Here is a 72,089-nt window from a genome sequence, read left to right as displayed (position 1 = left end):
AGATAGCACTTACCAGCCCTCACGTCCGGTGACGACGTCGAGATATTCCTATTCCGCTCGTTCAAAGGACTTGCGGGCAGTCTTGAAGGAACGGGCTCGCCGGCGGGAGGCTCAAAGGGTGCCGGCGTTCCAGCGGCTATCCTACAGGGTTCATGCCAGCGAGGAGGCCGGAATGCCCCCACCCCGCCTAGCGGAGCCACTCCTTGTAGATACAAACTTGACGAGGCTGAGCGCCACCCCTTTCTCCCTGGAGATAGAAACAACACCGTTTCCCGCGGGCTTCCACCAGCCAAAGTTCACGCTTTATAACGGAAAGACCGATCCGTATATGCATGTAAGCCACTTCTGACAGGTCATGGCCGGACGTAGGCGAAATGACGCTCTTATGTGCCTAATCTTCCCGTCGAGTTTAGGCGAGCTGGGCTTGAAGTGGTTCGAGAGGTTGCTAGAAGGGAGTATACAACAGTGGAATCAGTTGGCCGAAGCCTTTGTGACGCGTTTCAAAACCAACACCAAAACGCCAAAGGAAGTTGACCACCTCCTCAGTGTCAGGATGGAACCGAGTGACACTCTCAAGGCGTACAACTCCAGGTACTGGGATACCTACAATGAGATCCTAGATTGCCCAGTCAACCTGGCAATCACCCAATATAAGCGCGGTCTCCCACTCGGACATAGGCTGAGGGATTCGGTTACAATGAGCCAGCAGACATCCATGTGGCACCTAATGCAGCGCATCAATGAGCACATTCGAGTAGAGGATGATGCAGCGACGTCCACCGCGGAGACAACCTCGATGGCAACGGGCAAGTGGGCGACTGGGTTTTAAGGAAGGTCATGGGCAACGCACTAGTGCCGGGTGAAGGCAAACTAGGGGCAAACTAGGAAGAGCCTTACAAGATAACCGGGCAAGGGGCATACCACTTAGAGGATTTGGATGGCAAAGGCGTACCCCGGCCATGGAATGCGGCCTTATGTAATTTTTTGAGGGACTTGTTTCCCCTACACTTCTGAATGCAAATACTCTTTTTGTCAATATAATAGAAGTGAATTACTTTTGCTGAAGAGCTTTGTTGTGTCCGAAATAATAATGGATGAGGGGCCTACTCTTCTGTTCCAGCCGAGATGGTTTGCTCCAGTTGGAAGAGTTGACGTTTTGTCCAACTTCGGATTCCCAACCGAGATGGTTTACTCCGGTTGGAAGAGTTGGTGTTTTGTCCAACTTCGGATTCCCAACCGAGATGGTTTACTCCGATTGGAAGAGTTGGCGTTTTGTCCAACTTCGGATTCCCAACCGAGATGGTTTACTCCGGTTGGAAGAGTTGGCGTTTTGTCCAACTTCGGATTCCCAACCGAGATGGTTTACTCTGGTTGGAAGAGTTGGCGTTCTGTCCAACTTCGGATTCCCAACCGAGATAGTTTACTCCGGTTGGAAGAGTTGGCGTTCTGTCCAACTTCGGATTCCCAACCGAGATGGTTTACTCCGGTTGGAAGAGTTGGCGTTCTGTCCAACTTCGGATTCCCAACCGAGATGGTTTACTCCGGTTGGAAGAGTTGGCGTTCTGTCCAACTTCGGATTCCCAACCGAGATGGTTTACTCCGGTTGGAAGAGTTGGCGTTTTGTCCAACTTCGGATTCCCAACCGAGATGGTTTACTCCGGTTGGAAGAGTTGGCGTTTTGTCCAACTTCGGATTCCCAACCGAGATGGTTTACTCCGGTTGGAAGAGTTGGCGTTCTGTCCAACTTCGGATTCCCAACCGAGATGGTTTACTCCGGTTGGAAGAGTTGGCGTTTTGTCCAACTTCGGATTCCCAACCGAGATGGTTTACTCCGGTTGGAAGAGTTGGCGTTTTGTCCAACTTCGGATTCCCAACCGAGATGGTTTACTCCGGTTGGAAGAGTTGGCGTTTTGTCCAACTTCGCATTCCCAACCGAGATGGTTTACTCCGGTTAGAAAAGTTGGTGTTTTGTCCAACTTCGGATTCCCAACCGAGATGATTTACTCCGGTTGGAAGAGTTGGTGTTTTGTCCAACTTCGGATTCCCAACCGAGATGGTTTACTCCGGTTAGAAAAGTTGGTGTTTTGTCCAACTTCGGATTCCCAACCGAGATGATTTACTCCGGTTGGAAGAGTTGGCGTTTTGTCCAACTTCGGATTCCCATCCAAGATGTCTTACTCCGGCTGAAGAGTTGATGATTTGCTCAACTGCGAGGTTCCAGCCGAGATGTCTTACTCCGGCTGAAGAGTTGATGATTTGCTCAACTGGGAGGTTCCAACCGAGATGTTTTACTCCGGCTGAAGAGTTGATGATTTGCTCAACTGCGAGGTTCCAGCCGAGATGTCTTACTCCGGCTGAAGAGTTGATGATTTGCTCAACTGGGAGGTTCCAACCGAGATGTTTTACTCCGGCTGAAGAGTTGATGATTTGCTCAACTGCGAGGTTCCAGCCGAGATGTTTTACTCCGGCTGAAGAGTTGATGATTTGCTCAACTGCGAGGTTCCAGCCGAGATGTCTTACTCCGGCTAAAGAGTTGATGATTTGCTCAACTGTGAGGTTCCAGCCGAGATGTTTTACTCCGGCTGAAGAGTTGATGATTTGCTCAACTGTGAGGTTCCAGCCGAGATGTTTTACTCCGGCTGAAGAGTTGATGATTTGGTCAACTGTAAGGTTCTAGCCGAGATGTTTTACTCCGGCTGAAGAGTTGATGATTTGCTCAACTGCGAGGTTCCAGCCGAGATGTTTTACTCCGGCTGAAGAGTTGATGATTTGCTCAACTGCGAGGTTCCAGCCGAGATGTCTTACTCCGGCTGAAGAGTTGATGATTTGCTCAACTGGGAGGTTCCAGCCGAGATGTTTTACTCCGGCTGAAGAGTTGATGATTTGCTCAACTGCGAGGTTCCAGCCGAGATGTCTTACTCCGGCTGAAGAGTTGATGATTTGCTCAACTGGGAGGTTCCAACCGAGATGTTTTACTCCGGCTGAAGAGTTGATGATTTGCTCAACTGCGAGGTTCCAGCCGAGATGTTTTACTCCGGCTGAAGAGTTGATGATTTGCTCAACTGCGAGGTTCCAGCCGAGATGTCTTACTCCGGCTGAAGAGTTGATGATTTGCTCAACTGTGAGGTTCCAGCCGAGATGTTTTACTCCGGCTGAAGAGTTGATGATTTGCTCAACTGCGAGGTTCCAGCCGAGATGTTTTACTCCGGCTGAGGAGTTGATGATTTTCTCAACTGCGAGGTTCCAGCCGAGATGTCTTACTCCGGCTGAAGAGTTGATGATTTGCTCAACTGTGAGGTTCCAGCCGAGATGTTTTACTTCGGCTGAAGAGTTGATGATTTGCTCAACTGTGAGGTTCCAGCCGAGATGTTTTACTCCGGCTGAAGAGTTGATGATTTGCTCAACTGTGAGGTTCCAGCCGAGATGTTTTACTCCGGCTGAAGAGTTGATGATTTGGTCAACTGTAAGGTTCTAGGCGAGATGTTTTACTCCGGCTGAAGAGTTGATGATTTGCTCAACTGTAAGGTTCTAGCCGAGATGTTTTACTCCGGCTGAAGAGTTGATGATTTGCTCAACTGCGAGGTTCCAGCCGAGATGTTTTACTCCGGCTGAAGAGTTGATGATTTGCTCAACTGCGAGGTTCCAGCCGAGATGTCTTACTCCGGCTGAAGAGTTGATGATTTGCTCAACTGCGAGGTTCCAGCCGAGATGTCTTACTCCGGCTGAAGAGTTGATGATTTGTTTAACTCCGAAGTTTCAGCCGAGCTAATGTTGCTCGTCAAGAAGGAAGTCGCGGAGCGGATGTTGCTCGCCTTCTTTGGAGTTCCTTGGCCGAGCTGTTCTTGTCTGCCAAGAAAGAAGTGGCAGAGCGGACCTTGCTCGCCTTCTTTGGAGTTCCTTGGCCGAGCTGTTCTTGTCTGCCAAGAAAGAAGTGGCGGAGTGGACCTTGCTCACCTTCCTTGGAGTTCCTTGCCGAGCTGATGTTGCTCGCCAAGAAGGAAGTCGTGGAGCGAACCTTGCTCGCCTTCTTAGTGCGGTCACCGTCTTGCAGACTAAGAACCGAGGAAGTGTTACCCCGGTCAGATAGGTAATCCCAGTCACGCTTGAGCAGACGGAATTAAGGGGCAATTGAGAGGGTAATTTATGATCTGGAGTTGGGCCGAGGTAACGGCCGAGCAGGTTGAGGGCCCAACGGTGCATGGGGCCGAGCTGATCAACTATCCGCCCGGAAAGGGGCTGCCAGAACTTGGGCCGGGCAGAGTTTGGACTGTGTGCCACCCCGGACCGTACAGAAACTACTCGGCCAGGAAGTGACCGATCGGACCAGGCTGCTCAGTCCGAGGATGGTCGAAGCCAGACAGACCGAGTGACCGGCGCCCGGAAAGGCGTGGTCAGCCGAGGTAGTTGTTTGACCGGCAGGAAGGCCGATCAAAGTAAGTATCCGGGCTAGGCTCGGCCGGGATTCCGCTTAGCCCGGTCCTCCGTGTGTTTATCCGGTTAGGCGCTTGAAGTATGAAGCACGGTATGACCGAGGTAGGGCAGCTCGGCTGCCGAGCTCCAGCTGTGATGACAGGCAGTTGAGATTAGGTGATGAATGGCATGGTTTATGCTGACAGATGGGATAGCAGAGCCACGTGTCAAGAGATGGCAGAGAGTGGATATGGGGCTCAGTGGGTATATAAGCATGTCTGCGCCCCCCATACGCGAGACACGAACATCTCTGTAAGGAATTCTTACACTAAACACTCTCCCTTCTCTCTATCTATCCCCTGTGTGTGTTCTAACTTGATCGTCGGAGGGGTTTTCCGGCCACACACCGCCGGGTAGCTCACCGCTATTGTGCTCGCAGGTGATCGGACAGAAACGAAGCTTGGAAGAAAGGAGTACGGGCTTGACGGAATATTTGCTCCCCGTACAGTAGCTATTCAGCATATTTTTAGTCTCATTTATAATATGTAAATTGGAGCCAAAAATAAGTAGATCATCCATATATAGGCTAATAATCACATGTACATTCTCACAAGTTTTATAATATATGCACTTATCACATTCATTAGTCTTATAGCCATTCTCAAACATACAGGAATCAAATTTCTCATGCCACTGTTTAGGAGCTTGCTTTACACCATAAAAGGGATTTAGTTAGCTTACAAGCCTTACTTTCTTGGTCAGGCTTCACAAAGCCCTCGGGTTAGTCCATGTAAATCTCCTTATCTAGATCTCTATTTAAAAAAAGCTGTTTTCATATCCACTTGATGAATTTTTAAATCATGAATTGCAGTCATTGCTATCAATAGTCTAATGGATGTAATTCTAGTAACCGGAGAAAAAGTATCAAAGAAATCAAGATCAACTTGTTGCTTAAAACATTTAGTGACAAGCCTCGCTTTATATTTATCTATAATTTCATTCGGTTTAAGTTTTTTTTTTTACAGATGATTCATTTACACCCAATAGTTTTACAACCTGGAGCTAAATCCACTAGCTTCCATGTTTTTTGAAAGTGGTGAATCTATCTCATCATTTACAGCCTCTCTCCAAAAAAATAGCATCAAGTGATGATAAATCTTGCACTGTAAGAGGAATTTCTTCCACATTGTAAAGATAATAGTCAAGGTCAAAATCATTTTCAACTCTAGCTCGTTTACTTCTCCTTGGTTGGATTTGAGAATTTTCTTGTTCTTGAAAAACTTAAGATGGAGTAGAAGAATTAGGCATGGATAACATATTTTCAGAAAATATTTGACCCCTACTATTTCTAGATTTGAAAGGAAATTTATTTTCATGAAAAATAGTATCACCTGATTCAAAAATAATATTATTTTCCATATCGAAAAATCTATAAGCTGTACTATGCAAGCATACCCAAGAAAAACACAAGTGGTAGCTTGGTCACCCAATTTAGGTCGTTTAGGATTTACAAGCCTCACAAAAGCTAAATAGACCCAAACCCTTAAATAACCTAGCTAGATTTGGTTTATGCCCCCGCCACAACTCAAAAGGTACAATTTTAGTCTTTTTATGTGGCACTCTATTTATCACATGGCAAGCTGTCAAAATAGCCTTGGCTTAAAAATTTGAGGGAGCACTTGAATCAATAAGCATAGCATTCGTCAAGTTAATTAACGTTCTATTTTTTCTTTCAACTACGCTATTAGATGAAGGTGAATATGGTGGAGTAGTATCACGAATAATTCCCAATAACTGAACAAATGAGTTGAATCCAAGAGATTCATACTCCCGGCCTCTATCACTTCTAATTCTCTTAATCTTTTTACCAAATTGATTTTCCACTTCAAAAAGGAATTCTTTAAATTTCTCAAAAGCATCACTTTTATTTTTTTAAAAATATACATTTATATATTTTGAAAAATCATCAATAAAAGTGATAAAATATCAGTTACCACCACGAGTTAAAATTCCTTCAAACTCACACAAATCACTATGAAATAATTCTAGCAATTCAGTATTTTTTCTCAACACTTTTATGAGGCCTCTTGACAATTTTTGCTTTATTGTAAACTTCACATTTCTCAATTTTTTTTTTGTTAATTTAGGAATTAATCCTAAACTACTTATGATTTCCATATATTTACTATTAATATGACATAAGCGAGCATGCCAAAAATTAATAGAAGACAACATATAAACTGAATTGGTAGATGGTTTATTAATCTCAACATTCAGTTTGAACATCCCATCACAAGCGTAACCCTTACCCACAAAAATACCCTTCTTGGTAATCACATATTGATCAGATTCCATAGTTTGCTTAAAGTTAGCCTTATTCAACAAATAACTTGAGATCAAATTCTTCCTCATGGACGGTGTATAAAGCATATCTTTTAAAGTAAGCACAAGTCCAGAGGTGAACTTAAGGTCAACCTCACTACTCTCAAGTATCTTGGTTTGAATAGAGTCACCAAGCATAATAGTTTTCTGATCATCAAAGGGAGTATACACCTTGAACCAAGCTTTATCATAACAAACATGTCTATTAGCACCAGAATCTGCCACCAACCTTCCACATAATTAACCATGCAAATATCTGTAATCATTGCCACAAATGGCTCCTCGATAACATTAGCCTTTGGGGCAGGTGCACGATTTCAGAATTTACAAGTTTGAGCAATATGCCCACTTTTTCTACAGACAAAGCATGTAAAATTTTGTGAAGATGGTGGACCTTGGTTTTTATTTGGATTAATCCATTTATTGTGAGGTTTACCATAATTCTTCATATTCTTTTTATAAGGCTTCAAATATGCATTCTTGGAATTTTAACCTTTGGGTAAGTTATTATTTGCTGAAACAAAAGGGTAATGCCAATTCCAGCACCTCTTTTTATAATGCCATTTTGATCTCCTTATAATTGTTGGTGAAAATACTAGAAGAATTATATTTTATTAATAAATAATGCAAAGAAAATGAAATACAAATAGATCAGGCCGAGGCACGGATATCTCCTTTTCTTTAAGGAGATCAGTCCACTGCGGTAGGAAGAACCCAAATACTGATGCAACAGTCACTAAACTCTGACTTGTCCCCTCCATGATACAACAGTCTGACCACTTGTTGTATGGTTCAAGCCAACTGTGCACAAGATGGTGAACAAGAAGCTCCACCAAGAAAAACACACTTCTTTGGCTAGTAATATTTCAAGTGTAAAAATAGTTGGTCTAGAAATGAGTAGAAAAGAGGAAATCGAGTCTCAAAACTAGAGAAAATGGAGTCTCAAAACCTCCAAATATTAACTCACTACCAAGCTCATGACCTTCCAATTAACCTCCATTCATGTATAAGACAAAAGGTCACCAAAATAAATAAATAAGTAAATAAATAAAAATATTAAAATGGTCCAACAGATTTGTTTTGACTACTAACTATTTGGTCGCCAAAACCCTTTTGTTTCTTTTTTACTACTAAATATTTAGTCACCAAAAACCTTTGCTTGCATTTTTGGCTATCAAAATATTTAGTGGCTAAAAACATTATAATTTATTTTTTTAAAAATTAATTTCTCGACCATCTGTATTTATTTCATTATTAGTGCAACCTGTACCTTGTATATTGTAGACACCCCATTTTTGACTGACCTTAAGACTCAGACGTCACCAGCTGAGCGCTCGGTGATGTTGCATATTGTGCTCATTCTGAGGTTTCAGAGTCTTGGCTGCGAGCCTTGCCTCCGGACTTCGGGGCTCTTTTGTGCTTTGCTTCGGTTTGCGAACCAGGTTCTGTTTTCTCTGTTTCCTATTCCCGAAGGGAGGGAGAGGTCTCGTAGACCATCTCTCAGTGGCCGTAGGCTACGTTTCGTGGTTGTAGGCCATTTTTCCCGTTTGGAGCCCAGTTTCCGGTTTTCGGAGCCGTCGGCCATGTGCCTCGGTTCGGGACCACTTAACTACCTCCGTTTGCTCCGGTTTTTGGCACACACCTTATTTCCTCCCTTTAGAGGGACACTGTGGCCCAGGAGACCACCTTCGTAGTCATACGCCACTTCCGGTGCCTAACAGCCTGTTTTCGGGGCCTCGGACTGCGCGTTTTGGCCCCCGAACCTTCGTTTTGCATCCGTCTTGGTCCATTTTTGGTGGGGACCCTATTTTCACTATTAAGGAGGGGGTAGTGTGCTGGATGGCCACCTTTTTCCCTGAAAAAAAAAGTTTTCTCATTTTCTCTCTCCAAAAGCCAGTTTTTCTGACAGAAAAGCTGGTTTTTCTCACTTTTGAGCCACAATTTCTGGCTTTTCATACCATCATTGTGTTGTGCTCATCTGGGAGGCCACCAATATGGGTAGGCCGACCAGTAATTCTTCTTGACCCTTTTGAACCCCTCTAAAAAGCTGGTTTTTCTCTCTCTTGGGTTACATTTTCTGGTTTTTCACCACACAGCTGTATTCTACTCATCTGGGAGGCCACCTTTCTGGGTAGGCCGACCAGCAATTTTGCTTGACCCTTTTGACCCCTGGTCGGCCGACCAGGGGGAGTGGCTGGCCGGCCACCTCAGCTGGTCGACCAGCTTTCTGCTTTTTGCTCTTCTCAAGTGCTACACAGCTGTGCCAACTGTGAAGCACTTGACCCACTGTCCGAGATTTTGAGTCTTTTGTTGACCTTTTAAAGTTGGTTTTGACCCTCTTGCTTAGCTTCTTAGGGAAGCTTGACTCTTTTGTCAAGCTTCTTGAGGAAGCTTGACCCTTTTTGGTTAAGCTTCTTTGAGAAGCTTTGAACCCATCTTGAGGCTTCTCCAAGAAGCCTTATCCCTTCTTCTCTATATAACTAACCCTTCATCTCATTTTGCAATGGTTAGAAAATTTTGGTTAAGGCTTATACATTCCATCCTCCATAACTCTCTTCTCCATAGCTCAAAAGGCCATTATCCTTGGTCATTTACACTACAACTCATAGCCTACCACCTCCACCATCTATTCCAGCCCCTTGAAGCTGATTTTCAGAGGTTGAGAGCTCACAATCTTGGACCAAAAGTCGCTGCATTACTGTGCTACAAGGGTAAGTCTTCATTTCTCCTTTTCTTACATTCTTTTGCTCCATACCTTAGCCCCTTTTGCTTGCATTTTTGGACTTCGATCTAAACTGGAAAAGATCTTATTTTGAGCCCCTCTTCAACTTTTTTTAGAACACTTTGCTGTTTGAGGTCATCTACTTCCTTGTTTGCTCAATCTCTCTTTTAAGGCTATTTTTGCATCATGTTTTAGCCTTACTTGTAAGCATTTTTGAGCTTCATCATAAACTAGAAAAAGTCTTGTTTTGATCTTCTAAACATGTTTGTTTAAGGACTCTTTTCTGTTTGGAATCATCTTCTTCCTTGCATGTTTGGAATCATCTTCTTCCTTGCATTGGCCATGGTTTGGCCTCTTAGCCACTGAAATCCAGTGGATTTTCAGTGGCTTGGATGTATTTTTGAGGGCCAAGATTAGAGGGGGGTGACCCCCTCTCTCCTTGTCTTGTTTGGTGGTCTTTTGGGCCTTCCAAAGGGACTCTATTTTGCATACATCGAAGTCATGTTTCAGGCCTCATTCTGTGAGTTTTGGGGTCTGCCATGGCTCTATCCAAGGCCCTTTTAGCCATATTTTATGTCTACAATACATGTGTAGAGCAATCCCATCCAAGGCCTTTCAAAGGGGCCTTTCTTTGCATGTTTCCTAGACCCATTTCAGGGCCAATTTGGTGATTTTTAGGGCTGTCTTAGTCCGTTTCCAGAGGTGGTTTTTCTATGCTTCATGTCTATCTTGTATGTGCTTAACAACCCCTTGCATGGCCCTCCAAAGAAGCCCCTTTTTTTTTGCATGCATTGGCTGCATTTCAGTGATTATTTGGGCATATTTTGGTATGTTTTATTCACTGTTTTTGGCTGGTTTGATGAGTTCTCATACGCTTCATATACATGCCATGTAAACCATGCTTGTTAGCCAATGTTGCATGCTATGTTAGTCCATCATGTTAGCATCTTTTGGCCATACTTTAAACCAGAAATGTGCATATTTTGGGACTGCCTTGGCTCTGTCTTTATACTTCATGATCAAATAATGCTTGATTTGTGCGCTTGTGGTTCAATGCATGTACCTAGTTTTGAGTTTCGGGGCTTATTCCATGCATCGGGTACCATATTTCCATGTTTTGGGACCATTTAGCATCATGTTTTAGTGCTGAAATTTACATGTTTGAATGCCATCTTGCATCCCTTGTCATGCCTTGGTAGAGTGGTATTTTATGCCTTAGGTTCGGTCCTCGGTTTGCGTGCATGTGTGCACGCATTTCGGTTGTCTCATTTTTATCTAACGGCCACTGATGTGAGTGTGGCTGAGGTCCACTCATGTTGGTGTAAGTCCATCGTGCATTGTGTATGCCATTTCAGTCCATAGCATTGCGTATGTTAGGTTGTATGTTAGAGCATTGTGTATGCCATGTTACATCATGTGCATTGTGTATGCCATCTTAGTCCATAGCATTGTGTATGCTAGGTTACATGTTAGTCGCATTGTGTATACCATCTCATTTGCATTGTGTTGGGGATAGAAGTTAGCCCAAGCACGGGAAACGAGGGACGTTCCGTACTCCAAGTGACGAAACGTGTCTCAATTCCCGGTCACCGACACTCCGGATTACCCATGATGGAGTTTAGGTCTTGTTGTGTTTATATGTGCATTCATTTCATATTGAGTCGTGCAATTCGACTCCTCGGCCATCATGCATCGATATGCGTGATTGGTGGCATGAGGATCGAGGACTACACTCCCTGAAAAGTAGTCATGCATACATATGTGAAAATACTTTGCCATGCCCCTTTGTTGCTCTCTGTTGCAGTAAATCAGAAATCAGCGGCCTTCTGGAGCGTCGCGCAATATTCCAAGAACAATTGCAAACAGAGGCAAACTGGGGCATCGTAATGGATTTATGCGCAAGGCAACTCAAGCATTCATCATTCATCATTTGGAACAGAGCTGAGGCGGTCCATGGATTTGCATGCTAATTTACCTACTTTCCTAGATTAATTTGTTAATTAATTAGGGTTTTGTACTTATTCGGACTGTACTATTTATTCGGACTGTATATTATTTATTCGGACCCTCCGAGCGAGGGCACAATTGTAATAAGTGTGCGTGCATGTGATGTATGTCTTCCAACCCCACGTCTTTCTCCCTTTTATTTATCATCTTATGATGGTTAGATTAGGGCATGTTTCAATTAGCATACAGTATGATAGCATGTTTGCATTCATTCATCTGTCTTGCATGCACCGAGCTCGGCGCATCATACTAACTGCATTTGTATTTCAATTCCAAATTGAATACGTGTTAGCTGTAGCATCATCATATGCCATGTTTAGAATAGCCGAGCCTATCTTAGTTGCATTTTGCATGTGTTGCATTAGGCATTTCTATATAGTTAGGATCATGCATGGATTTCTAACATAGCTTTTGTTTTGGCTTGGAGTACTTGGTAAGCACTTATGCTTTAGCATCCTTGCATGCGTGTGAGTGACTGCCATGATAGCATGCTTGCCATGGGGCTAACTGCTTATGTGATATAACTGCCTGAATGCCTGTGAGTGAAAGTTGGGTTATTTGGATTGGAACAACTCATCGACTGCGAGTTTTTTAAGCCCACTAGATAGTGGCAAAACCATGTTTTCTAAGCCCACCTGAGGGTGGCAAATCCACATTTGATCCTACTTGCGAGTAGCAAACCGTTTTCAAAACAAACATGAGATGTTTCGTTCCAATTCAGGCGATCCAGTCTATACTTGTATGCTGTGCGCATCACATAGTAAATCTAGGCTAAAAACTGGAATAAGAACGCATAATGTTTTCAAAACTAGATATCATGGTTAGTAGAGGCCGATCTTTGATCGGGCGAGCGGGGGTGCTCACGAAGTGACCTTCCCCAATCGTACCCAAGTTCCCGAGCTGAGGTAACTTTGGTGATGACGGACACGTGGCCTTAGGCAACGAGTCAGGGTTTCCTAAATTTTTCCAAAAAATAAAATATTTAGGTGGCGACTCTGTATCTGGCAAAGCAGTCCATGTTTGGCACTTTTTTCAAAAAAATCTGTTTTCAAAAACGATTTGCCGGATTTGGACTCTTTGATGATTCATCGGTCTTGCATTGCACTCTGCGAGATTAGATACAGGACCGTGACATTTTGAGTCATGAACTGTAGTGAGCCCAAATGAACAAAACGGGATTATCCTCCCGGGACGTTCGGGGACGTCTACATATATAAACAAAAAAAATCTTTGAATACTGATTATATTAGCAACCATTCCACAACGTGCACACATTTCACTTTCAACCATCTAAAAAATTCATATTTAACGTCAAATTTTAAATCTAATAGAAATTCCATACAAACTAAGTATAATTCAATCTCAAAAATATAATTCCATACATAACAGAAGATTAACCAAATTTAATATCTAAAAGGTAATCTGTACCATGCTAGAAGAGTAATCTATACCACACCAAAAAATTAATCTGTACCGCATCAAAAACTATTTTGTACTACGTCAAAAGGTAATATGTACCATGCTAAATTTTAGATATGTACCTCGCCATTGGTATGAACAATTCTAACGATGGAGGTATAAAAACAAAGTCTTCTGTACTTGTCAAAAAAGTCGTATCCACAATTTCACGCCAAAAACCATTTGTAAAAATAAAATTATAAAAAAGTATTGACTAAATATTGGCATATTTAAAATTATAAAACTTAAATTTAATTAATCTTTTCAAATTAATTATTAGTTTTGCATACTCGCATATCTACGAAAGAAAAATATGTAAAACTCGAACACATATATTAGGAAACTTGTAATATTTTATGAGTAATCATTGTATATAATTAATAACTATTTTTCCAATTTTGGGCCCCAAACGCCGTTTTTGACTAATTTGACAGTGTTTTCGACTCTACTCTTAGCCTACGTGTCCTATTTACGTATTGTCTGACCCTACAGGTCATATTTGGCACGGGAAAACTACTCGTTACATCCCAACAGTGGTTGGGAGGCTGTTTTGCATTTTCGCCCCCTGAATGCCTTTTTTTGACTAAGTTTAAGGCATTCTCGACTATAACTCCCAACCTTTGTATCCTATTTACGTACCGTTTGTCCCTAAAAGTCATATTTAGCACGGAAAAACTACCTGTTATATCACAACAGTGGTTGGGGGGTTATTTTGAATTTTTGCCCCTAAATACTTTTTTTTTTTTTGACTAAGTTTAAGGCATTCTTGACTCTAACTCCCAACCTACGTATTCTATTTATGTACCATCTGTCCTTACAGATGATATTTCGTACGGGGAAGCTACCCGTTACATCACAAGAGTGGTTGGAGGGTTGTTCTGCATTTTTTCCCTTTGAACGCCTTTTTTCAACTAAGTTTAAGGCATTTTTTACTCTAACTCCTAACCTACGTGCCCTATGTATGTACCCTTTGTCCCAATAGGTCATATTTTTCATTGAAAGCTACCTGTTACATCACAACAGTGGTTGGGGGGTTATTTTGCATTTTTGCCCCCTCGAATGCCTTTTTTCAACTAAGTTTAAGGCATTCTCGACTCTAACTCCCAGACTAGGTGTCTTATTTACGTACCGTGTATCCTTATAGGTCATATTTGGTACAAGGAAGCTACTTATTACATCCAAACAGTGGTTGGGGGGCTGTTTTGCATTTTTGTCTCCCGAACGTCTTTTTTCGACTAAGTTTAAGGCATTCTCGACTCTAACTCCAAACCTACATGTCCTATTTACATACCGTCTATTCTTATAGGTCATATTTGGCATGGGGAAGCTGTATGTTACATCACAAAAGTGGTTGGGGGGTTGTTTTGCATTTTCACCTTCTGAACATCTTTTTTTCGATTAAGTTTAAGGCGTTCTCGACTCTAACTCCCAACCTATGTATCCTATTTATGTACTATCTGTCCCTATAGGTCATATTTGGCATGAGAAAGCTACTCATTACATCACAACAGTGGTTGAGGGGCTGTTTTGCATTTTCACCCCCGAATGCCTTTTTTCGATTAATTTTAAAGCATTTTCAACTCTAACTCCCAACCTCCATGTCCTATTTATGTACTATCTATCCCTACAGGTCATATTTTTTATGGAGAAGTTGCTTGTTACATCACAATAGTGGTTGAGGGGTTGTTTTACATTTTTGCCTCCCGGACACCTTTTTTTTGACTAAGTTTAAGGAATTTTTGACTCTAACTGCCAACCTGTGTGTCCTATTTACATACCGTATGTCCCTATAGGTCATAATTGGCATGGGAAAGCTACCAGTTATATCCCAATAGTGGTTAGGGGGTCGTTTTGCATTTTCACCTTCTGAATGTCTTTTTTCAACTAAGTTTAACACATTCTTGACTCTAACTCCCAACCTACGTGTCCTATTTACGTACCATTTGTCCCTACATGTCATATTTGGCACGGGAATGCTACTCGTTACATCCCAATAGTGGTTGGGGGGGGGTATTTTGAATTTTGGCCCTCAAACGCTTTTTTTTGGGCTAAGTTTATGGCATTCGTGACTCTAACTCCCAACCTACATGTTGTATTTACGTACCATTTATCCCTACATGTCATATTTGGTACGAGGAAGCTGCCCGTTACATCACAACAGTGGTTGGGTGGTTGTTTTGCATTTTCGCCCCCCAAATGCCTTTTTTCGACTAAGTTTAAGGCATTCTTGACTTTACCTCCTAACCTACTTATCCTATTGACGTACCGGCTATGCCTACAGGTCATATTTGGCATAGGGAAGCTGCCTGTTATATCACAACAATGGTTGGGGGACTGTTTTGCATTTTCGTCCCCTGAACGTCTTTTTTTCGACCAAGTTTAAGGCATTCTCGACTCTAACTTTCAACCTACGTGTCCTATTTATGTACCGTGTCCTATTCATTGTTAAAGCTAACATATTTTAACAAAGTATATATGACATTAATAAAATCGTTCTTACCAAATAGTAAACGTCGAATGACCAGCTTAGACCCCCAAGAGCTGTGTGAGTTTGGCGGCCACGTTAGTCAGATGATCAACCTTTGTATTTGTCTCCTCTTGAGCTTTTTGTGTCTACTCCCGCTCTTTCAACATCTCATTATAATATCTCTCGCTCTCCTCTCGCTCTTTCACCAACTAGTCACGATCTCTTTGTCACTTCTCACGAAGTGCTTCCATCTCAGCTCTCATTGCCTCTATGTCCTTATCACGTGCTCATGATGCAGCTATGGTATAGGGTTGTGGGCCAAACCCAAATCCAAGCAAGTACTTTTTTTTCTCTCCAGGCACTTGCCTTGAAAGCTCCTCATGTGTCAATGGCGTCCTCAACTAGGTGGTAGCTGCTTGTAGATTGACCATCTCTTGCTATCATTGCAAATAAAGAAGCCAAAAAAGATTAATAACATATATATTTTTGGGTGCTAAGTAATATTAAATACAATTATTTCATTGTTACATACTTACATGCAACTCACCGTATTTTGGATGGATCCAGTCATTCATCTTCTTGGATGTGTGGCTGTCCTCATAAAACTTAGAAAAATCCAAGTCCCTATTTTTAGCTAGCTGCTAGATTCAAATAAGAATAAAAAATTAATCACAATCTATTATTCATAACCAATAAAAATAAAAATAAAAATGGATTTACTTTAAAAAAAAAAAAAATCAATCTCACCATAGTAGCCATTGTGATAGGAAATGAGTGAGATCCATTAGTATGATTGTACAGTAACTGACTCCTGTTACTCTTACTAGCTTTTGTCCGTTTCTAAAATTAATAATTACATAAACAAATCTTTGTTAAATATTAAGGCATATCACATTTGGCACAGGGCTATGTACAATGTATTATTATTTTATTTGGTGAGATGCATCTTGCCATGCCACGTCGATCAAATACTTTCAATCATCTAAACTCACCCCTTGGGGTGGATGAGCATAGAGGTCATCAACACCCTCTTCCTTTAATAGTTCGAATTCGTGCTTCAAGTTGTACCTCCAATCTTTGTGCAACACATATGCCTTCTTGTTCACAATCTATTAAGCTTGTGAGTCATTGTGAAAATCATTCCCAATATCAAACTTGTCCTACAAGCATAACAAGTGAAAATTACAGCTATTAAATATATAAGTCCTTATCACAAGTATACATAATACAAATACAGATAATGGACAAATATTATCAATTACAATAACAGCTTGGATGATGGCAGTTTCGTTAGTCTCATTAATATTCAGCCAAGACTTAAACATCCTTGAGAGGGCACAAGCTCCTAATCTGAAGCCCTAACTTATTAGTTACTGAAGTGGCATACTTTCAGGCCATTGCATTCAGAGCCCGATCGATGTGAACATATAACTTTGTGTTGAGCATCTTCGAATAACCTAATGAATTTCTGCAAATCCTCCCTCTCCAAACTATTATGTTGGAAGAAAGCCCGATCGATGTGAACATATAACTTTGTGTTGAGCATCTTCGAATAACCTAATGAATCTCTGCAAATCCTCCCTCTCCAAACTATTAGGTTTCTCGTCGGTATGATCATCTATAAGACCACTCATGTAAATTTCTTCCAACATAATAGGAAATTCACTCATCATTGGATGATCGATGTCTAGCATACCTTCTCCACTACCTCCATAATGGTCGTTTGATAGAGTAGGATGAGACACAGGAACATGTTCCCCGTGGTGCACCCAAGTTATATATGAAGATGCAATTTCTCTTCGAATCAAGTCCATCCACACAACTTGTCTACTATATTTTGTGCCATTAATGCAATCGACACACTGACACCTAATTTCATTCTCTAGGCCTAAATTTGCAATAGCAAAGTCAGTGAATGACTTCACTCCTTCTTGATACTCTTTACTTGTCAACCTATTATTTATCATCATCCAACTCTTGTCCATTTATTGTCATCTACAACTCAAGCAAAGATTAACCAAGGAACAAATAAGAATACATATGTTGGTTCCTTTTTCTTTTTCTTTTATTTTCTCTACAAATTCTAAATCTAAATACAACCTAAGACTTAATGTGATTAAAAAAAAATAGTGTTTGAAGGAAAAGATATCATGTACATATATATCTTGTACACGCTTCTCACATGACTCATATTGTCATGACCCAAACCCGCCCCTAAAAGTTTGGGTCATAACTGGCCAATAATCACTTGATTACCTCCAACCTCATACAAACATACAAAGTAATTATAATAATGGAGCCATAAGTTGAAGTATACAACAACGAAGAAATCCATTGAGCTATGCCAATATGAGCAAAATATAACACATTCACATCGTTTACATGCCCATACAAAAATATAAGTATCATAGGAAATTTTATGCATCTTGATTACACATCCGAAGATCAAATAACAAAAATAGAATAAGGTCAAAGCATAATGGGAGTCAAAGGCAAAACTCCATCTCGGAGGCATAACTCGATAGGTTGACAAAAATAACTCCTGAAGCTAACTCTAAAGGTGGGCTCCATGTTGCGGATCATCTATATATGCATACATAATATTGGGTGAGCAAAACTCAATGAGTAATAATACAGTAAAACAGTGTAAATAGATGATCATAAGGCTCTCACAATATTCATAATCATAATACGGAACGGCCTTGGGCCCATCATATAAATAGAATGGCCTTAGGCCCATCATATAAACAGAACGACCTTAGGTCCATTAATATCAGAACGGCCTCAGGCCCATATAAGTACAGAACATCCTGGGGTCCACATATTACATAGAATGGCCTCGGGCCCACATATGATACAGAACAGCCTCGGGCCCACATATGATACAGAATGGCCTCGGGCCCACATATGATACAAAACGGCCTTGGGCCCACATATTATACAGAACGGCCTCGAGCCCATAGAACGACCTTAGGCCCAAACATATCATAGCATAAACAAAATGACCTTAGGTCCACATTGCACATGTCATATAACTTTTATGAAGTTTATCTTCTAGTAAGAAAGGGTCTAAGGGAGTCATTTTTAGGTCAGTTGTGGCAGCTTTAGCATCTTTGTCTTTGTATGGCTGCAGTTTAGGGGAATATAGCTTAACTTGCAAAGAAGCTCATGCTACTCTTCAAATGGGGAGGTTGTTAGGGATTAATTACGAAGGAAAAGAAGTTAAAGCCTTAAAAGAAGATCTCTGAAATGGAACTGAAGGACATGGGAAGGATGGTGAAGGGTCAGAGGATGTGATTTAAGATATGTCCAGAGCGGGTTGTAGAGTTATATTTTGTTTACTAATGAAGATACTATCCTGGAATTGTAAATGATTAGGTCGAAGGGAGAAAAAAGGAAAGATTAGAAGACTAATTGTTGTCAGGAAGATTGATATTGTTCTTCTCCCAAGAGACGAAGTTATCAAGTTGCTCTGAGTTGGATGTTAAAGCTCTATGGCCAAAATCCAAAATGGATTATTTGTATGTAGATTTAGATGGTAATTTAGGAGGTTTACTGTGCATTTGGGATCCAGGGATCTTCTAACTCTTAGAGTGCTGCTGTAATAGGTGGTGGTAGAGGTTTACTGTGCATTTGGGCATTAGGAAGGTTAGAGTTGCTAATTCCTGTTTGTTACTAAAGTGGTGGTGGAGGTTTGCTTGTGAGTCAAAAATCCTGTCGAGGAAAGTAATCTGTAGTAAATATAACATTGAGAAGTGCTACTGGTTGTCAAATTCTGGTGAAAGCTGGAGGCAATCTAAATTATGGAGAGATATTTCCTCAATGGCCACTTTTTACTCTTCTTTGTTAGAGTTCTTTCTTAATAATTTCAAAGTGCAGGTGGGGGATGGTTGTAGGGTAAGATTTTGGGAGGATATGTGGTGTGACAGCTACTGTTTGAGAGTTGAATTTCCTAGATTGTTCAGCTTGTTAAAGGAAAAGAAAGGAGCACTTAGATTGTTTGCTGATCTAAAAGCAATCTCAGGGGAGTGGAATTTATCATTTAGAAGAGAGTTGCTTGAATGGGAAAGAGTGGATTTGCTGATATTGGTTTCTGTTATCTCATCTAGCCCTTTAATTAGTTTGGAGATCATTGATTACCCAAAGTGGACAGCCACATCATCAGGTCTCTTTTCAGTAGCTTCAATGTACAAGCTCTGTTCAAGTGGTGTTGGAAATCATCAGAGTGCTAATAGAATGCTTTGGAATAAGGTTTTACCCCCTAAAGTCCAATTTTTTGGTTGGCTTGCTTGGAAGCATAAGGTTAAGACCTCTGTGTTCCTTCAGACAATTGGGGTCTTGTCTGGAGGAACATCTACCTTGTGTTGCTTTTATAAGCATGATGAGGTGTCGGTGTTACATGTGCTCCTTCATTGCCATTTTGTGTGGAAGGTATGGTCGTCCCTGTTAGAATGGTAGGGTCTGTATTGGGCCATGCCTGGCTCAGTTGATTTCTTATTACAGTGGTGGGAGGGTGGTAAGTTTAAGAAGAAAGGGAAGGTGATTTGGAGATGTGTCCCTCTTGTAACCCTTTGGTCTCTATGGAAGCTAAGAAATGACTGTGTATTCAACAATGCAGAAGCTAATGTAAAGATTCTCTCTGAACTTGTTAAATATAGAGTGGCTCTTTGGCTCAGAACAGTATATTGGGAGTGGCAGTATCCTATATGTGACTTTGTATACAATCTCAATTAGATTAGAATGTGCATTAGTAGGGGATAACTAATCATTTGGCTGTTTGGTCTGGTGTAATCTTTTTTTTTTTTTTGGTTTTCATCTGGTTCTCATTCTTCTCTTGTTGATGCCTCACCAACTTGGGCTAGAGTTAGCTGTGTTGTGAGTGGTCATCTTGATGCCAATCTTGTTGGGACTTGGATGAGCTGCTTGACTTTCTTTTCTCCCCTGTTTTGTCTTTATTGATGTATGCTCTTCTTTATGTTGAAATCATCAATAAAGTCTTCTTTTCTTTGCTGATCAAAATAACTTTTATGAAGTTTTGATCAAAACATAATATCGGTACAAATCGCCTTTCATGGCTCAAGTAATCGATTATGAGATCATATCTTTAAAATATTATTACTCACAGTGCGTTTGATCATGTGGCGTTTCCTCCAGCACACGACCTTAGCTTCAATCTAGGGTTAGCCCCTTAAATCTTTTTCAAAACCTTGGCTTTCTTTTTCCTATCTCTCTAACTCATTCTCAACCAAAAATATGAAGAACACAAGGCTAAACACATATATGATTCAACTCATAAAACATGATTTAATCATTACGAATCGTAATTTTTTAAAATTCCACCGTAGGCTCTAAAAATCATGCTAATCACATATATGAAGTCGGTTTTTGTTTATCGCGCCTCTAAGGCTTTCAATTTCAGTTCAAAGTCGTAATTGCAATAGATATTCCTAGATTCAACAAATATTATTTAAATGCACATAATTCACATACTTAAACTTGCAAATTCATATCAAACACATAATCACATGCGTAATTAAGCATAGTACGGGTTGGGTTATCACAGTCTTCCCTCCCTTTAGGAAGTTTGGTCCTCCAAACTTGTTTACCTCAAGTTGAAAACAATTCTGGATATCCTTGCCTCATTTCTTCTTCTCGTTCCCAAGTGGGTTTGTTTCCATGATGTTCTCTTTATTCGACTTTGACCATTGGGATAGCCTTGTTCCTTAGTTGCTTAACTTGCCGGTCAAGGATCCGATTAGGTTTTTTCTCATAAACCATTTAGTTATCTAGAGTAATCTGTTGATAGTCAATAACACAAGAAGGGTCCCGAAGGTAGCCTCGCAACATTGATAAGTAGGACACATTGTGCACTTGCTTCATGCCTGGTAGTAAAGCAATCTGATAGGCAACCGAACCCAATCTTTCAATAATCTGAAACGGTCCTATGTACCGGGGTGACAATTTCCCTTTCTTCCCAAACCTTGTGTGCCCTTTCATTAGGGTGACTTCGACAAAAATGTGATCCCCAACTTCAAATCCTAAGTCTCTCATTCTTTGATTCGCATAGCTCTTTCGTTGGCTTTGAGCAATTTTCAATCTCTATTGGATGATCTGAATCTTTTTCGTAGTAACTTACACAATTTTGAGCCCAATCAACAATCTATCCCCAACTTTAGTCCAACAAATCGGGGCCCAACATTTGCTCCCATACAAAGCTTCATATGGTTCCATTCCGATACTGGAGTGGAGACTGTTGTTATATACAAATTTCGCCAAAGGTAAATGAGTTTCCCAACTTTCACGGAAATCCAAGACATATATCCGGAGCATGTCCTCTAACGTCTGCATAGTTCTTTCAGATTTTCCATCAGTTTGTGGATGGAATGTAGAGCTAAATCTCAATTTCGTCCCCAATGCTTTCTGTAAGCTTTGCTAAAATCTTGACACAAACTTAGAATCTCTATCGGACACAATAGAAACCGGAATATCATGAAATCGAATGATCTCAGCAATGTACACAATAACAAGTCTATCGGCATTATAAACAGTCTTCATTGGCAAAAAGTGAGCGGACTTAGTCAATCTATCCACAACAACCCATATAGAATCCATACCTCAAGGTGTTCAGGGTAAGTTCACAATAAAATCCATAGTTATGTGCTCCCATTTCCATTTCGGAATAGGGAGAAGTTGAAGTAACCCCGCCGGTCTTTGGTGTTCCGCTTTTACTTGCTGACATTGAAGGCATCTTGAAATGAACTCCGCGATTTCTCTCTTCTTATTGGGCCACCAAAAAGCTTGCTTGAGATCTTGATACGTTTTGGTATTTCCAAGATGCATAGTAAATCTGCACTTGTGAGCTTCTTCCAAGACTCTTATTCCTTTAATTTTGGGGACATTAGGAACACACAATCTTTCCTTGAACTTCAACACTTGAGCTTCCAAAGAAAATCCTGGTCTCGGCTTTGTTTCCATCTCATCATGTATTTTCTTGAGAAATTCATCCTCTAATTGCCTTTGTTTAATTTGCTCAAAAATAGCCGATTATGCTACCATTGCGGCTAACATTCCATCCCGTTCATGTAACACAATTTCCACTTCCATTCTTTCCAAGTCAAGTGATAGTTCATTTCGCTCCATAAGCAAACATGCTAAATTTCTTGTTGACTTTCTACTAAGAGCATTCGCTATCGTGTTGGCTTTGCCAAGATGATAATGAATTTGCAAGTCATAATCTGTGATGAGTTCTAACCACCGCCTTTGTCGCATATTAAGCTCCTTTTGAGTAAAAAAATACTTGAGGCTCTTGTGGTTGGTGTAGACTTCACATGTTGTTCCATAAAGATAATGCCGCCATATTTTCAATGCAAACACCATTACAACTAATTCCAAATCATGCGTAGGGTAATTATTTTCATGCGGCTTCAATTGTCAAGGTGCATACGAAATCACCCTTCCATTCTACATAAGTACACACCCCAATCCCTTATGAGAAGCATCACTACAAATAACAAACCCTTCTGTACCTGACAATAAGGCAAGGACTGGTGCTGTTCTGAGCCTTGTCTTCAATTCTTGAAAGGCAGACTCCTTCTATTTTGTCCATTCGAATGGTACACCTTTTTGAGTCAACTGGGTGAGTGGCACCTCAATCTTGGAGAAATCTTTAACAAATCGTTGGTAGTAACCTGCTAAACCCATAAAACTACGCACATCTATAACATCAATAAGAGCAGGCTAATTCACAATAGCTTCTATCTTTTGCAGATCAACAGACACACCATCCTATTTAATCACATGCCCCAAAAACACAACTTCATTCAACCAAAATTCACATTTCTTCTATTTAACATATAACTTCTTGTCTCTAAATGTTTGAAGAGTTAGTCTCAAGTGCTTTTTGTGTTCCTCTCTACTCTTTGAATAAATAATAATATCATCAATGAATACCACCACAAACCCATCCAAATATGGCTTGAAAATCTTATTCATTAAATCCATAAAAGCTACTGGTGCATTCGTAACCCCAAATGGCATGACTAAAAATTCATAATGGTCGTACCTAGTTTGGAAGGCGGTCTTCTCAACATCCTCTTCTTTGACTTTCAACTGATGGTACCCGGATCTCAAGTCAAATTTTGAAAATACTTGTGCCCCCGGTAATTGGTCAAACAAATCATCAATCCGCAGTAAAGGATATTTATTCTTCACCGTTACCTTATTAAATTCCCTATAATCAATGCATAACTGAAGTGGCCCATCTTTCTTTTTCACGAACAAAACTGGCGAGCCCCATGGCAACATACTCGGTCGGATGAACCCTTTGTTAAGTAATTCTTGCAACTGTATTTTCAATTCCTTCATTTCTGCCAGAGACAATCTGTACGGAGCATTTGAAATCGGTTCAATACCCAGCACAATATCAATGACAAATTCAATTTCACGGTCTATCAAGTTCCCTAGTAATTCCTAGGGAAATACATCTGAAAACTCACTAACAATTGGAATATTTTCAACACCCACATCGATTGTCTCTACATGCAAAATGTTACACAAATAACCCTTACAACCCTTCTAGTTTACAAGCTTTCATAATTGAGATTAGATAAGGTGGAGGAGCTACGCCATGTAACACAAAAGTAAACTCATGTTGATCTGGTGGGCGGAAAACAACTTGCTTGGACACACAATCAATGGTTGCATGCTATTTAGCTAACCAATCCATCCCCAAAATTATATCAAAGTATACCATATCAAGAGGTATCAAATTAGCACATAATGGAATATCTCCAAGTAAAAGCTCACATGCAAGATAAATAAAAGCACATAACATAGTCCCCAGATGGGAGAGACTGACACAACACATAATTCAAGGGTTCCATAGATTTATTCAAATTAGAAGCAAATGTTTTTGAAACAAAGAAATGGGTGGAACCCGAATCAAGTAGCACATGAGCAGGTTGGCCATTGATGAAAAGTGTACCTAAAACATATGAATTCTAAACATCACCCGGAACAAGAGCAAAGACTCTCCCTTGCCTAACATTGTCTCTAGAAGTAGTAGGCCTTGCCAGGGTCTTTGTTGCAAGAGTGGAACCAACTGAACTAGCAGTTGGCCTATTCCCCTTTTGTTGCCCAAACACAGGACAATCTCTCATTATATGTTTTGTTTTTCCACACTTAAATCAAGCCTCGGTTGCTCGGTAGCAAATTCATCGATGCTTTTTTCCACACTCTGGGCAAGTTGGTGCTGAAGCACGGGTAGAACCAGAAGCATTGGAAGTTCCCAAATTATGTTTCTTGTTTTGTGAGAATGCCGACCCTTTTTGCATATTAGAACCTTGCCTTTTTCCCTTCCAATCCGAGTACCGATTGCGGTTGGCCTGGTTACCTTCCGCTATGATGGCCCTATCCAATATATCCACGTATTTCTATACCTTGAACACATTAATCTTCTCAAGAATGGAGTCTCGGAGTCCTCCCTCAAATTTCCTTGCCTTTTTGTAGTCCGTATCAACCATATACGGTGAGAAGCGAGCAAACCCGGTAACTGTGCCTCATACTCCGTTACGATTTTGTTTCCTTGCTTCAAGTTTTCAAACTTTGACACCTTCCTGGCTCGAATACACTGTGGGAAGTACTTCTCATAGAAGATCTCCAAAAATTGAGCCCGATTCATTCCTTGATGTGCATCTTGAATAAGCATCTACCAACGGCGTGCTTCATCCTCGAGTGTAAAAGCAACAAACAAGACTTTTTGTGCCTCCGTAAATGGGAAGACTTCAAACAGTTTTTCTATACTGAGCACCTATGCCTCCATCTTCAGTGGATCAATTCCTCCTTTGAACAATGGCGGCTTCATCTTTTTAAAGTCCTTTGTGAGTGCAATAGTTTGGTCATCAGCTTGGTGGTCTTGCACTACAGGTGGTGGCACAAGCATTGGTAGCAGTGGTGGTTGCTGTTGTCTAAAAGCCTCTACCATGTCTATGATCATTGCCTCCATTCTATCAAGTCGTGTGGAGGTTGAATCCTCCCCATCTTCCATCCTTGTTCTCACTATGATCTAGAGGAACATACATTATAACTTTCACAGATAATATGCACATAAGTCACATTTACAAATGCACATTTTCATGTCATACCTGATTAAGAATGCATTATGGATGCAACTTAAACCTTTTCTAGACTTCTTATTGCTCAAATGGACTCGTGTGTGAGATATTAACTTGTACTTTGATACCACTCTGTCATGACCCGGACCCACCCCTTAAAAGTTGAGTCATAACCGACCAGTAATCATTTGATTACCTTTGGCCTCATATAAACATACAGAATAATTATAATAATGCGACCATACGCAAAACTATACAACAACAAAGAAGTTCATTGAGTTGTGCCAATATGAGCAAAATATAACACATTCACATCGTTTACATGCCCATGCAAAAATACAAGTATCATAGAAAATTTTATACATCTCGATTACACATTCCAAGACCAATTAACAAAAACAGAATAAGGTCAAAGCATAATGGGAGTCAAAGGCAAAACTCCATCTCATAGGCATAACTCGACAGGTTCAAAAAAATAGCTCCTAAAGCTGACTCTAAGGGCGGGCCCCATGCTGCAGATCACTTGTATGTGCATACATAATATTGGGTGAGTGAAGCTCAATGAGTAATAATATAGTAAAGTAGTGTAAATAGATGATCATAAGGTTCTCACAATATCTATAATTATAATACGGAACGACATTGGGCCCATCATATAAATAGAACGGCCTTAGGCCCATTAATATCAGAACGTCCTCATGCCCACATAAGTACAGAATGACCTTGGGTCCACATATTATACAAAACGACCTCGGCCACACATATTATACAGAACGGCCTCGGGTCCACATATTATACAAAATGGCCTCGGGCCACATATGATACAGAACGGCCTTGGGTCCACATATTATACAAAGCGGTCTCGAACCCATATATGATACAAAACGGCCTCAGGCCCAAACATATCATAGCATAAACAAAACGACCTTAGGTCCACATTGCACATGTCATATAACTTTTATGAAGTTCGTTCATTTTGATCAAAACATAATATCGTTACAAATCGCCTTTCATGGCTCAAGTAATCAGTTATGAGATCATATCTTTAAAATACTATTACTCACAGTGCGTTTGATCTTGTGGCGTTTCGTTCGACACACGACCTTAGCTTCAATCTAGGATTAGCCACTTGAATCTCTTCCAAAACCTTTGCTTTCCTCTTCCTATGTCTCTAACTCACTCTTTAGAGCTCTCAACCAAAAATATGAAGAACACAAGGCTAAACACATATTTGATTCAACTCATAAAACATGATTTAATCATTATGAATTGTAATTTTTTAAAATTTCACTGTAGACTCTAAAAATCCTGCTAATCACAGATATGAAGTCGGTTTTTGTTTATCGCACTTCTAAGGCTTTCAATTTCAGTTCAAAGTCATAATTGTAACAGATATTCCTATGTTTAACAGATATTATTCCAAATTCACATAATTCATATAATTAAACTTGCAAATTCATATCAAACACATAATCACATGCATAATTAAGCATAGTACGGGTTAGGTTACCACATCTATTTATAAAAAGATCAAATACGTGCAATCATTGTAATTAATTTGAACACAAAAAGCATTGTCTATTTTGATAACATGGCAAATTATTAACCAACATCTCATCTAAGAGCTTAAATTATTGAAGAAAATAACTTCTTTGTTATTTATATGTTCAGTAAGAACTAAGTTTGAGGTTAATCAAAAAAAATTGTAAGCAAGGGGCCGATGTAAGATTTTGTGAACTTCATGGACACTAATACATGATGTGTTCTTAACTAATTCATTCAAATAGTAAGATAAGATGGTCAAAATAAATTATCATTATACCATTATTATTCTTTCATCACATTTTATCCACCATTGCATCAAATGTGAAAGAAATATTCCATTAAATTACAAATATGCTTGTAGCAAACAAAAAGAAAAAGAAAAAGAAAGCAGAGAACTAAACCAGGCCAAGGAAAGGCAAGGCAAAACAAAAGAGACAATGTTGGTAATTAACCAACAACCAAACAACTCCCTAATACAAAATCAAAAGCACACAAACAAGCAATGATGAACAATCCAAATGTAAAGCATCCAAACAATGGGGTTTAGAAAATGAACATTAAGTATTCTAAAACTAAACAAGTCAAAGTGAGAAAAAGGAAGAGCCCATAGCTAAGTGGATGAACTCAAAAATTACCAAGCCTACGTGTAGAGTAAGCAACCAAGATAAATTGACAAAACTATGACCATCACCTATTGTCAACTCTAACATCAGTGATGAACCCTTTGTTAAATGAACAACAACAGTTTAAGCATTATCAATGTGTGTTATATTTATGTCAAGTTGTGAACATCAGAATTATGTGTATTATGTATGTTGGAAAAAAAAAAATCATTATGAGAATGCCAAATAAATAAGCATGCCATGTTAAGCATTTTCAACCCTGACTTTTTCCCTATATCAAACATTATAACAATGAAATAGTGTGCCTGTTTGGTAGAGCTTAATTACAGCTTATTTCAGTTTTCAGCTTAATTTAAGCTATTTTGATGTGTTTAGTTTAGCTTATAGCTTATACCTTATAGCTTTTTGGAAGTCAGAAATCAGCTTATTCTTTGAGTGGGGCAGGAGATGCTTTAAGAATAAGCTGGAAATCAGCTTAAGCTGAAAGTTATAAGCTATAAGCTGTTGAGGTATAAGCTATAAGCACTTTTCCATAGCTCTACCAAACAGTAACAGTGCATCACTGGAACATGAATCATGAAACATAGTTTAATACTCAATTACTGGACATAAAGCTAGAAGTATATTTGTTTATGCAAATGCTCCAATAATATATATATATTGGATAAGTGGTTGGTTATGTAATCATATATATGCAAAATCATGTTGCCACTATAATGAAAGGAGGTAAATCATGTTTGTAATTGTATACATTGTCTTGGTATAAATTCCATTAGAAATAATTTGTAAGAAATTTTTTTCTGGAAAAATAAAACTAGTAATGTTTAAGATTTCTTAGCATACCCTTGATAAGTGTTATCTTGTAAGAGGATATAACAAATTATATCACAATAAACATTTTTGTTCAACCATTAATAATTATTATGCTACATTTGATGTTTGTACAAACATGGAATTTGACAATTTTCTGTAATTGATTTAAGAGTTCTACCAATATTCTTAGTTAATAATTTGCATTAATAATTTCCTTCGTGTTCAAAGATTAGAAACAAATCAAAGTGACAATGAGTTTTTACTAAATGACTTGAGTGCAGTTCAATAAATATCCCCCCCCCCCTTTTTTTTATTTGACCAGGCAATTCAATAGATATCAGGCATCACAGTAGATTATATACTCTTTTGCATCCTCTATTTGGGGAAAAAAATTGTTTAACTTTGACCCATTAGCTTTAGATATGAAACAAATGTCTGACCTAAACCTACTATGTGAAATGTCAAACCAACGCAGTAAATTGTCTTTTTTTAAAAAGTAAATAATTGTATTAAAGAAGCGCTAGAAGTGGCGCAGTCTTGTACACACAAAGTATACGAAGGCAAAAAATAACTATATCCAAAAACCACCTAGAAATCGACAAGGATATATTATGTCACAAGCCTTTCTATTACCATTTCTCAGGCATCCTCTATGCCAAGAAGCAAAAAAAGCCTTCACTGATTTAGGCATCACCCAAGCTACACCAGACAGTAAGCAACAAGCCCCATAGTACTAGTGAAACCGCTAGGCAATTAACAAAATCTTGTAAATGCACCTCTTTGTAATTAATGCCCCACAATACCAGTGAAACCACTAGGCAATACATAAAAAAAAAAAACAATTATGTAGAAAGATGTGATGTCCTATGCATGTGTTGGTGGAAACTTGTAAATGCACCTCTTTGTAATGATTTCTCATGGTTTTACAGGTTGAGGAGAAAATGAGGGTACTCCATAAAAGGAAGTGCTGTAAGCTTAAGCATTTAGATGAAAGAATTGCTGAGGCTCACAAAATTGATGCAACAAGAACACTACTGAGGAGTCTATCCACAAAAATAAGAATTGTAATTCTAGTTATTGACAAGATTCCTTTGAAGATAAATAAATTAAGGGATGAACAGTTGTTGCCACAAGTGAATGAATTTATTCAAGGGTACGTGATTTTACGAGTTTTGTTTATGCTATTTGCAAGCATTCTGCATTTCTTATTTGGTATTGTGCTACCCTACACATAACGTCATTATTGAATGGTCTCTAGGCATTGTTCTGTAGAGTTATGAACCTTACCTTTTGTTTGTTTGTTTGACTTTTGAAGATTTTTTTATGAGTTATGAACCAGGCCATAGGTTCATGAATAATCACAATTTGAGGCTGGGTTTGTTTCAAAGTGTGTGAATGAAAGAAGATGCAGAGCGAGAGAGAGAGAGAGAGAGAGAGATGGAAAAATAGAGACATACCAGGGGTAAATTCAATCGTGGATCGACGTAGGTGCGGCGGTGGTGCTGTGTGCGATGGAGGTGATGCTCTTGTACCCAACGTTGATGGAGACAAAGCGAGAGGAATAGAGGCGAGTAGAGGCGTGAGAGAGAAGGAGAGGCAGAGAGTCACAATGAGAGAAATAGAGACATGTCCATTCTAACTTCCAAATATAGGTAATATGCCTAAAACGGTGATGCTTTGAAACCCTAGCTTAATTTCTTCTTCGGCTACTAACTGTTTTACTTGCCAAAAACAAAATAGTGTACCTTTTTCTTGACTAAATAACACCTTCGTCACCAATTAATTTAGGAATCCCTCCAAAAATTTGAAGTCCTCCCTCCAATACCTTTAATTACAATTGCCAACTAAACTTTAGTCGCTAAAAGTAAGCTAAACTATGACTAAATTATTTTTAGTAGCAAAAGATTGTACTTTTTGCTGACAAAATTTTGTTAAGTTGCCCAAAACCCTACTTTCAACAACTAAAACTCAGTTAGTCGCCAAAAGTAAAATAAATACCAACTAAATTAGTTTCAGTAGAGATAGATAGAAAATGTTCTGTTTCATTGCCGAAAACCCTATTTTCAGCAACAAAGGCTCAATTAGTTGCCAAACATAGAGCAAATAGTGACTACATTATTTATTGTCGCTAAAGATTGTACCTTTCACGACTAAATTTTTTTTAGTAGCTAAAATGTTCCCCTTTGCTAACTAAGTTTTTTTAACAGCTAAAGTGTGTACTTTTAGCGATCAAATTTTTTTTAGTTGGCAATTTTAGTTGCCAAAAGTGTATTTTCCTGTAATGATCCCCACCTCTCTAGCTACCTCCTTCACTATTATTGAATTCCTCACCTTTTATCTTTTCCGTCTACTACCTCCCTCACTTCCTACTACCTTATCCCTTACCTCTCCAGCCACCACTTCTATAATGCCCTTAAATTAATTAATCTAAAATATTACTCATATCATGATTAATCCGAAATCTTGCCATACCAAACAATAACATTAATCTCAAAAGACCTCGTTTCCATTGAACCACATATCAAATATTACAAATTTCTAGATTCTTGTCTTAGTTACAACAACATTAACATAGTTCCAGAAGGTAAATGATAAAATTAATAATGCCTTAATGGCGTACAAACATCAAGGCAAGGTCTTTTTATAACAAAATGGACATGCGGTCCCAAACACATATGCTCAGAGCTTCCACATAACACATCCATGAGCCTTCGTGCCCTAACAAAACAAAAGAGTCCACATCCTTCTCATAGGGGTGGTTGTACATCACCGATTCCTGAAATTGTTAGATAGGAATGAGCTAGATGCCTAGTAGAAATACTTTTAACAGAGTATCTAATTATTTGGAAATCCATATGGCATTATCATAACCAAAACAATTTCTTATTCATCTCATGTTAAAGATTGAAGCAACGAAACTTAGATATTATAAGTTCCATGAAAAATCACATTTCAACACCGAGGAATAAATGCGCCATGAAGTTCCTAACGAGAGTCCCAATATATACATATACATAGGTTTATATCTAAAATATCCCCACATTTGTTGGCTATTAATATGGTAAGGAATAGGTGCCCAAAATCATCAATTTTTCCATTTTTATTGATTACAATACGGCAGGACCACTGGACACTCAAAAATATTTTTCCTTATTCGTCTGGCGATAAGCTCAAGACAAGACAGTTGGGCACCTAGGCTTTCCTCCATGTGGGTACCAACAACACACAACTCTTTTAAAAAATCGACTCCCTACTCAGATTCACATGCTATGTACCATCTCTTTAAACAATCTTTCAAAGATTTCCAAGTATAATAATAAGAGAGTCAAAAGAAATCCTATTAGTAAAAAGAGTACGAAGTGTTACGACTTCCCTACCCACTGACTCCCTCATCCCTCCACCTCCCCAACCATCTCTTCTTCATAAATCTTAACAATTGAAATGATTCCTAATTCAACACCAGCAAATGCCAAAGCAACAACAAATACATAATCATATCCACATATTATCATACATATAAGCAAACCAAAATTACATAGAATAATTATAGCCTTTCAAGACAATGAATTACCAAACAATCAGTTGCATCTTATTGAATCACAACCAATGACATGTTGAGACGCCACCATTGTTCATCCTACGAGTTTAACATCTCAGTGATTTTTTTTTTTTTTTTTGGTTTGGTCTAATCATAATGCCCAAACTGTCATATATTTTTTATTTGTATCCTTCTAGTAGTGCATCATTTTTCTTTCTAACCTTTTCCAATATATATATATATATATATTTTTCTTGATTGGCAAAAAGGAATTTTATCGAATGTAATAAAACGAAGTTACATCAATAAAACGAAGTTACATTCAATAAAGATGTTGTATGCAAAAAGCATCACAACAAAGCAAAATGATTCTAACTAGGTTGGTACCATTAAGAAAGCCCAATCATCTGCTAGCATGATAACGAGCTGGTGAGCAACCAACCAAACAAAACAAGACGAAGTAAGAAAGCAAAACAGAAACAACACCACCACTAGCTGCTATGCACTCAATCAACCTATTCCTTTGCTACAAAACCTGATTTGATGCAAGTTGAACAAGAAATCATTAAACCTGGGGTTGAGGCTCTAACCCACAAGGCTACTCTGGTTTTAATTCGATCACACAAACTTGAAAAATCTAATTGAACACCTGAAAACACCACTTCATTCCTATGTTTCCAAATGGACCAAAAAATAGCAAGTGGTAAATCTTTCCAAACTTTTCTCTCAAATCTGTTACTTGTAAAACCAGCCCACCATTGTAACACTCCTTCCACTGATGCAGACATTGCCCATTTTGTTCCCCACCAAAGTAAACAACAATGATAAAGACCACTAATTTTGAAACTCTAAAAAGACCACTAATGACATGACACTCAATAAAAAAAGAAAAAAAATACAACACCAAGGCCAAAACATCAAATCATTCATGGTGGAGCCCACTGCCACATCATTAATGATAGCACTAATTAGTGCTCTCACTCATTTTTTCCAAAGTAAAATATCAACCCATACCTTCCAAACAAAAGGAGACCATAGCATAACATGATTGACCGACTCTGCTTCAACTTTACAGAACATGCATTGGATATTTTCAATGACATGGATGACACCAATCCTATGTAAGAAAGTAGTAGTTTTTGGTCTTTGCCTCCAAGCTAGCCACACAAAAGATTTAACTCTAGGAGTGAATACATTATGCCAAATCATCTCAGAGATAACACCAAAATCATTAGGTTGCAAAATGTTTCACTACCTACAAACTGATGAGACATTGAAACACCCAGAATTTTCAACCCTCCAACTGAAAGCATCATCCTTGTCAACTCTAAGATCACAGGCAATGTTTACCATAGTAACCATTCGAACAACCTCTTCATTTTCCCAATCTCTAAGCCCTCTATTAAAGCATTCCTCCCACTCTGGTAGACTTCTAATTAATTCTAGAGCATGCTTAACTGATTTCTACTTATCAGATGAGATACTATAAAGTGTAGGGAATTCATCTTTTAAACATCTATTTCTAGCCCACTTATCTTCCCAAAAATGAGTCTTTGCCCCATTACCAACCAATATATGGGTGTTGCTAATAAAGAAACTATGAAGATCAGGATTTAAGGTTGTCACAAAGAGTATATACTTCCAAATCCAAGAATGCATCTAGGAGGCTTCCATAGTTGGGTACCACTTGCTTCATTTTGAATGTTATATTTCCCACATAATACTTTTTCCACAACAATCCTTCGTCTCCACCAAACCTCCACCACCACTTAAGTAGTAGGAAAGTATTAATGAACATCTCTGAGACTCTTGATACCCAACCCACCTTTAATCACTCTTAGTGACTTCAGACCATTTGACCATATGTATTTTCCTCATGATCACTGACCCACCCCATAGAAATGCTGCTTGAATCTTGTCTAACTCTTTAGCCACCCCTTTAGGCATTTTAAAAAGAGAGAGATAATAAACTGGAAGATTAGACAGCACTGCCTTGATAAGAGTTAGCCTCCTAGGAAGTGATAATAGCATTCTTTTCCAACTAGTCAACTTTACTTTAAATCTATCCACACAATAGGTTTTCAAGTCTTCAATCTTCCTGGATTGGCCCCAAGTGGAAAACCAAGATAATTAAAAGGAAGCTTTTGACACCTGCAATTCAACCTTTTAGCAAATTCAACCATTAACTCATCTTGCACCTCAATGCCACAAATCACACTCTTATGGTAATTAATCTTGAGCCCAGAGATCACTTCAAAACATCTGAGAACCCTCTTTATATTTACCACTTTCTCACATTCGGCCTCACAAAAAATGATAGAGTCATCTACGAATTGAAGATGGGACACAGTGATTTCATTAGACCCAAGAACAACTCCTTTGAACAAATTTAACTCCCTTGCTCTTGTGAACAGAATGTTAAGACCCTTTGCTACCATGTTGAAAAGGAAAGGGGAGAGAGGGTCCCCTTGCCTGAGGCCTTTTGTTGGACTCAGATGAAGGGGAACCATTCACAAGAACTGAAACTCTAGTAGTTGAAATACATTCTTGTACCCAATTCAGCCATTTTGCTCCAAATCCAAAGTTCTTCATCATAGAGAGTAAGAAAAGCCAGTTAACAGAGTCATAAGCCTTTTTGAAATCAAGTTTAAGAATGATACCTCTTTTTCTTTTCCAATATATATATATATATATATATGTATATTAATATTACACATATATTGGTAACTGACAATGGGTTCGAGTTTGACAAGGAGAATTGATAATGAGTTGGGTTTGGGATGGGTTGTGATGCCGTACTGGTATAGTTTCTAGAGAGAGGAAAGCACAAGATGTGATGATAGTGGCATAAAAAAGAAAATTTCAAAAACAAATAAGTGTGATATAGTATTTTTACAAAATTCGTCAACAGAGTTTAACTTTGCACTTTACTCCAAATCATCCAAATCATAGGGAGATTAAGTGTACATTTTTAAACTCCAAGGAGGTAATGTGTTTTCGGGCTAAACCTTGAGGGGGCAAAGTGTAATTAACCCTATTTTTAATTTAATTAAATTTAAAATCAATCTTAATTATATTTTATATTTTAGATCAATCCCTAATTATAATTTAATTTTAATTAACATCTTAGTTTAATTTTAAATGGTATGTGTGATAAACTTCCAGTGGCCTCAAGGTTTGAGATGTTTGACCTTCGTAGGATTTGACCCTGCGACCTTTTGAGTGGTAAGCTCTTTGGTTGCCTTTTCTCCCACTAAGCCAAACCCCTTGAGGTTCACAATATTTATTTTTTTTATCAGCAAAAAAGTAATATTTTATTAGATAACCTGAAAAAGCCAACTAACATGAATCCAATTTGATGCAATACTGGCTGGCAAGAAGCCAATGAACATAAACATAACACCCAAAATTGGGGTTCACAATATTAATAACATAATCATAATAATTCGTAACTTTTACTTATACAATAAACTCATCAATTTGTAGCTTTTACCTCAAAGTAGTTAGAAGAAGCCTATCTGAGGCCAGGGGTGGTCATTCACTGGGTCGGACCGACACTACTTAATAAGAGATTTTATATTTATCCAAGCCTGTCCGACCTGAACATCGAGCCTATATAATTAATCCAAGCCCAACCCTAAATAAATTATAATTTCCAAACCCGTCCATCGGGCCATATACATAAGCTATACCAAAAAAATAAAAAAATAAAAAATAAATAAATAAAACATCATAGTACCTGTTATTTTTTCATAAATAGACAAAGGTCTATAAAGGAACCAACCATTAAAGATTTAATATCATATTAATTAAAACATTACAAATTTTTGTAAACCAAACACACCCATAATTCCAAAACTTCAAAGTTTTTTAAATCAAACTGCTAATAATGCATCAAATTAAAAAAAAAAAATTCATAATTTAAACTTCAAATTTCTTCAAACATTTTTCTTGTAAATATCTTAAGCAAAATAGTGACATGTTGAACATCTTACAAATCACATGATCAACAATAAGAGGGTATATATATTCAATGTATTATATAAATAAATAATTAATTAAATTAAATATATAACGGGCCGGATCGAGAAAAATATATAATTTTTAAACCTAATCTATTAGTCAATCGGGCTGTAAATATTAACCCAACCTAACCTATTAGCTAAAATAATATTCGCAAATCCTAAAATGATGGGGTTAGGTTGGGCGGGCTAGTGGGTCGACACCTACTCCCGTGTGTGGCCGGAAATCTAGTTTTGAAGCCTTTTATAATTTTTTTTTACACCATTTTTTTAAAATTTCAATTTTATTTAAATTTTATACTATTCCCAATTAAAACAATTCTATTTATAAATTTATTACACTAAAAACACAATCGTTTTGATTGATGTTCTTTCACGTACTAATAATTAGTAGGAGGGGTCCTCCTCTAACTGGGGCCTCAGACGTAGCCTACCCAGCAATCTTTGAAAGTATATCATTATCAAGTTTATTAGTTATTTTATTTATAACATAAAATTATAAAAATATATTTCATCAAACTTAATTATTGGCGGACTATTTTAATTAAATATCAAATCACTAACTGTATGTAATTAAGAAAAGAGGACTTAACAAATAAAATAAAAAATAAAGAATTTGTTAAAAAATGTATTTGAAAAGATGATTAATTAAAATAGTAAAATAGACTTTTAATTAAAATTTAATAAAAAATTTAACTATTTTAATGAAAATACTTTAGCTAGCATCACAAAATAGTGTACTATTTTCATATGATGTACACCTATTTAGCCTAGTACATAGTAGATTTTCCCATTTCTTACTGATAGTAACTTCAACGTACTACATCATAATAAAAATTTTATCCTTCAGATGAAAAGCTTGGATTAATTTTTTTTTTTATTTTTTTTAATTTTTCCTTGTAGCAGTTATTCCTTTCAATTCCTCTCAGTTATTTTGTGGACAAAAAATAGGAGAACTAATAGTTATTAATAAAAATAAAACATCAAAAGAGGGGGGCAGAGAGAAGGAAAAAAAAAAATAAATCCAACTTACAATTCCTCAAAGTTACAATTCAGGAGGCCGAGGAATTGGTTAGATGATTGCGAGTAGCAGTAGTACAGATAGTCTGTATTTTTTTGAATCTCTTTCGATACTTACCATCTTTCTGTACGTTTAATTTTATATTTTTTAATAAAATTTTTCTTTATTAATTATGTAATTAGTATCATAATTATATTCAATTTTTTCCCGTACGTTAGTGCACAATTACACAATTGGACAACATTGAGTTGGGCTAATATGACCTTCAGTTGGGTGAGTGCCTTATTCAAAGGCGAGTTTGATGTCATAAAACCACATGAGTGGTGCATGATATTTTTGTGGACGTCAGATCTACTTGTGATATGTGAAAGCCAGAGTTGTCCTTGTTGGAGTCATTCTTGCTTGACAAAACATTAGGCCAATATTTGACAAGATGAGTAAGATTCAATCCCCAATGGCCAAACAGAGAGATGGGCTTGAATTTAACTTAGCTGCTAACCATAATTAATGCCTAGTAATATATTTGTAGGCCTTCTAACTTTGAATACATCAATTAATGAACCTCCTTTTTACATTACAAGATATAAGAGTTTTAGAAATCAAATCTTTGGATCTTTAAAAATAAAAATTTTGTTACAAAAGACATTTAGGGACTAATTTCTATCGTCGTGAGGATAGTCGTTAAAAGATCGTTCCAAAAAGTCTCAAATAAAATTTTTAATGACAAAATTTTGAAAATGTCACTAATAAATACACTTTTAGGAACAAAATAATTTGGTTTCAAAATAGTTTATTTTTTGAGACAACAAATTTGGTCCCAAAAAGATAATATTCATCACTAATGTCCAATTTTCGTCGCTACAAATATAATAACGACACTTTTCGCAAAAAAAAAATATTTGATTCCTAAAAAATAATTTTATCCCTAAATTTTGGTCTCTAAAATCATAATTTTTTGTAATGTTAATAATAAAATAAAAAATAAAAAAAATACTAATTACCTTTCTCCTCTTCTTTTTCTTCCTGAAACCTCAATATAAAAGCATTTGACAAATCGACAAAAGATTTTATTATGAAGAACTTTTCAAATTTGTCATAGATTTTCATCATTATGATTTTAGTATTCATCAATCTTGTTTTGTATGTGGTGCTGTACTGCCCATGAAAGCACAGTGGTTTTACCAACGTCATACTATACGAGCAACTTTTTCTATAAAAAATACAAAAATAAAAAGTACTAAAACATTTTTTAATCTGAAAAGAAGTAATATTTTATTAAAGATGATATTAAAAAAAAAAAAAAAAGATGGAAACTGAGGTGAAATTAAATTTATCAGAAAATCCTAAAATGATACCCTTTCACATCTGATTCAAGAACTTATTTTACAGCATTATGGTTGATTACAGTAAGTTCATTGGTTTTTTATTTTTATTTTTATTTATTTATTTATTTTTCGTAGACCTTCCAACAAGTACAAAACTTGATGAATTGTTATAAAAATAATAGACTTATGATATATAACACAGTAACAGATAGAAATGTTACCCAAGAGTGGGTGGCATTATGGTTAAGGTTTGGGGTTTAAACCCTAAGGTCACAAGTTCAATTCCCTCCTCCTTGGGCCAATCTCCTGGGCAAAGCACAGTTGGTTAGGAAGTTGGATCTCAAGTTATCTAATGGTGATCTCTGTAAGGGACGCTGCGTTATCTAATGGTGATCTCTGTAAGGGACGCTGCGTTGGACCTGTGGGAGGGTAGGGAGGATTTTTCTGTAATAAATAAAAAAAACAAAACAGATAGAAATGTCAAAATAAATGTGCATCTAACCATAAATAATATCGTACATTGTCACATGTTTCTACTAATCAAAAGATATAAAAAGATGATTGGAAGCATCATTTAGCCAGTTGTTCTAGTTATTGAAGTGCATAAAAGCATGAAATTATTTTGTTCTCAGTCCGCTTTCATTGGGGGGAGGAACATTTTAGATGGGATTTTAGAATCCAATGAAGTAGTGGATTGGTGGAAGAGGAAAAAGAAGAAGAGGGTAATTTTGAAACTAGATTTTGAAAAAGCCTACGACACGGTAAATTGGGAGTATCTCTTTAATATGATGTCAAGCTTTGGATTCCAGGATAAGTGGATTAGGTGGATGAAGGTGTGTATACAATCAGTTAGAGTTTTAGTTCTTGTTAATGGTTCCCCGACTAATAAATTCTGTCCAGAAAAAGGACTCAGGCAAGGGGACCCATTGTCTCCCTTTCTTTTTAATATAGTGGCTGAGGGTTTGAATATATTATTCCAAAGAGCTAAAGCATTGGAGTTAATCAAAGGTGTTGTGATTGGCCTAAGGGAGGTTAATGTTACCCATTTGCAATTTGCAGATGATACAATTGTGTTCTGTGAGGCAGAAGAGAACGACATTTTGAGCGTTAAGAGAATCTTGAGGTGTTTTGAAGCGCTCTCTGGATTGAAGATTAATTTTCATAAGAGTACAGTTTGTGGAGTAGGTGTACAGGAGGCAGAGGTAAATGTTTTCGCAGGAAGATTGAATTGTATGATCCAAAAGTTACCTTTCATGTATCTTGGTTTACCACTGGGGGCCAGCCCGAGGAAGAAAAGCACATGGTTTCCGGTAATCAATAAATTCAAGTCTAGGCTGGCGTCTTGGAAAAGGAAATTACTATCATTTGGCGGTAGGTTAACATTGATCAAAACAGTGCTATCTTCTCTACCAGTGTACTACCTCTCTTTGTTTAAATTGCCTGCAAATGTATCAAAATTGCTGGACAAAATTCAGGCTAGGTTTTTGTGGGGAGGTTCAGAACTTAAAAATAAGATCCATCTGGTAAAATGGGAGGAGGTTACCAAAACAAAGCACTTGGGAGGGTTGGGGATTAAGAAATTGAAGGAAGTCAATGATTGTTTACTAGCCAAATGGTGGTGGAGATATGGTAGTGAGGACCGTGTGTTGTGGAAAGACAGTTTAATTAGTAAATATGGCAGCTCTGGAGGTAGGTGGAGACTAGATTCTGGTAGCAGTGACCAATGTTCAAGAGTCTGGAGTGATATTCTCAGGTTGGAACACAGCAATCCTAACCTGTTTTGCTTCTTTATGGATAATTCTGTCATTCAAGTAGGGAATGGTATGAGGGTTAGATTTTGGGAGGATAGTTGGGCTTCCAACAAATGTTTGAAGGAGGATTTTCCTCGATTATTTGAGTTGTCAGTAGAAAAAGAGGTCACTCTTAAGAAGATGATGGATAAAAGAAATGACTTATCTGAATGGAAGCTAAGTTTCAGAAGGAATTTGAGAGTTTGGGAGGAGGTTGAGATGGAAAGACTACAGTCCATTTTGCTTTCATATGACCCGTCCTTATTAGAAAAAGCTGATGCATTGGCTTGGAAGGCATTATCTTTAGGTGTGTTCACAGTTAATTCAATGTATAATAGAAGATGTGTAGAGCAGTGCTTGGGGACATCAAGGTTGATTTGGAATAATATTTCTCCACCAAAAGTTCAGTTTTTTGGTTGGCTCACTTGGAAGGGTCGAATCAAATCAAGAGCTTTCCTCCAAAGAGTGAGGTGTCTTAGTTATGAGGCTCAATTGAACTGTGTCTTTTGCAGCTGTGAGTTGGAGTCAGGGTGTCATGTTCTGATGCAGTGCCCCTTTGTTTGGAGGATCTGGACAAATTTGCTGAATTGGTGGGGTTTGATTTGGGTGATACCTGAAAAGCCCAAAGGGCTATTGGATTGGTGGAGAGGGTACAAATGGAGAAAGATCGAACAGAAAATCTGGGAGGCAATTCCTTTGGCAGCACTGTGGTCTGTGTGGAGGCTTCGAAATGAGTGTATCTTTAATGAAGAACAACCTATATTGGAGGAGGTTTCTGAGCTAATTAAAACTAGAGTTGCATTGTGGATTACTGCAACCTCGAGTGAGTTCCAATACTCAGTGCATGATGTGGTGGCCAATTTGGATCAGGTAAGGCATGCATTACATTGTGGCTGACTTGGTGGTATTGTTGGGGGTTTTATTGTCCACATTGGTGAGCCAATTGGGGTAAGTAATATCAATAGTCTGAAGATGTGGAGGGTCCCACACAGATGTTCTGGGTTGCCTAGAGGCAGATAAGCATGCAGTGATCAGAAGAAGCCTATCTGATGGGGGCCTCAATAGGTGGTGACTTGCTGTGTTTTGGTGCTCTATCCCTTGGAGGATTGTTCCGCTACCTGATCTATTGCTCCAGCAGTGGGGTTTTTGGATGTTTGGTTTTCGAGGGGCTGCAGAGGTATTTCTAAATAAAAGTGTGTATCATGTTGCTGCTGTAATCTGCCTGTTGCTGATCTGGGTTGAATAGAAGTGTCCAAGAGTCTAATATCGCAGGTGCTACTTATTGAAGTGTATTTGTTCTACCTCTGGCCAACTAGCAGCAGCCGGCAATGTTTGATGGTGGAGATGGTTGGCCAACATCCTCATCTGGATTGCTGTTGAAAGCAAGGAAGAAGACTTCATCCTCATCTGTGTTGTTGTTTGTTGAGCTTGCTGGTTGCTAGTATGTCATGTTAGTGGGCTGCTCTGCTGGTTTGCTTTTGTTCTTGTTTTGTGAATGGTTGCAGCTGGTGCATACCAGAGGTTGTCTAGCTGCTGGTTTTTTGGTTTTCCCTTTTTCTCTTTGTTTTTTGGTTTCTTTCTTTCTCGTTGGTTCCTCACCAACTTGGGGGTGCTAGCAAATGATAGGATCGGCTTTTTGGTGCCAACCTAGTTGGGATCATTCGGGTCATTGTGATGCTCCTGCACTCCTCCTTTTTTTATTGGTGTATTGTTTTTGTACCTTGTACTAATTTTACATCAATAAAGCTTCTTTTTTTTTGCTGATAAAAAAAAAAAAACTTACCAAGTTATTGAAGTGCATAAAAGCATCATTTAGCCTTAGGCGGTGTTTGGGAAGATTTGTTTTTGGGTTTTTTTTTTTTTTGATTTTTTTCACTAAAAGACAAAGTTTTTGCAAAACAAAAAGAAAAACAAATCCAAACAAAATATCACATCCAATCCCATAATCATTTCATTTTTTTCTCTCACAAACATCACATCCAACCATAAAAAAATCCAACTATCTTCCCAAATACCAAATTTTTTTTATCCAATAACATCCTACAACTAAAAAAACTTACATAAAAACCCACTTCCCAAACACCCACTTATTGAATCGAGATCTTCAGTGGCACAAGTTAGGCAGAAGAAGAATTTCATGAAATTTGTTTCCCTAGCTAAACTATTTCTAAAATGATTATTTTATTTTTTATTTTTTATTTCTTTTATAGTTTAATTAGTTGGCCTTAGACTATATTTTTTGATTAGCCAAAGAAAATTCCATTTACGAGGGGAAAAAAAAATGTACAACCACAAGGATTATATCAATAGATAGGAGGAAGTGCAAAGAACATCACAATAGGCCAGCACCATCTCAATTATATTGGCACTGTGAGGACTACCTGATCATTTGCTAGCACAGCCCCAAGCTGACCAAAAACCAACAAAGAAACATTACACCACCAAAACAAAACAAATTGAGCTACACAACCAAACTACAAGCAAGCTGCACCTAACTCAAAACACCAAAGCTCCTCCCAAGCACAGCCTAACCTGGCTCAGATTAAAGATAAAATCATTAATTGAAAAATGAAAGTTCTTTAGGTGTGGACTCAACCACAGAGCTAACTTCATCTTAATCAACTCACACAACTCACCCCTGTTTAGAGTAGATAAATTGAAGATACATTCATTTCTAATTTTCCAAAGTGACCACAATATAGCCAGTGGAATAGTACTCCAAATTTTCCTTTCCAGCTTTGTCATCTTCCCTCCTACCCACCATAATAGTAGCTAGTCCACAAAGCCTGGTAATACCCCTTGCATCCCCCACCAATTCAGCATATTAGCCTAAACACTCCACACAATGGGACAACAGACTAAGACATGATTTACAGATTCAATATCAGCCCTACAAAATAAATAAAGATTAGAACCATTCACATTTAGCACACCCACTCTTTTTAGGAACTCCATCATCTTAATTCTTTTTTTTTCTAAGCTAACCACCCAAAAACTTGTACCTTAGGAGGAATATACTTTAGCCAGACCAATTTACTAATTCTGAGGGATAGACCAAGATTGTCAATAACAAACTGGCACATTTCTACTCTAGAAAACTGAACTGAATTAGATGCTATCCAAACAGGCCTGTCTACGTGTTTTGGTCTTAACACAAGACTTGCTGCTAGGTGGTTGAGTAGGTTCTGTAGTTCCAACATTTTCCACACATACAAATCTCTTCTGAATGATAGGTTCCATACACCAGTTGCATCTTTCCTATCACAAATATCTCTCAATGCATCACTTTTCTCTGTAGATAAACTGTAAAGGCCTGGAAACACATCCTTAAAGGAAAGTTGATGACATCATCTATCAGTCTAGAAGATAATTCTGCTTCCATCTCCCATCTTCAACTGATAATTGTTTAAATAAACCTGTTGTAAGTTATTACTCTGCTCATTAATAGCTATGATTCCTTTCCATATTGCTGAATGGTTACTGCTAGTACAAACAGATGGCAGCCAGCTTCCAACCTCCATTTTATATTTGCTGCAAATAACTCTTTTACTTGCAAAGGAGATGGACAATTAGTCCATAGTTAATGAACGGACAGACCTTCAACAACATAAGAGATTCCTCGATTATCAAATTGATGCATCCGGGTCAAAAGAAAGAAATTGAAAGTTGAAACAAAAACCACGATTAAAATAAGAATCATATCCTCTATTTTAAATGTTTATTTGTTTTGTTAAAAGATTATTTGGTCGACTTCCTTAATATGTTTATTTCTTTTATTAGAAGATTATTTGCTTGGCTTCCTTGATAGTGAGATTAAACAATGAAGATATAAGATTAATGATAGTAAACAAATTGATCGAGCTAAGGTTGTATAAATTCTTATAGTATTGATCGAGGAGAGAGCAGTTGGCCCAATAGTCCATATAGTTGTCTTTTAAAATAGTGCGAATGTTAGAGATTCAGAATTTAAATAGATGGAACGCCTGCAGTACTTTCGTTGTAATTTAACTTATTAACCTATTAATATCTTATTGTGTGCTAGAAAAAAAAATTATTGAAAAACAAATAGAGAATGAAAAAAATGAAAAAAAGGAATTCTACATATACTAAAATTATCGTGAATTTAATAATATAAAATATGATAGAAAAATTAACCTAAATTATAAAAAAATGTGAAGAAAGCGTATTTTTTTCTGACACTATTCTTCACCTTTTTTTTTACTTTATACAATTAATTTTTGTAAGAACTTGGTATTCGGTCCACTGGACCGATTAATTCACAGGACCAATCCCCACCATCTAAAGCCGAGGCAAGCCCTGATATAGATTGGAATGGTTGAAGTGAAATATTTAGCTTGAACTCGAAAATCTAGTGATCATGAAAAACAATTACAATTAAGTTGTCGAAAATCACCAGATATGAAGGAGCTTGGTGAGTTAGTAAAAGTGAGAGTTGGGTTGTGGGTTAGATCTTCTTTGCCTAATGTCCATTACTCAGTGCATCAAATTGTAGAGAATCTAGGTCAGGTGAGGCAATGCATTTGAGATGACTGGGTAGGTAGTTGCTATGTTCTGCAGGTGGATGGGGACTGGTGTGTTCTGCTGCTACTCTATTTTTATTTTTGCTATTTGGTTGGTATCTTACTAGCCTTGGGGTGGTGCTGTCAGATGATTAAGTTTGCTTCTTGGTGCCAGCAGAGTTGGGATTGAGAAGTTAAGCTATGATGATGTTTGCACCTTCTCCTTTCTTCTTGTTTTTTTCTTTATTGTTGTATCGCCTATACTTTGTATTGGTTGATTTATCAATAAAGGATCTCTTTTGATTGATCCAAAAAAAAAAAAAAAGTAGTCGAAAACCAACAACAATTGTAATAACTTTCTTCAATGACAATCTCGGTGAACATAGATAAGGAATCAACATCTTGTAGCATAAGAATGTTCATAGAATCAATCATGATGGTAGGAAGAGAAACCAACCAAGAGAGAGAAAGCAACAAGGCCAACAAAATGGCGGATCACAACAAATGCTACTGAATACATCGGTGGCCCCCCCACCCCAAAAAAAAAAAAAAAAAAACCAAATGTATGTACTTGGTGCTTTACAAGGGTGTGAAGGCTAAATCCCATTAGTATTAATCTAATAACAAACAATTGAAGTTCGCTGATAAAATATATATATATATATATATATATAATTAAAATAATGGTTATATTTGTAGTGTAATAGTATGATGTTAACAAGGATAAGACATTGATGCAGAAATATTTACAAGGTTCACATGCATATATCCCCACTTGCATTATTATTTGGATAAACCTGAAAACAAATGTAACTCGTGGATTTTTTTTCAAACTATAATTGATTTGATAGCATCATATTGTACATGTAAACCTACTTGGTCTCTCTCTCTCTCTCTCTCACTCGATGTCCTTATTATGGACCTTCCAAAAAGATTTATCACCCCCCCATGTCCAAATGACATAACAGCTTTTGTCTCTAACCTTTTCCAAGTGACATGGCTTCAGATTCGTCTTCACTTCCATAGATCATTAATAGAAAGTGTGTCATAATCATAATCACCAGTTCTTGCCCTCAATCAAGAAAAAATCAAAAGAGATAAAAAAAAAGAAGAAAAAAAAAAGATGAAAGTTACAGTCCCTTGATCTATGTTTGTATTACATAGCGCGATATCTAAACCACATAGTATATATTAATGAATAAGAATATCAAAAGTTTAAAATGTCATTATATAGTGACTAATATTTAAAACTCTAAGACATAGGTTTGTCTCCGTTAATTCGTTATGCATGTGTAACCAAATTTCTCCTGAGAGGTTTCCTAAAAAACTCAAAACATACATTGGATGCCACTACAGTCAACCCAATTCCAAATATAAGGATATTTCCTGTCTAAATATAATTATTGAGAAAATAACAGCAGAATATCCAACAAATAAAGGATTTATACTCTTGTAAGTGACTAATTATTATTATTATTTTTTGTTTTCTTTTGTTTATGTTTTAAAGGTTTAAAGGGGGTGCTAGCAAATGATAGGATGAGTTTTTTGGTGTCAACATAGTTGGGATGATTTAGCTCATTGTGATGCTTTTGCACTACCCTTTCTTTATTGATGTAATTTACTCTGTACTTTGCTCTTGTTTCTTGCATCAATAAAATTTCTTTTTTTCCGATAAAAAAAAAAGGGTTAAAAAAATGTGGCTTGTGTAAAAGAAACCAAGGAAGAAATAATGGAACCTACTACAATCTATTTGGATTAAGTTTATATATCTGTATAAAACAGTGCACATGCACACACATATATGCACACAGATATGATATATAATAGGTACATCCTAACATCAAACCCATGTATTTAAAGAAAGAATGGATAGAAAAATAATGCCCAAATTATCACTCATGTGAAGGAAGATAGATCCTACCTTCAAAACCCAAATATTTCAAGAAAGAATTGATAGAAATGTGCAGCCCAAATCATCACTCATGTGAAGGAAGATAGATCCTACCAGCAAAGCCCATATATTTCTACAAAGAATTGATATTTTAGCATCAAGTTAAGTTGTTTGGGAGTATTAGTTATAGAGGGAGCGACTCTGTCTAAGTAATACGTTTTTGTTGAATCTTGCTGACAATTTCTGAGCTAATTAAGAATAGAGTCTTCTTATTGTGAGCTTCTTTTCTTAGTATGTATCTTGTATATTTCGAGCTAATAAAAATTCCTTTGCCGATCAAAAACAAAAAAAGAAGCAATGCCCAAATTATCACTCATGTGAACAAATATACATATATTTTAAGAAAGAATTGATAGAAAGCTAATGCCCAAACAATTACTCGTTGTTGAGGAAGATAGATAGATCCTACCATCAAAAACAGTATATTTCAAGAAAGAATTAATAGAAAGGTAATGCCCAAATTATCATTCATATATGTCCAAAACAAGTATACATGTATATGTGCCACCATGATATTGCCAACTCTTTTCTTGAATTTCATATTCAATTATGCCCAAAATATATGATTTTTGATAGAAACGCAAACACAGACACAAAAAAACACAACATGCCTGTATTTATTTATTTATTTTTTTTATCGTAAAAGAAAGAAAATTTATTGATGTACGGAAAATGACTACAAAGTAGATACTTACATTTGTTGTTCCATCAAGCTGAGGCAAGTACTAAGGCAATTCAAGTTACACAAGCTTTGACTGTAACAATCCAATCCCGCAATGATTCCCATTCAAATTCTTACACAACAACAAAAAAACTTGGAAAGGATAGCCTGCACAAAAATTATTCAACCAAACAAAGCCCTTAACTTCATTCAAATCTTCAGCTTTACATTCAGAATCCCTCACAAAACTTAAAATGGTATCATGTGCATATAACTATGCGTATGTGTACGCTCTATGTACTCATTTCAATTACATCAATAATATTTCAATTTTTTTGTATCAAAAAAAATAAAATCAAAAAGCCCAATAAGAGAAATTCCCTTACCTTTACTCTCACCCCAATCATCTGTGTGATTGTTATCTTATTCTTTCTTTCTTTTTTTTTGATCGGCTATCTTATTCTTTCTTATTAGGATCTTATATTCGCTGCGAATTGTAGAGATGAGAATCGATTGATGATATAGAAAGTGAGAGATAAAAGAATGCACATAAAATACAGATTACATACCAAATCAACGAAAGTTGAGGCGAAGTGGTAAAAGAATTCACCTTGTTTGGATGGAGAGGTGGGACTAGTCGGGGTGTATATATAGTCGTTGATTGCTGATGCAGCATCATCAAGATTCTCATCTTTCAAATTCGGCAGAGTATAAATCTGCTGTTCATTTGCATGTGAATCTTGATGATGCCGCATCTGCAAACAATGACTCTTCATCAATCGATTTTGATCAATCTTTCTTTGAGGAGATATATAATCTCAGAACAGAAGATGAGAAGATTTGGATTGAAAAAAAAAAAAAAAAGTAAAGGAGGAAAAAAAGAAAAAAGAAAATTAAGAGTAGAATAACACTACTTAGATTTATATATGTACGTCTTAGATTTATATATGTACGTCCTCCAATTCACCACGAACATGCGATGACGTGGCTCCTCATTAGTGGTAGAAAGGTAGTACAATGACCCAATGGAACCCTAAACAGTTAATCAGCATACAGTTTCAAAACAAAACCATCAATAATATAATAAAATAAAAATCTAGAAACCCTTTTCGCAAATCAAATTTTCTCTTTGAAATTACATAGAAAACATAGAGATCGACGATCCTCACAGAAATTCTCCGGAGAGAGATTAGAAAAAAAAAATTTTAAATCGAAACAAAATTAAAAGAACTGGGTTTGTGAGAAAACGTAAACTTCTTAAAATTTAAAAAAACAGTTTCTGAAAATTTACCCAAACAGAAACAATGATTTCTGGGTTTGTAAGATCACGAAAAGAATTTATTAAAAAAAAAAAGGCCTGTGAAAAATCTAAACTCGGATGAAATTATAAGCAAAAAGAATAGAAAGACCAACAAGAGAGTTTATGACAGTGGGTTTAAATCAAATCATCAAAGAAAGATAAATCCAAACCTAGTTCTTGGAAGAATTGTAAAAGAAAATGAACTGGGCATAGGCTGAAACCTGCCAAACATCTGGAATTCTCCAGCGAAATGAGAGAGAGAGAGAGAGAGAGAGAGAGAGAGAGAGACTTGGGGAGGAGACCAGGAAGAGTAGGTGAGGAAAAGGGTTTGTGGGGGATACTTATATACACAACACTGCGCAAGCTTTTGGAGGAATGCTACACGGACTTACGAACTCACAGAAGTTTTGTGCTTTTAGTGAAATTTGGGGGCATGCAATTAAAGTGGGGCTTGGGAATTCTAAGGGTGAAAATTCATGAATTTGTACTAGGACAACTATATCAAAAATGGAATTGCCTTGTTAAAGGTGAAATTCGATGGTTTTTCTAGGGTTATAATAGTCATGCTAATGTAAAGAATGCTCATTTAAAGTTTTTAACAACTTATACATGTTTTATTTTAATGCGTGACAGCTCATACTTCTGTACATTTAACAGGACAGTTTATACGATATAAATTTTTTTGTTTTACATTCTTTTTAATGTTTTTTACTTCTTTTTTTATTTTATTTTAGTGCGGGTGGCTTGTGGTAATTTTAGTAATTACTTAGAGAATTGAATCTAATTTCCTTCATTTTTCATTAAATCTACTAAGTAGATGAATATTACTTGTTGATCTCTATAAGCTTCTTTATTAAATGAATACAAAGCTACCCTTTTGTGTATGACTAAAATGTTTTTTTCCCTAAATCGACGCAAATTAGCAAGATCAAGTAACTTCAAAATCTAGGTAATTTGCCTTACCTTGCTGTTTCATATTAATTTTCAACTATAAGTGAATTCCTTAGCTTAGGAAATAAAGGGGAGGGCTAGAGTTAGGGTTAGTCTTATGTTCAAATCTTATTTAATAGTGAGAGATAAAGAGACAGACTTGGAGCTTTAAGGTGCTATTGAATTTCACTTAATAGAAAAAAGCAATTGTTGTGGACAAGATTAAGCATTTTTTCTCTACTTCAGAGAGAAAAAAAAAAAAATTTGAAGAAGAAGATTAAGCATTTTCAATTATAAGTAGCAATTGCTAGATTGAATTTTTGAAGGGAAATATATATGTAGAAAGAGCAAACGAAAGTCAAAGCAAATTACTGGCGTAGCATACCAAATTCACAATTTCTGGATGGCAATAACAATATTGGCGAAAATGAAATGATAATGAAATTAATCCAAGATGTCAACTGTTAATTTTCACCATGACCAATATTTTATACATCTAATATTTTTTTCAATTTCTATTATTTTAAATCCAATACCATGGCCATGATATATCAAAATTTCGCTAATTTCTAAGTTCTATATTTGATATAATACGTCATATATTCATCCCTTTATTTTGTAAATTTTTTTCATTATTTTCTAATATATTATTGATATTTATGATATTTTGACCATTATAATTTCATTTGTCGTTTTGAATTTTCATTTTTGTGTACTCTTCCTATTATCAATATATCGTCAAATTGCTAAAATTTTGAACTATGTACAGTTGATCACGTTGGAATTGTATTCAAGAAAATTGATAAAAGTCACCTCTTTAATCTTATTGTGTTGTTTAAATCTCTGTGTGTGTGTGTGTGCATTTTCTTGGTTTTTATCTCAAGTATTACTTTATGAAAGTCCTCAGCAAAGGCAGGGAATCCAGTAGCAGTTGCCCAATTAAGTTTGTAAAGTATTCAATTAGAAATCTTCCTTGAATTTTGAGGTTTTTGGATATTCTTTGTCATGTGAAGGACTAATGATTTTTCTCTTATTTAGGATTTTATTAAACGCAATTTTTATTTAGCTCCTTGAAAACATTTTGTATTAGTTTAAGGACAAACAATTTTTTTTTTTTTTTTGATCAGCAAAGAAAAATTTCATTAATCAATATGAAATTAAAGGTACAGGAAGATGAAATGCACTGAGAGAGATTCGGAAGGTACAAAATACCCCTACTACTGCTACTCGCAACCATACAACCAACCCCTTGGCCTCACGATATTTTTTTTTTTAAACATAAAAGTTAAGAAGGACTTAACAGAAATTAAAATACATGATTCCCCACAAAATCAACCCACCAAAAAACCCAAACAGCTCTAGCAATACCTCTAAACAACAAACTAAAAAAACTATTCTAACACCCAAGTTGCACTCCCAAGGCCAACCACCCACGCCTATGAAGCTGAATATTTTATTTGCCCAAGTTCAATAGCCCAAGACCTACGCTGTTACACTGCTTCACACCCATGCTGCTACACACCTGCTACACTGCTACACTCCCATGCTACACAGCTACAACACTGCTACACTCCAGACAACACTGCTACACTCCCATGCTGTTACACACCTGCTGCTACACTCCCTACACCCACGCCTATGATGCTGCACTCCCAAGGCCAACCACCCACCTGAACACAGCTCATACACCACGCCAAGACAGCTCATACACAATGTTGCTGTCCACCCCACCGGAAAACTCCATAGCCAACGACCAATGACCAAGGCCACACCACCGGAATCAACCAAGGCCACACCTCCATTGGTTAACCCAAACTCACCCACGCCCCCTTGTCCAACCCCTTGCTGGCCAACTACTCCGAAATGTCCACCTTTGTGCCGACTCCTCCCTTCACACAACCGCTACAAAACTCGGAAGATGACGACCCAAACACCGATCAACCGCTGAGACACCTCCAAACATCTGGACGAAGATCACCCCTCAAACTCCCACTCGAAGAGGAGCGCTCGAATGAACACCAGACAGAACTATGGCCGAAGCAGAACGACACCCAAGATACCCCAAACAAAGCATCGATACTACTACATAATTCTGAACCATAGTTCACCCCTCAAGCTCCGACTCGCGAAAGAGCGCACGAATGAAGATCCTAACCACATTTGGACGTCCTCAAGCCAGTCCAAACCAACCTCCTCCTCTATAATGACCCTTAATCCAGGCATTCCTTGATGATAACAACACACCACGACTCTGCAGCAGCCCACAAAGCATACCAAGGCGGGAAAATAATGGGGGAAATCAAGTTTATTAAAGGAAATTAACAAACAAACACAAGAAAGAACTGGGCCAGCCAACCACCATAGCCGAAGGCGGCGGCCGGCCGGCCCAAAATGAGGCCCGGGGAGGAGGTTTTCACAGAGAGAAAGAGAGGTTTTCAGAAAGAGAGAAAAGTCAATTAAAAGCTAGTTTACACCACATAAACTGAAATTCAGTTAAAAATTGATTGGCAGCCTAATGGTTCTTAAGGAGTTGGATACGCTGAGGTTATTAAGGACAAACAATTTAGTAGTACTATTGGAGGTCTTTCAGCATAACATAGAGCCAATTTTGGATAAAATTCTTTATAGTTTCTAAACGACTTCAAAATTCATATTTACGTCTCTATTTTTTACAAAATTTACATTTTTAAAAATATCTCATCAAAATCTATCAAACAATATGAAAATTAAAAGAAAAAAAATAAATAAATTTTCACTTTGTTCATTACACTTCACAATGAAATTTCACTATCCAAAGTCAATGAAATTTCTATTTGAGAACTAAACAATGTAAAATTCAAGACCAATTGATGAAATTAGATCTATAATTTTAAATTTAGGACTAATAAATTCAAATTGAAAGATAAAAAATAACAAATTTTAATTTTTTTTTGGGCTTTAAAACAGTGAAATTTCAATGTGCGTTGACTTTGAACAATGAAAATTGTACCAAAACTTTAAAATTCACTATCAATTTCACCGTGAAGGTTTTTTAACGAGTTTTTCAACAAACCCTAAAAATTTTACTTTTCCATCAATCAACTATATATATATATATATATATAGAGAGAGAGAGAGAGAGAGAGAGAGATTCATGGCAAATATTCACCACAGAAAATAACTAATCAAAATATTTTAGATAACATATATACAAACATTTACACATATTTCTACACGTGCATGATGTATATGAATGACGAATGATGATCTAGATTTAGATTAGTGAGGCTCGAAATCGTGATGGAGATGTAAATGGCAGTGGATATGAACAACGAAGACTGAGAGATTAGAGACTAGGAGATCAGTAGAGACTGAAATCAATGGAGAATACTAGTTGGATTGGAGAATAAAACTAGGGTTTAGTATGTTTAATGCTACACTTCTAATAGATGTGTAGTGAGAGTTTTTTAATTCCAAATATGTGGACTTAAAAAATTTAAATTTGAGGTGGAATGTGTATACTCATGTTTATATTAGTAATTTTATTCAGTGGTAAAACTGTAATATAAAATTTAATTATTAAATGTGTGTATATAAAATAAAAGTGTGTAAAAATAGAGCCACTCAATTTGTAGATGGATGTATCCCTAATTTTCGCCATATTGTATTACTAGGACATAACTAAGTTTCTTTCATATTTTTTGTGAGGCCCCTGAAAAATGTATTCTCTCTAAAAATCCTAATGTTTGAATTATTTTCTTAAAGCCCCTCGGTTACTTGAATTAATTCAATCTTGTCGGTTAACACTACTATTTTTATTTTTATCGAAATAGAAATTTCCCTAACCGGATTAGGTTCCCTAACCTAATTTAATTCTACCTAAGTTACATGTATTTAACTCCAAGCCCTCACTTTTCTTTAAAATTCAAAACTTGCCCCAAACTAGTACTTGTACCTTGAAGTACCATCAATCATGCAATATATATATATACACCTTGAGGGTTGTGCCTAGGACCAAAATAAATAAAATAATAACTCCATCACACTCCCCAAGGCTAGCCACCCTAGGAAGAAGAGAGAGGAGCCAAATTTCAAGAACTATGATTATGAAATTCTAGAAAAACAGAACCTAGTACCCTAAACCTAGGAAGCTAACTCCAAAACTAGTTCCATTTTAACTAAATATGGCCTAATCCTTGAGTAAGCCTCCCACACCATCCCTATTCCCTTTAAAATTCCAAACAAATCCTAACCTTTCTATCCATTTCCAACTAGTGGACTTTTAGGACATTTTATATCAAAATTTGCCTATATATACCAACCTCCCCAAGCTTGGCAAAGCACAAACACCACACCCACACACACACATTCGGCTAGAGAGAGGGAGGAGAGCAAGAGAGAGAAGTCTAGAAGAAGAAGAGGAAGAAAGAAGAGAGCTTTCTTGTGCAAAGCTTAGTAGGTAAGCCACAACACAACCTTCTCTTTCATTTTCCTTTTTTCAGTACATGTTTCTAAGGGTTCTAAACAATGTTTTCAGATCTGTTATTAAAGAGCCCTTATGTTAAAAATGCTAAGGGTTGAGTATTGATTCCATCTCTCTTGTATTTTCTCCATTTTGGCACAAAACTATCTTTTTTTATACCAATCTCTCAACTTTCCAAGGGCACTCTTTCAAACAAATTTTCTGAGTTAAATATATGTTAGTTAGCATGTTTTCTTCACAAAAGAAACAAAAACTTTCCCTTGGTGGAACCCTTTCCTCATAAAACTTCTTGTTTTGGACATAGTACCTTAAAATCTGTTTTTGCAGCCCACTTCCAGAAATTCTAGAAAAATGTAAAAAATTATCCTGGACCTCTATTTTATTTCAAAACCTTCCTTAAGGTGTTAGCTTTCAACTAAAATTGGTTTCATCGAAAAACATTAAGCGGTTTGCAAGAAAATCAATTTTTTGTAACGGTCGACGGATCTGGACAGAATCTGGACAGCGCTGTCATATTTTCTAAATAACTTAGAATCTGGAAAAGCAATCCCATTTCCGAAAAATGTTCTAGAAACTAGATCAAATTCCCTACGAACCATAGGAAGACCAAGTCCGGTGAATGATCTAAAATAGATCTTTCATTTTAATCTTTATGCGATACTAAATCTGAAAATTTTATTATGTGTGGATGTTTTATACCCTTGAGTTCATGAGATTGCTTATTAGCTTATGATCATATCTTGGCATGATATTATATGTGTTGTGGTTATGTTATTTACCTTTCTCATCTTAAGAATGCATGCTTATATGGATATTATTGTCTTATAAGTTGGACTAACCTTGATTTAAAACATTTAATTCAACGGGAAACCTAATTGGGAGGGTATTGGGTTTCGAGCACTCGAGTAATGAAAAGATGAGTATATATGATATATGGCTTGTTGGGATGCGTTCCCTAGTTGGAAGTTAAAGTCTTGCGTAAGTGGTTTTCAGAACCCTTGAACGGAGCGGTTGTATTCGGACCCTAGGTGGTTTGGTGTAAGGAGGGATTTTGGGCAAGGCCCTATTTTACCATCTCTTTTGAGGCCCTGCGGTTGGCGCTACACAGTACATAACCGTTGGTAGGCATCCGAGGTTAGGTCTGCAACAAAGCAGCAAAAGAGGGGGCATACCGAATAATCCGTGTCCGATTCTTGTGGTTGGGAGGATGAAAAGAGATTTCTAATTGCTAACAATCTAACTCAACCCTTTATTTATTTATTTGAGTATCGTGCTTTATTACTTGAGGTTATATTTGTGATTGTGTATTGGACTGGGAAAAATGGGTGGGGTGTGTGTGTGTTTACTGGGCATTCAAAGCTCACGGCGTATCATGCCATGTGACGAAGCGGAACTTATAGTGGGAGACGACGAGCCGGAAACCTTCAAAGACTTTTGGCTATCTTAGGAAGGCTAGAAATTTCCTTTTGTTATTTTGTAAGACTCGTGTGAAGATTTAAGCTTTTTTTGGGATGTAATGTAATAGAACAAGCTTTTGAAATTAAGGATATTCGTGGTTGTTATGCACTTATACTTTAATATTTACATGTATGAACCTTATCGTTGCTTATGAGACCTTGTGTCAATACCTTTTAAGATCTGTCAAAAGGGTAGTGCCCTGCCTAAGAAAGCTGGACTTAGAAGGGAGGTTAATCTGACTCCTCCGGCGATCTAGGATCTTATTGGTTATTGATCATAGGACTCATTAGTGACTCTCCCTTGACTGCAACCAATGGTGTAGAACCGGGGCATCACATTTTTGGTTTAAATGGAATAGATTTTTTTTTTTTTTTTTTTTTATCTGTAAATGAAATCTTTATTGATGGAAGTATACAAAGTGTTATATAATGTATCAATAAAGAGGAGTTTGGGCCTAACACAAAACTCAAAGCGCTAGTTGGTAAGGAACCAACAGACCAGAGATCGAAAGAAGCATACAAAAAAGACTAGCAGACAAAAAAAAAAAAAAAAAAAAAAAAAACATCAAAAGAAGATTTGCAGCAGAGACACAAATACAACATTTCACCCCAAAACTCCAAAAACTAAAACTGCAGAGCATTCAGACAAAACTGGCACAGTCCAAGAGCATAGCCTTCACCAAGAACACAGCATTCACACAACAACCATCACCACAAACAGAACATTCAGTAATTCAACACAGAAATGCAGATCTTCACCCAAAGCTAACATAGTCGTAGAACTACAGCACAACACCAGCTCATACAGTAGCATTCACATATCTACCATAGACCCACCCAAGCACTTTCTAATTTGCCTCAAATTAATAATAAAATCCTACACTGAAAAATGGAAATCTGTAAGATGTGATTGTACCCAAAAAGCAATCCTATACTTGATTAAATCAGAGAGATCCTCCAAATTTGGGATGGTTGCTCTAAACACACAATCATTTTTGCACTTCCATGTTGACCACATCACTACCAATGGAATTACTCCCCAAATCTTCCTTTCTAACTTCTTTAACTTCCCCCCTGCCCACCACAAAAGAAGACTCTCCACAAAACCTGGTATGACAGCTTGGACATCCCACCATTTCAGCATTTTAGCCCAAATCTTCCACACAAAGGGACACCAAATTAGTACATGGTTCATTGATTCACTACCACTGCCACAGAACACACAAGCTGTGGAGACACTTTGATTGATCACATCTAGTTTTTGTAAAAACTCCTTGGTCTTCACTCTCATTTCCCAAGCAAACCAACCAAAAACCTGTACCTTAGGAGGGATATACTTGAGCCATATCAGTTTAGTTATACTCAAGGTGGCACCTGCATTATCCACATCAAACTTATACAAATCTGCTACAATTAGAACCCCAGAAGAAGAGGCTGACCAGACAGGATGGTCAGGGCACTCTTGACACAGAGCAGGAGCTGCCAGCAGTATATTAATTTAATTCAAAATTAAATGGAATAGTAATTCAAGATTATCAATAGATCACCAGTTGGATTGGAGGTCAAGCTTTGTCCAAATTCATCCAATCAACAAGGCTAACAAAATTTAATATTTACTATGTTTAGCTAATTAAGAACGTGTGTAAACCTAACCACATTCTCTCACTTTCAATATGAACTTTGAATATGTTATGTTACATGTGGTAGTCTTGATTTTTGAATTTCTAACAATATATTTCTCGTGCTTGCACCTTGACCTAGGCGGGGTAAACATTACAAAAAGGAAATCTAAATATCTAAATATTATATTTTGAAACAATATGTCCTTCAATTCTAACCATTCATTCAATTTTGTATGAAAAAGTAAGCTATAATAAGTTTAAGATAACGGCGAACTTATTCAATCTAACTATGATAATGATTAGACTAAAATACTTGAAAATAATCTTGATTTGATGGCATTATAAGAGGTAGATAAATTACCAAAATCATATCATATTTACCATTTTGATTTATGATTAACACTGTCATTTTCATCTCAACAATGTGCATCTACTTCATTATCATTATCTCATCACCCATCAGTCTTCCACTTAGAAACATTAATGTCATGTCAAAGTTTGATTCATTGAGCATAGCCCTAGAGTGGCTACAAAAATATCACTAATAATAAGTTAACAAAATGTACTATATTTAACCACACTTTTGACATAAGATTTTTTGTTTTTTTTCCTTTGATTGAAATAGTTGAGTATATAGTCATATAATATGCCCGTAAAGTAGAGATTTCAATTAATATAGCTCTAACAAATGGACACGCAAGTTTGAATTTTCACATATATTATGTGTTCTTGTAAATCTTTTCACATTTATTCTCCAATCCAATATCTTAAATAGGGAAAGGCTAGCAACTCACAATTTAGTTTTGGAAATTTATCTATAATGATGTAGCAAAGTACTCGGACCTTATATAATTGAGTATATGACAAATTAAAAGTTGACACCTATCATGCCACGTTATTGTGGGTCAAATTGGGAGAGCTCTTTTAAGGGTCTCAACCATTTTCCATCTTCAGAAATAGGAAAAATTGCAAATCAGTAGTACCTTCACAAAATATTTACAAATTCATTATGCATTTAATTATTAAAGCTAGTAAAGTTAATCTCTGATTTGAATTTTTTTTTTGTTTTTTGAAAACATAAACTAAATTGCAATTTTCCCTAAATAAAAAGACTATTCTACTCATCTTCTATCAGAACTATAAAGTAAATTCTCCTGATTTCTGGTTGTATTAGTCTGAGTTCACAAAAACAGTCTCTGCAAAAATAAAATAAAGTTGCAAACGTATTACCCACTCAAACCACACTTTATTATAGGATTTTCGTGCACTGTATCACCCTTTCAGTTTTGTGCATTATGTACATGTGTATTATACCTAGTGCTCAAATTCTTCTATTTCAAACCTTAATCTAACTATCTTAAAAATTTTAGCATGAAATGTTATTGTCTAAACTATCTACTTTTGTTTTTGCTTTTTTTCAACATCGTAAAGAAAATCGTTAAACACTCATCTTTAAAGCATAGTGAAAGCGATCACCATATTAAAGCATTTCATTGTCCCAGTTTAATAACAGACCACAAAGAAAGAAAGAAAAATATATTATGTAAATCGACTCCTTAAAAATTCTCCCAACTTTATCATTATTTTTGATAATACTAGATAAACAAAAAATATAAATACATGTAAATTAAGGGGTGGTTTGGCATCCCCTAAATAATTAATTTTTTTATCTTTTTATCTTTTTTTTATTATATCACCTCTCTACTTTTCTACACATCTTTTCGTAAAAAGACAAAAAATACACTTATTTAGGTCATCCCAAACAACCCCTAAATATTGAATTCAAACCTATTATTTTATAATAAAGAACTCATCAAGTGTTTTTTAATTACAGAATTTCCATCGCAATATTATTTGGACAAAGAAACTGGAAGAAAGAAAAGGTGTATTGAAAATTACAAATTATTTATCTCAATTACGAAAATTATTTAGCCTCCGTTTAGGAAGTGGGTTGACTTTTTTGACTTTTTGATTTTTTAAACTATTTTAGTTTGGATTAAAAAGTTTAGTTTGGGAAGAATTTTTTGACTTTTTTAATTTTTTTAATGAAAAAAAAAGTGTAATAATTATAAATTAGATGTGATATTTTATTTGTTATAATTAAAATAATCTATTTTACTTTTTATAACTATTTTAACTACAAATCAACTTGCCAAATAACATTTTAATGTCAGTGACAACAATATCACAAAAATATACTTAAAAGTAAATAACACCAGTGTCTAGTTATAATATTGCCACGTCAATGCGTATGGTGTCCAACAATAATTGCTCCAACATCACCCACCTCAAAATGAAAATGGGCACAATCCGTACAATTTGACGTGAAAGCTCAAACTTTCTTTTCTTTATTTTTATTTTTATTTTTTAAATAAAAAACAAAAGATAAAAAGCCATAATTAATGGAAGAAATAAGTTAATCCTAGACACTAGCAGACATTGAGCCTGTTTTGGAAGTAAAATTTTTACTTTTTTTAGGGTAAAATTTATAAAAAGGTAAAAGAAGTTAAAATAGTTAATAAGATAAAATATTATATTAAATTCATAATTATTTTATTTTTTTTTATAAATATCAGATCTAATTAAAAAAAATATAATTATCTTTTTAAATATAAAAATTTTAACCTACTAAATAAATAAAAATTAAATTAACATACTAAAATAATAACTTTTTAAACACCCACATTATGTGGATCAAGAGGCAAAGTACCCATCCTTTTTCTTGTTTCAAAAAAACAAAAAAGGGGAAGTTCCCCCTTGGAACAGTTTGGCTATTTTATGAGATGTGAGTTGGATGTCATGACATAGGAGTTGGCAGTGGCGGAGTTAAAAATTTAATATGGGGATATCTATTAATTATAATTTTAAATTTTTTCTTCGTGAAACAATAATAATAACATAATAATAATTTTTCGAACTAATATTAAACATTAAAAAATAATATTCATAAACAAAATGTTGCATTTTTTACTACGCTATACTCCAACCAATTAGGAAATTCATTAAACTAAGTCCGATTAAATCGCCAAAATTTTCATTCAAATGATTTTTGTGGAAAATTATGATCACGAGATTGACAATGACCTTTTTGTAGATATGCCTTATGAATTTGGTCTCGATCATTAGCATTATAATTCATAATCCGAGGCCGTAGTTCTGGATCTGTAGGAAGGTCTACTAAATTAATTTCTATGCGACTTTGGGTTATGGAAGAATAATTATCATTTTATTCTCGAGGAAGAGATCACTACAACAAAAATCAGATTTCGCGACTAAAATTGCATTTTTCGTCGCTGAAAGTAGTAGAATTGGCGACTAAAATAGAATTGTCGCCAAAATTGATCACTTTTGCCGATTAAAAGAGTTTAGTCGCCAAATATAAGGGTTTTAGGGACTAAAAGGAAGTTTAGTCGCCGAATATAGGGGTTTTAGCGACTAGAGGTTGTTTAGTAGCCAAAAGTCACGATTTTTGGTGACTAAAATAATTTAGTAGCCAAAAGTGCTGGTTTTGGCGACTAAAAAACAGTTTAGTCGCCGATTATAGGTGTTTTGCGGACTAAAAACAGTTTGGTTGCTGAAAGTGAAGCTTTTTGGCTGCAAAAAAAAATTAGTAGCTAAAAACAGTCAATTGCCGACTAAAACTCAGTTTAGTAGCCAAAAGGGGACCTTTTTGGCGACTAAAAACAGGTTTAGTCGCCAAAATTGCTTTATTTTTAGGCGGATCTTAATTTTTTAGCGACTAAAAAATAATTAGTAGCCGAAAATTATAGAATTGGCGACTAAAAATTTAATTTAGTCGCCAAAAGTGGCCTAATTTTTTTTTAACAAATAATTTATTTTTTACATAAATTATATTGAATAAAAATAATTATATATATATATTGTTTTGTATTAATACCGGTCAATATACTATATAAATAATATATATTGCATATATATTCTTGTGATGTTATAGTGGCATAGTGGAGGGAGTGTGTTGCTAAAGGTTTGGAATGTGAGATGGTTGGCGGTTCAAAACTTAGAAAAAGCAAAAAAGTGAGAATTTTTTTTTTTCGACGGAAACACCTTTGGCGACTAAACGGTTTAGTCAGCGATTAAGTGAGTTTTAGCGACTAAATTATTAGTCGGTAAATGTATGATTTTCAAAAGTGTAAAACACTATTGGCGACTAAAACTTTGGTCGCTAAAGACCTGTATTTTGGCGACTAAAAAAGTTTTAGTCGCCAATACCTCCGGCGACCACGTATACGCGACAAATGTGGCGACTAAAAAATTTTATCGGGGAAAGTAAAATTTCGACTTTCGGCGACTAAAAACGGACTTTTGGCGACTAATAAAAATTCATAATCAAAATCACAAACCTCCACAAATCAAAATCTTCAATTTCAATACAAATCGAAAAATTTAAATTTAGCACAAATCACAACAAATCAAAATTTCTAATTTTATCACAAATTATAACAAATCAAAATTTCTAATTTAACTATTAATAAATGCAAATTAATATTTTTAATTTTAGCACAAATCAAATCCCTAATTTTAGCACAAACAACAACAAACCAAAATCTCTAATTTTAATATAAATCACCACCAATTAAGATTCATAATTTTAGCATATCAAAATCTTTTATTTTAACATAAATAATAACAAATAAACAAACTTTATAAATCAAAACTTAACAAGTAACTGTAAATTAATACTCATAATTTTTATTTAAAAGTAAAAATAAATAAATAAAGTTACCTATAAACAATGAAGAAGGTTGTAGTGTGGTCCCAAATTTGTGTTGTTTGATCCTAATTTGGTGAATCGTGAGTCGGTAAATTGCAAAGCAACAAAGGGAGACAAAGAAAACATGAAGATACTTAACAAATACTGTGAATAAATAAAAAAATAAAGAATTTCCTACATTTTTAGGATTTTAGGGTTTTAACCTTGTCGTAATTGAAGTTGTGTGCACTCACAAAAAAAAAAAAAAATTGTGTATCAGTGTTTGGTTGGGATTGAGATTCATACACCAAAAAAAAAAAAAAAACCCGTGGGTGTATGTGGTGTCAGTGTGTTTGGAATGCATTTGGGAGGGCTGTGTAGCACGAGCATTGTAAGTAAGACCAAACCCACCCCTCCTAAAAAAAAAAAAATTTGAAAAGTTAAGGGGGGCACGTGACCCCTTTCGCCCCAACGTCCCTCCTCTACTGGGAGTTAGGACTTTGTCTGGACGAGGAGAATCAGCAATGAAGTAGCTAACTGGATAACTAATGCTTTTGCTAAGCAAACTCTTCTTGTAAGTTGGGTTGGTAGTCCTCCTTATGCTCTGCTTTACTGTCTTTGGATAGGGGTATAAATCTAGCTCAGCCCGGCTCGGCCCCGCCCATGTCAGGCCTTGCGGGTTCTTGCCAAAATTCGGACAGGATTGGACCGGGCCGTGCCGTCCCATGGGCCAAAAAATTAAGCCCAGGCCTAGCCCTAGGACCAGGGGTATTCGGGCCTTGGGCGGGCATGACTAGTTTTTTTTTTTTTAATTTTTTCTACCAAAATTTTATTATTTTTCACTAAAAAATACACTAAGCCTCGGGCGGGCTGGGCTGGGCTGGGCCTCGGACCGGACCTTGAGTGGGTCTTAAGTGGGCCGATGGGCCAGGACAGGGGGCCGGGCCCATGGGCCGAGCCGGGCTTCAAAATGATGGCTCAGGCCCAGGATTAGGCTCGGGCCCAAATGGGTTGGGTCCATCCCGGGCCGCGGGCTATTTTTACACTCCTATCTCTTGATGTATTTGAGGCTATTGCTTGATTTTAATATATCACGAGTTCAAAAAAAAAGAAAAAAAAAAAAGAAGCACAATACTTGTATATAGAAGTTAAAAAAATTAATTAAATTTTTTTATTTTTTTAAAAATAGATTGTCAATTCAAAAGCTATCATGATCAAATTGTTACGTATTGTGGACCAAATGAAAAATTCTTCTGTAGTAGTAAGATCTCCTTCATAGATTTTGTAATGTTAACAAAACTATATTGAGGACCCCTTAATCTTACCCTCTTCTTTTATTTATTTATTTATGTTATGAGAAAAAAATTGATTATAACCCTTTATTAATGATAATGAAAGTACAAAGTACAAGAACAGAATCATCAATAAAGAGAGAGGAACGCAAATGCATGCCATTGAGCAAGATCATCCCAACAAAGTTGGCATCAAAATGCATATCCTATCATTTGTTAACACACCACCCAACAAAGTTGGCATCAAAATGCATATCCTATCATTTGTTAACACACCACACAGTTGATGAGGAACCAACTAGAACACAAAACCAAAAAAAAAAAAAAAAAAAAAAAAAAAAAAAAAAAAGCAAACAAACACCATAAACAAACACCTTAAGGCCCCATTTGTTTTCGGAGATAGAATGGAGGGGATTCAAAGTGAGATGATTGTTAGTGAGAAGATTAAGTAAAATTGTGTTTGTTTTGATAATAGTTGTTGGTATAGGAATTGTTAAATTATTTTTATATAACATCAATCGAAAATAATAAAACAAATAAAAAATACAAAATATTAAACATTAATGCTCAAAAAAAAAAAAAATGCCCAACGTGTAAAAAAAAAAATTCAAAAAAAAAATAATAAATAAATCAAATAAAACAATGATTTTTACTTAACAAAAAATACAAAAAATTAAATATTAATGTTCAAAAAAAAAAAAAAAAAGAAGCCCAACATGTAAAAAAAATAAAAATAAAAAAGTCCTATTTTTCTAATACCAAGTGCAAGAGGTCCATCCGAATCTCCTCCTCAAAGAGATTCATAATCCAGAGGGGATTACAAATCCCCTCTCCATCTCTCAAAACAAACACAAAGATAGTGGGTCTAACCTCACTATCAATCCCAATCTCCTCTCTATAACCCCAAACAAACGGGCCTCAGAAGCTTATGAAAGCACCATATAAATGACCCACTCAAAGTCTGATGCTGGCTCAAAGCTGGCTCAAGTTGAAGATAATGTCATTGACAGAGAAATCCATGGAAGGATAGGAGGCTATAAGCCATAAGGCAGTTGTTATCTTCACTAACTCACAGAGAGATGCCAAGCATGCTCAGCTTCATTGAAGACAACCTCATTCCTAAGCTTCCATACTGACCATAAAACAACAAACGGGGATGACATTCCATATTTTTCTCTCTCCAGTTTTGACAGATTTACATCAGCCCACCATTGGAGTAACAGAGCCTGGTAATGCCCAAACTAAGCCCCACTATCTAATAACATGCGACCAAAGTAACCATACAAACGGACAGTGCAATAATACATGATTATCATATTCCACTTTAGTCCTGCAGAAAACACAATGGACAATAGCATTATTATTGAGAACTTCAATCCTTTGAAGATAGCTGGATGATTTGATCCTCCTTCTCCGTGCCAACCACCCAAAGAATTGAGCTTTGGAAGGGACAGTATTTTACAGATAGAAGCAGTAATTCTACAAACAGGGCCCAAGGACAATTCAGACCAATGATAGGTTGAGGAGATAGAGAATCTATTTGAGCAACTAGTAAACCACCTTAAACTGTCAAACATATTGTCTCTAATAGCATGTGCAGTGAGTAGAGCATCATTTAATCTCTTTATTTCCTCCACCTCCCATTAAAATAGAGTTCTTCTAAAATTTCAGGTCCAACCCTCATGATCACTATTTCTTTTGTATAAAGAGTTAACTGTACCAAACTTGTCAGTGGACAAAGAGAAAAGTCGAGGGAACTCATCCTTTAAACATAAGTTACCAGCCCATTTGTCCAACCAAAATAGTGATCTCTTCCCATCTTTCAGCTCAATAAATGAGCTATTCTTGAAGAATTCAACGAGATTCGGATTAGCAATAGCAATCCCCAATATATTACTTCAGAGCTTAGATGACCTGCCACTCCCAATAGCAGATGGAGACCAGCCCCATTACCTCGATAGTATGTTTTGAAGATCACTTCTCTCCAAAGAGCTTTGTCATCAACCCCAAATCTCCACTACCACTTCAGTAAAAGACAAGCATTCATTATCCTAATCCTTTTTTTTTTTTGATCAGCAAAAGAAGCTTCATTGATGTAAAGACTAGTACAAGGTACGAAAGAAATTACACCGATAAAGATAAGAGGAGTGCATGAGCATCACTGTGGGCTAACTGATCCCAACTAGGTTGGCATCAAATAACCCAACCTATCATTTGCAAGCACCCCAAAGTTGGTGAGAAACCAACAATAAAGACAGACCAAAAACCAAACCAATGCTGCAATGTTGTTATACTTCATCTGCTAGACACTACCAGGCAGAGAACCAACCAGTCTGCACAAACCAGCAGGGCAAACAGATCAGAATGCACCACCCTTACGGATCAGAATCTGTTCTATCCAGCAGTCCAGTAGCCAACAGATTGTTTTAGCCAGCAGAGCATTAGCAAACAAACCAGTAGCAAGCAAACCAGTAGCACCGGCACAGCAGAGTTAAAATCTTGTTACATACCAGCAGGGCAACCAGCAGACCAAATAGAAGTAAACCAGTAGACCAATGCAGACCAGTAGACCAAATAGCAAGCAAACCAGTAGACCAATGCAGCCCACTACCCAAAGCCAGCACAGAGCACACCCGCAGCCTAACTCCTGTTTTTTGGGCACTACAGCAATCCAGAAATATACCCAGCAGACCATCTAGAACAAGCCAACTGACAGAGCAATGCAACCCACAGCCCAAAGCCATCAGTAGACCAATGCAGGCCAGAAGTAGACCAATGCATCCCACAACCCAAAGCCATCACAGATCACACCAGCAGCATAACTCCTGTTTTTGGGCACTACAACAATCCAATGCATACCTAAACATAATTCAGAACAATCACTATATCAGCAAGACAAAATACACAACCCACTCCAGCCCACTTCAGCCACACAAATCAGAACCAAACTCCCACCAGAGCTCCAGCAAACCAGCAGTGCAGCCTCCTACTAACTGCAGAATGAGGATTATTTAATTTCTTGGGTGATTACAGGACTGCAGCCAAACAGACGCTAAAGCAAAACAGAAACTTCAGCTGGGCATACTTCAGGCTAGAACCAAACCACCTCTACTGATCTGAACCATACCGGCCTCAACCTATTACTGCTTTGACCTCAACCTACTACTGCTTTGAACCTTACTGCCATCTGATCTGGTAGAGGTTGGACACTAAATCATGGACTGAATACTCCACCTTGGCTTGTTCTGATTTGGTTACATTCTTCCATCTAACCAAGTGAATTGTTCTTCTAATATCATAACCACCCCATAGGAAAATTGACTGTATTCTATCAATTTCTTTAGCTACCTGTGGAGAGGTGGTTTTTGGAAATACTCTTTTGATCCTGGGGGACGCTCGTGATCCACCGATAGGCACCTAAAAGGAAGTAAACACTCCGGTCGGGGGTGCCGGATTTAGCATTCCGACGGACAAGTCAGTCTCTCGTTCTAGATTACTTGTATTCTAAGTTAAACACCACAATTATCACATACCTCTTTCTGGCTGATGTCTCTTCTATTTATATCTTTTCTTCTTTGGGCCTTGGGATTAGTTCCAAATCCAACCTCCTATTTGGCATATTTTGTAATAAACCGATCTTCATTCGGCCCCTTGCTTAATCGACTATCTAGCCGAATGAGGTTGAGTCCGAGTTTCCGTGGCAATGGCCGAATGCTTCGAATCTTGATTCTTCAATGTTTGACTCTCTACGACTCCCAATATTCGGCCCCCACAATTGCCTCCAAGCACTCCACTAGCGGCCGTTGGCGGGAGTGTTTGGCTTTGAACTCGAAGAGTCAGAGCCGAAATTCGATGACTGATCGTATTCCAATGTGAATGTCTGTCCACACGCTTCTCGGTAATCCTTTCAACTTCCCGCCTCTTCGTACACTCTCATTTATTGTGATTTAAGATTTCGACGTCTTTTCGAATAGATACACGCTTTTAGACGCCCGTCGCTGGATTGCCTTACGAACTACCTCTGCGACCTCCTATTCTTCTTTACCTCCTTCGCCACTTGTAAGTTCTCTCTTTCTTTGCTTTGTTTTTGGCTTAGCATAATCATATTGGCTGGGGAGAATGGTGAAACATTTAAAAGATCTCCTCTAATCGGATCGAATTTCTGGCTTCCGACGCCATTTTTCCATCCCTGATGACGTCCGTCTGTCTTTTGTGGCAGACGACACCCTTGATATGGAGAGGGTTGATGAAACCACAATCGTCTTCCCTCTTCTATCAATCATAGAGGGCGGGGTCCGTTTCCCCCTTCACCCACTCCTTAGGGCCGTTCTTTGCCATTGGGAGTTAATCCCTTCGCAGCCTAACGTCAATTTCTTTAGGATTGTGATAGGGATTGTCGCACTAAACCACCACCTTGGGATTAACCTTGGCATCCCCGCTATTCGGCATTGCCTTGCTCACATAATACACCGGCCGTTGCTCTTCCAGCTCTTCCTTTATCAGCACGGCGCTGACGGCCCGGTCGGAAACTGCCATATATATAATGAACGGGTCACCAAGAGAGGGCGTTGCCAAGAGTGGTACTGAGCGGAGGTATGTCTTAAGGCCGTTGAAAGCGGCTTCGCATTCGGAGGACCATTCAAAAGCCTTGTCCTGCCGTAGTGTATGAAAGAATTGTCGGCAGCGATTTGTGGAACGGCTGATGAACCTGTTGAGCGCGGTGGCCATCCCCATTAATTTTTGCACCTCTTTTACTGATCGGAGGGAGCTGAGCTCCAGGATTGCTGTGATTTACCTTGGGTTAGCTTCGATTCCTCGGTGATTGACGATATATCCCAAGAATTTTCCAGAGCCGATTCCAAAGGCACATTTGGAAGCGTTCAGCTTCATTCCATATTTGCGTAGGATGCCGAATGTTTCTTCAAGATCGGCTATATGATTCTGCTTTACCTTTGACTTGACCACCATATCGTCAATGTACACTTCCATTGTGCGACCGAGTTGCTTTTTGAACATAGTGGTGACTAGTCTTCGGGAGGTTGTCCCGGCATTCTTTAATCCAAAGACATAACCTTACAGTAGTAGGTTTCTCTTGGGGTGAGGAATGTAGTTTTCTCCTGGTCCTCTGGATGCATGGAAATTTGATGGTAGCCTCTATAAGCATCGAGGAAACTCATGCGCTGATGGCGTGTTGTAACATCTACCAGTTGGTCTATCCTTGGGAGAGGAAAACAGTCATTGGGGCAGGATTTGTTTAGGTCCGTGAAATCAACGCAGACTTGCCATGTACCGTTCTTCTTCTTCACAACTACAATATTAGAGAGCCATGTGGGGTAGGTAACTTCCTTGATTGCCCCTGCATCAAGCAGCCGGTCAACCTCTTCATTCACGGCGGTAGTGTGCTTTGCGGCAGATCGTCGGCTTTTCTAAACGATCGGCTTGCACTTAGGGTCAACATTCAAACAATGCTCGGAAATAGTTGGGTCGACGCCCGACATTTCATATGGAGTCCATGCAAATACATCAAGATTGTCGAGCAGGAAGGATACTAGCTGCTATCTGTCGGCTTGATTCAGGGAGGCGCCGACCATGAAGAATCTCTCTGAATTGCCGTCAATCTCAAAGAATCTCTCTGAATTGCCGTCAATCTCAATTCGGTCTAAGTCTTCTGTGGCTTTCTCATTCGGGAGCCGCCCGACATCGTCGAGGCTTTCACGATCCGACACCTCGATGGAATTAACTTGTAAATCCTTTGGCGTCTTTCTGGAGAGGAGATAGCATATTTGTGCCGATTGTTGGGAACCACGGATCTGCTCGATGCCGTATTCTGTCGGGAAGCGCAGAAGCTAATGATAGGTGCTTGGGACAGCCCGCATAGTATGCAACCAAGTTCGTCCCATGATGAGATTGTACGGCGAAGTCAGCCTGACGACCAAGAATTCCACATCCACTGTTCGGGAGCCTGCTCGGACGGGTAGTATGATTTTCCCCAACGGATATTTTGGATTTGTGTTGAAGGCGAATAATGGATAAGGAGCCGGAGACAACTCTGATTCGTTTAAGCCAAGTTGATGAAGGTCTTGTAATACATAACCTCAGAAGTACTTCCCTGGTCTATGAGAACGCGCTTGATAGTAAATCGGTTGACACGTAGTTCAATGACCAGTGGATCGATGTTGTGGACTGTTATGCCGATAAGATCAAAATCATCGAAGGTGATACTTGGAGCTTCATGTGGCCGTTTCGCTGGCATGAGTTGCTTCTGGGATGCAGGGTGTATTTGAATTGTATGCATGGCTGAGGGCATTGGCAAGTTGTATATCATATGGATGACTGCATGCGGAGGTGATTCCCGCCGAAGTACAATTGGTCTGGTTGCGCACGTTTGGGCATGGTGCTGGGGTTGAACATTTGGGACCAACTCCTGAAGGTCTTTCATGGCATAGCTACTGTCACGATCATGATCTTCACGATGTTCACACCGCCTATCCCTTATTGTCGTATCGGGAGGTGCCACCGCTTCTGATAGCCTGGTGTAGAACGAGGGGGCCCTCTTTATATGCGGACTTTCTCCGGAGGAACTGGAAACTTCAAATCATCCATTCTTCTTGGGATCCGGGGATAATAAGTGGGAACTGTTATCGGTGTCTTGAAGCCGGGCTCGAGGTTGTCAATCACCTGCTTTCAGAGGTCGCTCGGGATTTTGGGGCACGGCTTGTTTGGATTTTGCTACTTCCAAAGCCAAATCCTGACGGAGGCACTTGTTCTCATCGATCAAGTTTTCCAACCTCTGCTCTGTTTGCTTTGCCTGCTCCATGTTCGCTTGCATTGCCTTATGTTCTGGAGTCGAAGGTGAGGCGAAGTTCAAAACGCGTCTTGCTGGGATAAGCTCCGGTCCGTGCCTGTTTGTTGGAGTGAAAACGTCTACCTGTGTGTTTTCATCGGTGACTATTAGAGGGTCCTCCGTCATGTCCACCATAGATATGCTTGAGTATTTCCACAGACGGCGCCAATTGTGGAGAAGTGGTTTTTGGAATTACTCTTCTGATCCTGGGGGACGCTCGTGATCCACCGATAGGCACCTGAAAGGAAGTAAACACTCCGGTCGGGGGTGCCGGAATTAGCACTCCGACGGACAAGTCAGTCTCTTGTTATAGATTACTTGTATTCTAAGTTAAACACCACAATTATCACATACCTCTTTCTGGCTGATGTCTTTTCTATTTATATCTTTTCTTCTTTGGGCCTCGGGATTAGTTCCAAATCCAACCTCCTATTCGGCATACGTTGTAATAAACCGATCTTCATTCGGCCCCTTGCTTAATCGACTATCTAGCCGAATAAGGTTGGGTCCGAGTTTCCGTGGCAATGGCCGAATGTTTCGAATCTTGATTCTTCAATGTTCGACTCTCCGGAATCTCTACGACTCCCAATATTCAGCCCCCAACTACCCCTTCCGGCATCTTGAACAAAGACATATAATAAATTGGCAAGCATGAAATGACTGATTTTATGAGAGGCAATCTACCAACAAAAGAGAGGAACCTTTTTCTTCCAAGAGGCAAGCTTTTGTTTAAATTTGTCTAACATAGGTTGCCAAGTCTTTCTTCTATTAGGACTAGCACCCAAGGGCAGGCCTAGATACTTAAGAGGCAGATTATCCTTGGTGTAGTTCAATTTGGCAGCAAAGTCATGAAGTAGTACATCAAAAACTCTTACTCTACACGCCATACTCTTGTGATAGTTAATTCTAAGACCAAACATCACCTAAAAGGATCTTAGGATCCTTTTTATGTTGATGAACTCTTCCTATTTAGCTTTACAAGTATCATCTGCAAATTGGAGATGGGTGATCTTGAGGTTACCAGATACAATAGATGCTCATTTAATCAACCCCAAATGCTTTGCTCTTTTCCAATAAGATGTTGAGACCTTTAGCTACAATATTGAATAAGAATGGTGATAGCGGATCTCCTTGCCTAAGACCTTTTTGTGGTTTAAACTTAGTTATTGGTAAACCATTCACTAATATAGAGACATTGGCTAAAGTAACACACTCTTGCATCCAGCTTAGATATTACTGCCAAAGCCAAAGTTTGAGAACATGGAGAAAAGAAAACCCCAATTAACTGAGTCAAAAGAATTTTCAAAATCTAATTTAAGGATAATGCCTTTCCTCTCTAGCTTTTTCCAACCATCAACAATCTCGTTAGTAATCAACAATCCATCTAAAATGTTCCTTCCTCCGATGAATGTTGATTTCACATCACTAACAATCAAAGGAATCACATTTTTCATCCTATTTGAGATTACTTTTGCAAGGATTTTATGCTAGGAACCAATTAGACTAATGGACTTGTACTCACTTAAACTTGAAGGACTGTCATTTTTGGGAATTAAAACAATGAATGAGCTGCTAATACCTTTCACTGACCTTGTATTTTGGTGAAACTCCTTCATGAACTGAAGCACATCTCCCCTGATTACATTCTAGCATTTTTGAAAGATAAAAAGGTTGAACCCATCAGGCCGAGGGGCCTTGTTACCATCACAGCTCTTAATAGCAGATCTGACTTCAAGTTCAATGAATTTAGTTTCTAGGAGATTGATGCCATGGGCTCCAGAGATGGTTTTGAAAGGACTAGCCAAGATGGGTCTGGCATGCCATGATTCTGAGAATTGTGATAAGTAGTGCTTCCTAACTTCAGATTTCAGTCCTTTCGGATCATCAATAACAGTCCCATTAACATATATTGAACATAAGACATTTTTAGATTTCTTGTTGCTTGCCATGATGTGGAAAAATCTTGTATTTCTATCACTTTTAGATGCCTAGTTGAGCTTCGATTTTTGTAACCAGACCCAATCCAACATATTATTTAGTTTTCGAGCTTTGTCTTTTGCTTCCCTCATCCTTGTTACTTTAGCCTCTAACAAGGATATAGCTT

The 72,089-nt window shown here is 37.4% G+C and overlaps 2 protein-coding genes and 1 long non-coding RNA gene across 3 annotated transcripts; 1 reads left to right on the top strand and 2 right to left on the bottom strand.

The window, feature by feature from the left end:
• The first annotated feature begins 18,695 nt into the window (after window positions 1-18,695).
• On the top strand, window positions 18,696-20,180 carry LOC114297126 (uncharacterized). The gene is made up of 4 exons (XM_028241491.2): window positions 18,696-18,729; window positions 18,825-18,904; window positions 19,326-19,877; window positions 19,950-20,180. Exons 1-4 carry the CDS (start codon window positions 18,696-18,698, stop codon window positions 20,178-20,180), a joined length of 897 nt encoding a protein of 298 aa, XP_028097292.2.
• An 18,413-nt stretch (window positions 20,181-38,593) lies between these two features.
• LOC145796965 (uncharacterized) lies at window positions 38,594-49,108 on the bottom strand. Its single transcript, XR_014337793.1, has 2 exons — window positions 47,402-49,108; window positions 38,594-38,889 (listed from the first exon to the last, which is right to left on the bottom strand). It is a non-coding gene; the product is annotated as an uncharacterized LOC145796965 (long non-coding RNA).
• Window positions 49,109-56,393: 7,285 nt separating this feature from the next.
• Window positions 56,394-57,568, bottom strand: LOC145797811 (uncharacterized). The gene is made up of 2 exons (XM_082885236.1): window positions 57,520-57,568; window positions 56,394-56,995 (listed from the first exon to the last, which is right to left on the bottom strand). Exons 1-2 carry the CDS (start codon window positions 57,566-57,568, stop codon window positions 56,394-56,396), a joined length of 651 nt encoding a protein of 216 aa, XP_082741362.1.
• Window positions 57,569-72,089: the final 14,521 nt, after the last annotated feature.

The sequence above is a fragment of the Camellia sinensis genome, chromosome 8 (genome assembly GCF_055761805.1).
Source record: "Camellia sinensis isolate YWXY chromosome 8, ASM5576180v1, whole genome shotgun sequence".
Taxonomy (NCBI): domain Eukaryota; kingdom Viridiplantae; phylum Streptophyta; class Magnoliopsida; order Ericales; family Theaceae; genus Camellia; species Camellia sinensis.
This window is presented reverse-complemented; position numbering and strand designations above follow the sequence as displayed.

Coding starts and splice junctions, on each gene's coding strand:
- LOC114297126 (XM_028241491.2), top strand. CDS start 18,696: ATGGAACTGAAGGACATGGGAAGGATGGTGAAGG. Junction 18,730..18,824: donor CATGGGAAGGATGGTGAAGG/GTCAGAGGATGT, acceptor GTAAATGATTAG/GTCGAAGGGAGAAAAAAGGA. Junction 18,905..19,325: donor TTCTTCTCCCAAGAGACGAA/GTTATCAAGTTG, acceptor TTCAAAGTGCAG/GTGGGGGATGGTTGTAGGGT.
- LOC145797811 (XM_082885236.1), bottom strand. CDS start 57,568: ATGCACATTGTTGAGATGAAAATGACAGTGTTAATCATAAATCAAAAT. Junction 56,996..57,519: donor GTTAATCATAAATCAAAATG/GTAAATATGATA, acceptor TACTGCTGGCAG/CTCCTGCTCTGTGTCAAGAG.